This window comes from Primulina tabacum, chromosome 9, assembly GCF_025594145.1.
Source record: "Primulina tabacum isolate GXHZ01 chromosome 9, ASM2559414v2, whole genome shotgun sequence".
Taxonomy (NCBI): Eukaryota; Viridiplantae; Streptophyta; class Magnoliopsida; order Lamiales; family Gesneriaceae; genus Primulina; species Primulina tabacum.
In genome coordinates this window covers 26,404,512-26,476,295 of record NC_134558.1, presented here as the reverse complement: position 1 = coordinate 26,476,295, position 71,784 = coordinate 26,404,512, and the positions used below count along the sequence as shown (strand labels likewise).

Sequence of the window (71,784 nt, the reverse complement as noted above, 5' to 3'; positions counted from 1 at the left end):
AATATAAGCTGCTGCTGGAATTGCTAACTTCTGTTGAACTTTTGCATCTCCTGCAAAATGCTAACTACTGCTGGAAATTCAGGTTCTCACAATTTTTCTCTGCAAAATAACTCCCCGGCGCTTCCCCGTGGTGCAACCCTCCGATTTTCTTGCTTAAATTCTCAAAGGCATGCCATGTACATTATTTCTGCATCTTTTATGCTATAATACATGCTGATATGTGTGTCATTCATGTTGTTGCTCGGTTCATGCATCGTTTTTACGAGTTTACTTGGCTTGATGCATGAAATTTGCATTTTCTTTACATCAAACTCACCTTTTGTGTTCCTTGTGTAAGGGGGCTACGGCCACTGATGCTAGAGGGTGGAATAATGTCATGGTTTAAGGAACTTAGCGCTTGGATCGAATTCAAGGGCTGATGATCGAAGGTTTTTGGAGAGTTAGGCTGCGGCCGAGGCTTGTTGGGGAGTAGATCGAGAGTGTGGAGAGGCTTGGCCGTGCAAGGGCCATTCCTAGTCCTGGAACAGATCATAAAGGGTCTGAACAATGGCCTAGGGTGGTTCGAACACGGCTAGGACGAGGGTAGAAGCCACTTGAGCGTCGGGAGTTCGTGCGAGGCTCGGGTGCGCTACCTAAGGGCTAGTGTTTGTGTGAGTAGTACGGGCTGCATGGGGCCGTGAGCTGATGTTCATGGGGTTCAGAGGGGTCCTAGGGTAGTCTAGGGAAGGCTGAGTCGTAGCTGGTCTCATCAGATTTAGGCGAGAGTCGAAATAAGGAAAGTTGGAGTCTAGGGCTTTCGGGTTAGCACATGCTGGAAATTCCAGCAGCTTTCAGGCCTATTGTGCAGGTGTCTACGGGTCTGGTTTTGAAGTTTTTAGGACCTTTTAGATGTCTATAAGGTATGGTAAAAAGTTGAGAAAATTTTGGTAGTGTTTCGAGTCGAATCGGGTTAAAACCAGGAACCCGGTCCAAGTTTTAAAAAGAATCGGTTTAGTTTTGAAACAGGCTCGTCTAAGAAATATTTATAATTTTATTTTGGGATGTTTTAAGCAGTTCGGTAAGCTTCAGGTCAAAATATGGAGGTCCAGAGGCAAATTGGTCATTTTACACCCGTGGTAAGATTTTAGTCCTGGAAGCGCCCTGAGCACCATATTATCATCTTCTTAAATGTTTAAGCATCATGATCACGATTTCATGAATTATTGAAATATACGCTGCATGCTTGCTTTTTTAAGGAAAATTTATGCATGTACATGATTTTGATAAGTGATGAAAATGATGATGTTTTGAAGGATGAGAATTAGTTGTGGCTCTCAAAGTAAATGTAAATGCTTAAAATGTATATGTAAATGATGATGATGAGGCCTAGGCACAGTGGATGGGTTATACTGTCACTGATGTCCGACAGCCGCTGGGTACCAGGGTTCTATATATGATAGATCCATCGTAAATGATGATGATGTACGATAGTCACCTCTAATGAACTAAATTCACCAAAGGATATGAGGAACGATGAATGATGAGTTGATTTGACATGTTACAAATTCATACGACACGTTTATATTACGCTTTTAAAGTTCATGAAAGGTATGTTGATTACACGATATTTTCACTGCTGTGTGCTACATATATGTACTTGTTATTTCTGGTACATGTGTGTTGAGTCTTTAGATTCACTAGGCATGTGTGATGCAAGTGAGCATGATATCGAGGGGACTGGAGGTGCCGAACTCTGAATAGGCAGGCCCGGTGGGGCGACACAACCCGAGGACTACATGTTTTCCGCATATTTGTGATTTTATTAGTTGAGAGGATTTGATTATTTTTATGTACGCTGTTTTATTTCACTGATGGATGTTAAGATTTTTCTTGTTTATGTATCCGCTATATTTTTGTTGGAAGATACTTATGATTATTTTTAAATGGTATTTTTAGTAGGACTGTAAGCATGCAAGATATTCAAATGCTTATTTTCAAGATGTGAGCTTTGAAAAAAAAAATATTTCCGCATTTTAAATAAGTAGACGTTTTAGTTGGTATTAGAGCAAGGGTCCTGTATAGGGTTGTGCCACTGCCAGCTTCTGCAGCTCAGTCTTCAAACCTCAAGTTTTTAAGCTTTTATGTTTTAAATGATTTACTGTTATAATCTGCATGTTTACATGATTTACGCTTTATGATGATTTATTGTACATGTTTAACTACTTTTACGATTTAAGGATTTACTATCTTAAAAACTAGGTTTAATGCATGATAGGTTACGTTTATAAATTGGACTATATCCAAATATGCCTCCATGACGTGCTCACAGTGCAGACAGGCAGGATGAGATTTCTGGAGGTGGCAAGAGGACCACCACCACCACCACCGCGTTTTGATACATCCAGCCGAGTTCTGGAGGGTATGACTAGGCTTCTGGAGCAGGTACAGCAGGCTCCTAGGCATCAGGTGGACGTTTTTGAGCAGTTCAGGAGACTTAACCTGAAGGAGTTCAGGGGCACTATTGATCCATTCCTGGAAGAGGGATGAATTCGTTCGCTGGAGCTGTATTTCGAGTGCCTTCAGGTGAGATATGGTGACCGGGCCAGGTGCGCCATTTATATGCTGAGAGATGATGCATCCATTTGGTGGGAGGGAGCCGCTCATGCAGTAGACTTGGCTACCCTCACCTGAGACAGGTTCAAGGAGTTGTTCTATGGAAAGTTTTTTCCAGCTGACGACAGAGGCCTCCTGACGAGAGAGTTTATGAGTCTCCATTATGGGGACTCATCTGTGGCGGAGTTTATCCGCAAGTTCGACAAGGGCTCCCATTTTGTGTCCATGATAACGAGAGATGCCGCCCAGAAGCTGAGGCATTTTTTAGATGGACTGTGACCTACTCTTCGCCGGGACGTCATGCTGATGAGGCAAGCAGGTTATAATGAGGCCACCGCCTACGCTTTTCACATGGAGCAGGCTCTACGGGACATAGAATTTGAGATGCAGAGGAAGCAACATTAGACTCAGTCCAGCTCCCAGCCTCAGAAGAAACAGTTCTCAAGGCCACCAAGATAGCATGGGGAGCAGAAGCCCCAGGGTCAGTTTAGGAGGCCCCAACAGCAGAGACCTCCTCAGGCGCCAGGGGCACTTAAGCCAGATTACAGACAGCCATGCCCACAGTGCAATAAGTTCCATGTCGGCAAGTGTTTGTGCGTACCTACAGATGCTTCGTTTGCGGGTAGGAGGGTCATAAAGCGGCTGGACTGCCCTAAGTACACGGGCTCCACTACTGGACGAGCTTATATGATGCATGTCGAGGAGGTCGAGGCAGAGCTTGACTCGACATTGGTTACTTGTAACCTTGCATTTAAGAATTTACTTTATCGCATGATTGCATAGATTTTATGAATGCATGAGAATTAAATTTATGGGATTGATAACTTAGAACAAATTAGGATGTATATTCTACCTGGTTGGGATTAGGAATTAAATTGTTTTAATGGAGGATATGAGGGCTTAATTTTATTAACCAATAAATTGAGGACTTGATTGATAAAAATCAAGATTTATGGGTACTAATTTCGAAACTTCTATGATTTTGAGGATTTAATTGTGACTTTCCGAAATTTTTCAAAATTTTTGGATTTGAATTCGAAAATGAGAAAAGGGTTATGTTGCAATTTTTGAAAAATTGAAGAATCAAAGTGCAATTTTCTAAACTTTAAGGGGCTAATATGCAATTTTTGATTTTTATGAGGATTAATATCGAATTTTTGGGAACGATGTTTGGGTTAAGTCAGTTATTTTCGAGGATTTTGGGTTAATTTCCGATAAGAAAATCCTTAAGTTCAACACTATTAGATTTGATGGTATGTTTTGTCGCACGGAGGATATATATTACAGGTGTAGCCATGCATGCACTGCTAGATTCAGGGGCTACACATTCGTTTATATCCGAATCTTTCATCAAGCGACTAGGAATCATACCAGTAGAGATGGATTCAAGGTTCAGAATATCGATCCCATTTGGGGATCAGATATTCACTTCCCAGATAGTGAAGAGATTGGAGCTTTGGTTACAGAAGTATACGGTGCAGGAAGATTTGATAGTGATACCGTTTCTCGGGTTCGACATCATTTTGGGTATGGATTGTCTTTCGTTGAATGGAGCAGTCATAAACTTTCGACAAAGGTCGGTGTCCGTCCGACCACCCAGTGGTAGGCCATTTGTTTTTGAGGCAGCCACACACCAGCAGTTGCAGCACATCATATCCTGCATGTGTGCGAGGAAGCTTATCAAGAGAGGCTTCCGAGCATTCTTAGCCAGCATTGTATCAGTGACAGAGCATGTCAGTCAGCACCTGCTGAGATGAAAGAACTGAAAGATCAGATACAGGATTTGCTAGATAAGGGTTTCATTCGCCCTATTTTTTCTCCTTGGGGCGCACCAATTCTTTTTGTCAAGAAGAAGGATGGCAGCAGTGTATTGACTACAGAGAGCTGAACAGAATCACAGTCAAGAATAAATATCCGTTGCCGAGGATCGAGGACTTTTGTTTGATCAGCTTCAGGGAGCATCTGTGTTCACAAAGATAGATCTTCGATCCGGTTACCATCAGCTGAAAGTGAGAGACTGACGTGCACAAGACAGCCTTCCGGACACGATACGGGCTCTACGATTTTTTGGTGATGCCCTTCGTCCTAACGAACGCGCCACGCCAGCGATTTTTATGGATCTCATGAATCGCGTGTTTCAGCCATACTTGGATCAGTTGGGCGTAGTTTTCATTGACAATATCCTGATCTATTCGAAGAGAATAGAGGAGCATCGTCAGCACCTGAGGACAGTACTGCAGACTCTACAGGACAGGCGGTTGTATGTCAAGTTCAAAAGTGTGAGTTTTGGTTGGACATATTAGCATTCCTGGGCCAAATTGTATCTCAGGATGGTATAGAGGTCGGCCCCAGTAAGGTCGAGGCAGTCAAAGAGTGGCCAGTGCCCAAGAGCGTGACAGAGATCTGTAGTTTCTTGGGATTAGCAGGTTACTACCAAAAATTCATCCAGGGCTTCTCTTCTATTGCGGTTCCAATGAGCGCCTTGATGAAGAAGAATGCCAAGTTTATCTGGAGACCGGAGTGTCCAGAGATCTTTGACAGACTGAAGCTAGCGTTGACCACTGCACCAGTTCTAGCTATGCCATCAGGGCAGGGAGAGTTTGTAGTTTATACAGATGCATCGTAGCTTGGTTTGGGCGCAGTTCTGATGCAGCAGGACAGAGTGATAGCCCACGCGTCCAGCCAGTTAAAGGTCCATGAGAAGAATTATCCGACTCATGACCTCGAGCTAGCAACAGTGGTATTTGGCCTGAAGATTTGGAGACACTATCTGTATGGGGAGAAGTGCAGAATTTTTACTTACCATAAGAGCCTTCGGTATTTCTTCACATAGAAAGAGCTGAATATGCAACAGAGGAGGTGGCTTGACCTTGTGAAGGATTATGATTGTGACATTAGCAACCATCCGGGTATGGCTATTGTGGTTGTTGACGCTTTGAGCAGGAAGCACACATTGATTGCTCTTCTGTCAGTGCAGAGATTGTAGGCTGAGATTCAATGATTTGAGCTTGCAATTTATGCAAGGGCGAGGCTCCGAATCTTGATATTCTGACAGTACAGCCGACTCTGAGAGAAATAATTCGAACAGGGCAGACTTCTGACGAGAAGTTACAGAAGTGGAGACAGAGGGACGAGGCTAAGGGCCAGAGACTGTAGACAGTTGTGGATGGCAAAGTCAGATATAGGGACCGCCTATGGGTTCCTGACATTGATTCCCTTAGAGCAGATATCCTGAGCGAGGCCCACAGCAACCCTTACTCCATCCATCCATGGACTACGAAGATGTATAAGGATCTTCAGACTCTGTATTGGTGGTCAGGCATGAAACAGGATATTCTGCAATTCGTCTCCGAGTGTTTACTTGTCAGCAGGTCAAGGTAGAGCATCAGAGACCTGCAGGGAAACTGAGACCTCTTCATATTCCCGAGTGGAAATTGGAGAATATCACTATGGACTTCGTGACAGGGCTTCCGAGGACTACTGGAAGATTTAATGCCATTTGGGTGATTGTTGATCGGCTTACTAAATCAGCTCACTTTCTACCGATCAAGAAGACTTTCACTATGACTCAGTATGCAGAGCTGTACGTCAGAGAGATAGTCAAACTGTACGGGATTCCAGTGTCCATCATGTCAGACAGGTATTTGAGGTTCACGTCTGCGTTTTGGAAGAGTCTCCATCACACAATGGGTACTAAGTTACTGTTCAGTACTTATTTTCATACTCAGACGGACAGAAAGTCAGAGAGGTTGATTCAGATTCTCGAAGACCTACTCCGAGCTTGCATTATCGACTTCCAAGACAGCTGGGAGCCGAAGTTACCTCTTGTGTAGTTCACATACAATAACATTTATCAGGCATCGATCGGTATGGCTCCATACAAGGCACAGTACGGGAGGTGTAGGTCGTCAGTATATTTGGACGAGGTAGGAAAGAGACAGCAGAGTTGGGTCCGGATATTGTCAGGCAGACAGCAGAGTTAGTGGTCAAGATTCGAGACAGAATGAAGATCGCTCAGAGCCGTCAGAAGAGTTATGCAGATCAGAGGCGGCAAGACCTTGAGTTCTCAGTAGGGGATTATGTCTTCGTGAAAGTCGCACTGATGAAGGGTGTGATGAGGTTCGGGAAGAAGGGCAAGCTTAGCCCTAGATTCATCGGGCCATTCGAGATCCTAGATAGAGTTGGGACACTTGCATACAGAGTTGCATTACCGTCGAATCTGCCGGAGTTCATAATGTGTTTCAAGTCTCCATGCTGTGCAAGTACATGTCAAATCTTATGCATGTGCTGAACTATGAGCCACTTCAGCTGACACCGCACCTGTCTTTCGAGGTAAGACCCACACAGATACTGGACAGACAGGAAAAGAGGCTCCAGAACAAGGTGATCCAGATGGTCAAGGTCAAGCGGCTGAATCATTCGGAGGACGAGGCTACTTGGGAGACAGAGACCGAGATGAGGAGTCGCTACCCGGAGCTACTCGGTACATTCTAAATTTCGAGAACGAAATTTTAATTAAGGGGGGAGAATTGTAAGGTCAATGAATTTAATTCACATAACCTCAAGGTTTTTAATTAAATAATTTGTTTAATTATTTTTATGAATTTTATGCATTATTATTTCATGATAGGATTTAATTCATGATATTTTAAAAGTTCTTGCATTAGGATTTTTAAGTTGCATTTCGCGTTCGAACGAGGAACGGAGACCGGGAATTATCAGAAAAAATTATTTTTATTACATGATTAATTTTTATTAATTAATATAAGATGTTTAAATGTATTTTTTTCTAGAAATGTGCTTTGTTGGGTATTATTTTCACCCATCGCAGCATATTTTTAACCGGTAAGTAATTTTATCGAATCGAATGACTTTTTGAGGGTTCGTGTAATATTTTCGAAAATGTACTTGAACGATTTATTTTTCGGGAGTGTGTTTGGGCTTGATGGGCTTGTTTTTAATCTTAGTGGACTCAAAATCATTTTTTACCTTTTAAAACATGATCAAGGCCCATTAGTAAATTGTTTCTACTTAACTACCCCATGAATCAAACCCCACTAGTAGAAAATTGCTTTTTACTTCGCGTATTCAATGAAGTAATAAGGTAGTTAATTGCCGAAGTATATGGACATGAAGTAATAGATGTACCTTTTACTTCGCATAATAACCGAAGTTGTATGATTGAAAATACTGAAGTCTTTGGCCGGTTTTCGAAGGAAAACCGGTCCAGAATTGGACCGGTGTCGAAGTAAGAAATGTGTTTTACTTCATCGATTATTGTAAATAATGAAGTAATATATTATATATAACTTCGTCTTAATTATTATTTAGCGAAGTAGTTTATAATATTTTACTTCATTATTTACAGTAATCGACGAAGTAATTCATCTGAAAGACCTCGTAGTTATGTATTTTGATGAGGTAATAGACACAAACAACTTCACAATTTATCCTATTTGTGGAATTAAATATAATCTATAACTTCAGCATTTATCCTATTTGTTGAAGTATTTTATATTATGTTACTTCACAATTTACATTTAGTGACGAAGTAAGTGGTTCGAAAGACTTCAGTAATTTGTATTTTGATGAAGTAATTGCGCAAAACAACTTCGCTTTAACAGAACAATGTTGAAGTAAATTAATTCTATCACTTCGTCTGATTTCTTATTGACGAAGTATTTAATATTATGTAACTTCACAATTTGCAAATAACAACGAAGTAATTTACCTATTACACTTCATTTTTTTTATTTTGATGAAGTAATTGTTAATAAAAGACTTCGCAATATATGGATTAATACACTAATATAATTAAACTCATAAATTATCCATCTAAAAATTATTAATATCCACGAATCCACAATTACATATTCATCAATCCACAAGTAACCCAAAAAATGTATCCACAAAACCAAAAGTATATCCAAAAATCCACAATGACAAACAAAATATTTGTCCCAACATACACCATCCATCTAAGCACCTACATAGGAGTAAACAAATTCACTCCATTCACTCCATTCACTTCTAACCTCGTCATATTGACATTGGGTGTAATATTGGTTCTTGATGCATCCTGCAAATTGAAATTTGAAACATAAAAAACGTAAGGCTGGATGATTAAAACATAAAAAACGTAAGGCTGGATGAACCGCCAAGCTAGCTAGGAAAATTAAAACTTAATCTTGGAACACAAATATAATTAACCCATGCTTAAATACAATTATAAGAATTTCCCATGTACAACATATTTTTTTCGAAGAACAAGCTGTCACAAAAAAGTAAAACCATATTAATTTGAGGATTAACGTAAAAGAATTAATATATAGACAATTTTGATATGATTAACATGATGCATGTACCAATAAACGCAGACAACAAGAGTCTCGAGTTCAATCCGATATGAGGGAACCAATAAAGACAGATATAGACCAAAAAAACAGGAAAAGACAAAACCAAATCACCTTAAACTCCAACAAAATCTGAAGCCACCCAACTTCTTGTTTCAAGAAGCGAAATCAACTTAAAAGTAAGAACAGATTGAATTTTTGCCACTTGAAAATGATACAAGAATCTTGAAAAAAAGACAACAATTACAGTCCAGAATCATACTCCCGTATATGATTTCATGGGCTTCAAATTTCTTGATAAAACCAACAACCCACCAAATAAAACAAATGAAAAGAAAGTATTTTAACCAAAACATATATCAGCAATAAACAGAATAAACACAAAAGCTTAAGATTACAACACAGAAGATATGAAAATCAGGAACAAAATTTCCTTTTTTTATCAATAATATAAAATATATCACAATGACAACAATTCATCTCAAGCAATTATCTCAACAATAAAATATATCCCAATGGCAACACATTATCTCAACAACAACACATTATCTCAACAATAAAATATATCCCAATGGCAACACATTATCTCAACAATAAAATATATCTTAATGACAACAATTCATCTCAATCAATCAACAAATTTATCCCAAGAAGAAACTCACCATCTTCTCCAACTGTGGATCATCGCAATCGACTATCTCTTTCATGTACCTCATCACACAATATCCACACTCAACCGAACCACTTTGTTTCAGATTACCCTATAATAGAATTGAAAAGTTAATGCAACAATCACAATCTAATTAATAACCACTACCAATTCATGTATTCATAAATAAGTACGATACATACCGTCAATATTTTAAAACCTGGCCCTTTAGAAATACCCTTGGAGGCATTGTACATCTTCAGCCCACTACATTTTAAAAAGTAAGAAGTTATTTTTTTGCATATTCATAAGTTAATATATTCAAAATCAATATAAGCTACTACTTACTTTGTCACAATAGTTTTGCATGTATCATCTCGGGTCCTGTTAGACGTTGAATCCAATAAATATATCATATTCTTATCTTCGTTGACGATTGTCAAGATCCAATGTATAGTTTCACAATTGCACTCAACTTTGTGTAACGCTTACATCCATTATACAAAGGTTTTTCTGCTTCCTCCGAAAATTCCATAAACGCTTCTGGATTTTCTGTATAGTTATCATATGCTGCCTCACACATATTAGTGGTTTCAAAGTGTCCGTGATAGTTACCAATTGGCTCCTTGTTCGTGCTCCAATTTACTTTGTCACTTTCAGCAGACTCACCGTGCCAAATCCAATTCACATAATTTTGACTAAAACCATGGAAATAAATATGCTCTCGAACGGACTTAGCTGGTCTTTTTTTAAGATTTTTACATTTGCAACAATGACAATGAATTAAATTGGGGTCAATATGGGGATTCTCTAAAAAACCTCTGATAAACAGTTCCACACCCTCCTCGTACTGTTTTGACCTTCTATCCGAATGAATCCAAGAATTATCCATTTCAATACAGCAAAATACCAGAAATATATAACAATAAATTTGATCTAAACCTGAAAATATTACATTTAACAATGTCATTTTCAATTTAATTTGTTGGGCGCAAAAAAAACGAAAGAAGACTACCTATTGACTAACAAACGAAAGAAGACTACACAGATGCATACGTAGACGTGCCATAAACATAAAACTTTTCTTAAACATACTTGCATACTTGTACATACATGAACATGCATAAACATCATTATTTTGCGTAGAGGAATGTTTCAAAGCAAGTGACCCATAACATAATTCGCCTGATCAGACTAAACCACAATATTGGGCTGACAGGGATGAATCCACTGCCACATACATGAGATCCCCGTTCATGCTTTTACGGGCGGATTGGTCCCCGATCATGATTTAACGCTTTCCAATCCTGATCTCAACTCGTTCATGTTTTAACGGGGTGGGTTGGTCCCCGTTCATGATTTAACGCTTTCCAACCCCATACATTCATTGGTCACGAGACATTTAGCATACCTCAAAAACTTGAAAATATTTTCTTGCACGTCGACATACTTACTTGGCATTGAGGGATTCGTTGGATTTCATTTGGGGTCGCTGCTGCACATACTAACATGAAATTTAACTACTTAACTTGCATAGCTTAGATGTAGGCATATGTGCTCACCACCGAATTCAATAAATAACTTACGACATTCTAGTTCCTTCGGGACTTGACCTCTTTTAATCATCGTACTAACCCAAGACATGAAACTCCAAAAACACAATAAAATTTCCCAAAAATATGGAGTACACGGACCCCGTTCCTGGGTCCGTGTATGGGTCCGTGTAGGTGCGCAAAAGAAATACTCGGGAAGAAGAAGGGACACAGACCCCGTGCCCAGGTCCGGCTCTGGGTCCGTGTAGGTGCGGTGAAATTTGTCATGAAGGATAGGGAAGGCACGGTCCCCGTGCCCTAGCCCGTGTGGGGGTCCGTGTTGCCTCGAAAAATTGGCACCAAGAAGAAAGCAAAGGCACGAACCACGTGTAAGGGTCCGTCCCGGGGTCCGCCATGGTCAATCAAATGGCCATTGGAACGACACGAGACATCGATCATAGCATAAACACTACACACGCATGCACGTTGCTCTCGGTTGGACCCTTCGGTTGAGTTTTGGTATGATGCGGATTGTGGCTGGCCTAGGGCCCTTAGCCATGGTTCAAATCATTCCTTGGGATGTTGGTAAGAGTCTCTGGTCGGTGGTTCTCCCCTAATGGCCGATAGTCTCGAAACCAACGCAAGTATTGTAGTTGCGCAGCTGCTGGAAATTACAGCAAGTTGTTGTGTCGGTTCAGAGGCTCGTTCGAGTTTTTGGTTGGCTTTTAGCCCATGGCCTTGGACTGGACAGTGCCTCATTGAGTTAGGAAGGTCATGTTTTTGACCGTTCGTCATTTGGATCATTTTTGAGGTCGTACGAGAATTTACGGTGCAATGTGCCAAATTGACTCTCGAAAGAGCGTTTCGTGTTTTGGCCTCCATTTCACCTAGATTTCGACCCTATCATTTTAGGAGCATTATTTTATAATTTTTCAGCGTATTTTAATCATGACTATACGTCGGTTCGGTGTCGGTTCAGGTTGGCTCGGAGTCATGATTAAATGCGAAGTCATTAGGCGTCATAGTCGCATCTTTTGAACGTAAATTGCATAGTTGGTCAAGTTTTAGCATTTGCATGTTTTTCATAGCCCAGTTAGGTTGCACCGAGCCTGGGGACGATCCAATCCAATCCAGTTGGTAAAATTACAGGAATTTTCATTACGCCAGTTAATTATTTTACGTGCATTAAATAGAAAATGATTATTTTTGAGATTTATGCGATATGGCTTGTGGTTCATTCACTATGTGGGAGTGTTATTTTATACGGTCGCCAGTGACCGATCAGTTTAGTATGGTACCACCCGGTCGCCAGTGACCGGCCAGCTCAGTTCAGTTTCAGCCTCCCCGGTAGCCAGTTACCGATCAGTTCAGCTTAGTGCAGTGGCCACAGGCGTAAAACATAATCTCAACAGAAAATTTTACCAGATATTTCAGTACAGGCTCCAAGGAGCAAATATTTTTACAGTGATTTCCAGTTCAGTTATGCACGTATTATAATTGCTCAGTACAGATTATTTTCAGTATGCCTCAGGACAGGATATGTTAACTCATGCATATTTTAAATTCAGATTTTTACTCGTTACCTACGATATATGCATGCTGAGTCTTTAGGCTCACTAGACTTGATTGTTGTAGGTACTGATGAGGCCAGGGCCGAGGGCGGGGACCAGTGAGCCAGCTTAGGTCGACAGTAGTGGCACCCGAGGACCTCAGTGCAGCAGTTGTTATGTTATTCCGCAAACAATTTTTATCAGTTGTTGGATATTTTTAAATCGTTGTTGTTGGCAAAACTTTGATTTTCTTCCGCTGCAATATTTTGAAATATTGAACTTGATTCACCAGTGATTTTATGAATGAGGCCATTTAAGTTCTTTTAAAAAGAAAATTTTTAATTTTCCGCAAATTTTCAAGAAAGGAGTTTTAGGCCCTTCACAGTTGGTATCAGAGCGGTGGTTCTGTATAGGGTTTCACTACTACTGACCGCGAGAAGCTCACGAAGCCACGCCTTTGGTCTGTAAGTTTTTCAGTTCAGCATTTTGTTCAGCATTTCAGTTAAAGCATGAATTAGTTTGTCAGCATGCTTCCAGATTTTCAGTATTTCAGAGTTCATTTAAAATAAAGTATGGAATTATGCATGTTAGTTACGTATGGGTTATGTTGGAACAGTATGCCCCCTAGACGCATTTTAGAGCGCAACAGAGAGGAGGAGCCTCGCCGAGAAGACAGGGAGGAGCGTAGACCAGAGGGAGACCTACCACCTCCTCCACCGCCCCCACCGGACATGAGTGCCCAGATGTTAGCTGGGATGGCACAGTTCTTCGCACAGTTTGCGGGGGGCAATGCCGCAGCCGTAGCCGCAGCCACAGCCAGGCCGACAGGGCCCGAGGCTGTGTATGAGCGATTCATGAAGATGCGCCCGAAGGAATTCTCTGGGGCATCTGACCCCATGGTTGCCGAGGGATGGATCAAATCCCTCGAGGTTATCTTCGATTTTATGGAGCTGGGGGACGCAGACCGAGTCCGATGTGCCACCTACCTGTTCACTGGAGACGCCCGCTTATGGTGGGAAGGAGCTTCGGTAGCCCTGACATTGGCTACACTTTCTTGGACCCGCTTTACGGAGGTTTTCTACTCCAAGTATTTTGCTGAGGAGGTTCGCACCAGGCTGACCACCGAGTTCATGAGTCTAAGACAGGGGGATATGTCGGTTACGGAGTTTATCCGTAAGTTCGAGAGGGGCTGTCACTTTGTGCCCCTGATAGCGAATGATGCCAGAGCCAAGCTGATGCACTTCCTGGTGGGCTTACGGCCGATCTTGCGCCGGGATGTTAGGGTATCTGACCCTGCTACTTATGAGGTTGCCGTCTCCAAGGCCTTAGCCGCAGAGCAGGATCTGCGGGATATCGAGAGGGATCGCCAGGGCAAGCGCCCAGTCCAGGCACCGCACCGCCCTCCTCCTCATCAGCATCAGCAGCAGAATAAGAGGCATTTTCATGGACCGCCCAGGAACCGAGGCCAGCAGCAGCAGCAGCGGGGACGCCCAGCCCCGAGGACTCAGGAGCACCCAGTCTGTCCCAGGTGCTCACGTCGCCATCCTGGAGCATGTATGGCTGGCTCAGGAAAGTGTTTTAAGTGTGGCAGTCCAGACCACATGTTGCTGCAGTGCCCTCAGAGGAATCTGCCTACCCAAGGCAGAGTTTTTAGCTCTCCATGCCGCGGAAACCAACCCGGAGACTATGTTGTTGACAGGTACCTTTAAACTTTAAGTTATTCTTTGAATTTCCGTGTTTTGGGAATCGGGATTTAGACTTTGAACTTAGAACTGTCATAGGATTGCATGCTCTACTCAGATTTATTTCGGGGAAATTAAGCTAGAGGAACCTTGACCTTTGCATGTCTATAAGTTTAGATCTTGTAGTGGGATTCAACTTAGCTCCGCTCTTTCAGGGAGAATTTTTATATCTGGTTCCGCTACCAAGGCCTTGATAGATTCAGGGGCCACTCACTCGTTTATTTCGGAGATCTTTGCAAACTTTCTCAAGATCCAGACCATTGGGCTAGATACAGCCTTTTCAGTAGTGTTGCCGTCAGGCGAGGAGATGGCAGCTACCAATGTTATCCGAGATATAGACCTTGAGCTGCACGGTAATCTTGTTTATGCGGATCTGATTGTGCTACCGATGCCGGAATTTGACATCATCCTAGGGATGGACTGGCTATTGAGGAACAGAGTGTTGATAGACTTCCAGCGGAGATCCGTTCTTGTCCGACCGCCTGGAATGGAGCAGTTCTTATTTGAGCCGGACAGGTACTTTTCTTTACCGCGCATTATTCCTTATGTTCAGGCTAGGAAGCTCATGCATAGAGGGTGTCGGGCATTTCTAGCAACCTTTTTATCTGTCCCCGAGGAACCCAGCCAGTCAGCCTCAGATGTTCCGGTTGTCAGAGATTTCTTAGACGTTTTTCCCGAAGACGTCTCTGGTATGCCACCAGAGAGAGAGGTGGAGTTTTCCATTGAGCTTATGCCAGGTACGGCTCCGATATCCAAAGCGCCGTACCGACTAGCACCGACAGAGATGGCAGAGCTTAAGAAGCAGATTCAGGAACTTCTCGACAAGGAGTTCATTCGCCCGAGCTTTTCTCCATGGGGCGCGCCAGTCTTATTCGTGAAAAAGAAGGATGGCACGATGAGGCTTTGCATTGACTACCGGGAGTTGAACAGGGTTACAGTGAAGAATAAATACCCACTGCCGAGGATTGAGGATCTGTTTGACCAGTTGAAGGGAGCTTCGATTTTCTCCAAGATAGATCTGCGTTCCGGTTATCACCAGTTGAGGGTGAGAGATGCTGATGTCTCGAAGACAGCTTTCAGGACTCGTTATGGCCACTACGAGTTCCTAGTGATGCCGTTCGGTCTGAAGAATGCGCCAGCGATCTTCATGGATCTAATGAATCGCGTATTTCAGCCGTACCTCGACCAGTTTGTGATAGTGTTCATAGATGACATTCTCGTCTACTCCAAGAATCGGGAGGAGCACAGCAGGCATCTGACCACAGTGTTGCAGACATTGCAGAAACATAAACTATTCGCAAAGTTCACTAAGTGCGAATTCTGGTTAGAGAAGGTGGCGTTCTTGGGCCACATTGTTTCTAGCAGTGGCATTGAGGTAGACCCGGCGAAAGTTGCAGCAGTCAGAGATTGGGTTGTGCCTCAGAATGCATCAGAGATCCGCAGTTTTCTTGGGCTAGCAGGATATTACAGGAAATTCATCCAGGGATTCTCCCCTATCGCCGTTCCACTCACAGCACTGACAAAGAAAAATGTGAAGTTTTTGTGGAGCGAGGAGTGTCAGAAGAGTTTCGATACTTTGAAGCAAGCTCTTATTTCAGCACCAGTTTTGGCCATGCCATCAGGGCCCGGCGAGTTTGTCCTTTATACCGATGCTTCGAAGCTTGGTTTAGGTGCAGTTTTGATGCAGCATGGGAGAGTGATAGCGTATGCTTCTCGACAGCTGAAAATCCACGAGAAGAATTACCCTACCCATGATCTGGAGTTAGCGGCCGTAGTTTTTGCTTTGAAGATTTGGAGGCACTATCTGTATGGAGAGAAGTGTCAGATCTTTACCGACCATAAGAGCCTCAAGTATTTCTTTACGCAGAAGGAGCTGAACATGCGTCAGAGGCGTTGGTTGGAGCTTGTGAAAGACTACGATTGTGACATTAGCTACCACCCGGGTAAGGCTAATGTAGTTGCGGATGCTTTGAGCAGGAAAGTCGCAGTGATGGCTCATTTGACGATGCAGAAACCTCTTCAGATTGAGATGCAGAGGTTTGATCTTGAGACTTATCCTCGAGGTAGAGTTCCTCGTTTATCTACCTTGACTATCCAGTCCTCTCTTATTGACCGTATTCGCAGCGGTCAGGCAGCAGATGAGCAGTTGGCACAGTGGAAGAAGAGAGATGAAGCCAAGGGCAGTGTTTTGTATACAGTCAGCGACGGTATTGTGAGATACCGAGATAGGATATGGGTTCCCAGCAGTGATTCTATCCGAGCAGACATCTTATCAGAGGCCCATACGTCCCCGTACTCCATTCACCCTGGGAGTACGAAGATGTACAAAGATCTGCAGCTATTGTATTGGTGGCCAGGGATGAAGAAGGACATCAGGCGTTTTGTATCCGAGTGCCTGACTTGCCAGTTAGTGAAGGCCGAGCATCAGAGACCAGCAGGTTTGCTCAAGCCTCTTCCTATTCCCGAGTGGAAGTGGGAGAACATTACCATGGACTTTGTGACCGGATTGCCGAGGTCAGCCTGAGGATCGAATGCTATCTGGGTGATTGTAGATCGTCTTACCAAATCAGCGCACTTCTTGCCTATTAAGACGACTTTCACCATGGTTCAGTATGCAGAGCTGTATATCCGAGAGATAGTCCGACTCCACGGTATTCCAGTTTCTATCGTATCCGACAGAGATCCCAGATTCACTTCCTCGTTTTGGAAGAGTTTGCATTCGACTTTGGGTACGAAGTTGCTGTTTAGCACAGCTTTCCATCCGCAGACAGATGGACAGTCGGAGCGAGTTATTCAGATCTTAGAGGATCTTCTCCGTGCTTGCGTCATTGATTTCTCTGGGAGTTGGGAGTCGAACTTACCATTGGTAGAGTTCACCTATAACAACAGTTTCCAATCGTCTATAGGTATGGCTCCGTATGAAGCGCTGTATGGCCGCAAGTGTAGATCTCATGTTCATTGGGATGAAGTAGGAGAGAGAGCAGAGTTGGGTCCAGAGATTGTTCAGCAGGCAGCAGATGTAGTAGTCAAGATTCGTGATAGAATGAGGACTGCTCAGAGCCGACAGAAGAGTTATGCCGATCAGCGGAGGAGAGAGTTAGAGTTTGCAGTGGACGATCATGTCTTCGTGAAAGTGGCACCTATGAAGGGTGTCATGAGATTTGGCAAGAATAGGAAGCTCAGTCCGAGATTCATTGGACCGTTTGAGATCCTTGACAGAGTTGGGACGCTTGCTTATCGTGTGGCTCTTCCGCCAAATCTGGCCGGAGTACACAATGTCTTTCACGTCTCCATGCTGAGGAAGTATATGACAAATCCTTCGCATGTGCTGAATTTCGAGCCGTTGCAGCTTACTTCGAACTTATCTTATGAGGAGAGACCCGTGCAGATCTTAGACAGACAGGAGAAGAAACTTCGGAACAAGTTGGTTAAGCGAGTCAAAGTCAAATGACTCAACCATTCAGAGGAGGAAGCTACGTGGGAGTCTGAGCCGGAGATGAGAAGTCGATACCCTGAGTTATTCGGTGAGTTCTAATTTCGAGGAAGAAATTTATTTAAGGGGGGAAGGATTGTAGAACCCGTAAGTCAGTAGACGTATAAGCCATGCATAATTTTAGATTTTTAAATTTAATTGACTTCATTGCATAATTATTTTAAATGCATTTGTTTGAAGTTAATTATTTTATTATTCCAGTTCAGTAGTTTGATTTTTAGCATTTCAGTTATTTCAGTGAGGCCGGACTGGAGTTGGAGTTTTGAGATAGAATTTAAGATTTGAGAAATATTTCCAGAAGTTAATTTAGCTAGCAAGTAAGTTCATTTAAGTTAAAAAGAAGTTTAAGGAATTATTTAAGTTAGTTGAGGATTTTAATTTAATTATTGGAGGTGATTAAGAAATGAGCTCATTTAAGTTACTTAATTAAGGGGTTAGTTCACTAAATTAATTAAAGGATTAGTAAGGCTTTTAAGGGTTATTAAATTACTAGATAACCAATTTTCCCCCTACCATTTATCATGCATTTTCGGCCACACCCCTAGAAGAACAAACTAGGACTTGCCAACTCACCTTTGACCCATTCTTGGTTGATTAGCATGCTAATTCTTTTAGCTATTTTTCCACCTTAATTAATTAATACTAGACCACTATCCTAACCCTTGTTTGGCATGATAAAATCGGCCACTATAGTCTAGAATCACCCAAGAGATCATTTGAAAGCAATTCAAAATTCAAAATTCAAATGCATGAAGACTTGGTCTTGATATGATCCTTATATCTTGCACCATCCTCCTCACCCCTCATAACCACTCCATCACACTCCCTCCCCACCGAAATCAGACCCATTTTCAGTAGAAAAAAACGTGAATAACAGCTAGGGAGAAAGGGAGAAAAATCGAGAACTAGAAAGAACAAGAGAAGCGCTCCACCTCCTCCGTGCCGCGTCGTCGTTGTTTCGTTCGTTTTCTTTCGAAACGAAACCAGGCATGTCTAGATTTCTTTCAAACCTCAATCAAGTCATATTATCATTTATTTTTCAGTACATGATCATGTTTATTCAAGTAAAAATCGAGATCCATGTCAAAACATTTTGAAACCACACATGCAGAATTTTCGAATTTATTGGCAAGCTTCACGGTTTCTTTTGTTTTGTGAGTTTCAGGTATTGGATCGACTCCAGGCTCCCAAGGCAGCTTGTATACATGTATTAGGATGCATTAGGACCATGTTGGTCCATTCAAACCAGCCCCATGCTTGCTGGAAATTCAGAATGACAGCAAGTCCCCATAGGTGCAGAAAATGTTGTTCGAAAATTCAGTTTCTTGTCATGGAGGAAGGATCTGATCTTGGCTGCCCCAAGGGCCTATAGCCATGGTTGGATCACTTCCCTAGCATGTCTAAGACGTGACTAAGTTGCCCTTTTGGTGGCTTGGTCCATGGTTCATCGGTTTTTAATAAAAACATCACAACAGCCCCTATACCCCTTCGGCTACTTCGGTTGGACAACTTTTGGTTTCGGTTTGGTTGCTTGGTATGGATCTTGGTTGGCCTATGGCCCTTAGCCACGGTTCATATCATGCTCCTAGATGTCTAGATCGTGCCATGGTCAATCAAATGGCCATTGGAACGACACGAGACATCGATCATAGCATAAACACTACACACGCATGCACGTTGCTCTCGGTTGGACCCTTCGGTTGAGTTTTGGTATGATGCGGATTGTGGCTGGCCTAGGGCCCTTAGCCATGGTTCAAATCATTCCTTGGGATGTTGGTAAGAGTCTCTGGTCGGTGGTTCACTCCCCTAATGGCCGATAGTCTCGAAACCAACGCAAGTCTTGTAGTTGCGCAGCTGCTGGAAATTACAGCAAGTTGTTGTGTCGGTTCAGAGGCTCGTTCGAGTTCTTGGTTGGCTTTTAGCCCATGGCCTTGGACTGGACAGTGCCTCATTGAGTTAGGAAGGTCATGTTTTTGACCGTTCGTCATTTGGATCATTTTTGAGGTCGTACGAGAATTTACGGTGCAATGTGCCAAATTGACTCTCGAAAGAGCGTTTCGTGTTTTGGCCTTCATTTCACCTAGATTTCGACCCTATCATTTTAGGAGCATTATTTTATAATTTTTCAGCGTATTTTAATCATGACTATACGTCGGTTCGGTGTCGGTTCAGGTTGGCTCGGAGTCATGATTAAATGCGAAGTCATTAGGCGTCATAGTCGCATCTTTTGAACGTAAATTGCATAGTTGGTCAAGTTTTAGCATTTGCATGTTTTTCATAGCCCAGTTAGGTTGCACCGAGCCTGGGGACGATCCAATCCAATCCAGTTGGTAAAATTACAGGAATTTTCATTACGCCAGTTAATTATTTTACGTGCATTAAATAGAAAATGATTATTTTTGAGATTTATGCGATATGGCTTGTGGTTCATTCACTATGTGGGAGTGTTATTTTATACGGTCGCCAGTGACCGATCAGTTTAGTATGGTACCACCCGGTTGCCAGTGACCGGCCAGCTCAGTTCAGTTTCAGCCTCCCCGGTAGCCAGTTACCGATCAGTTCAGCTTAGTGCAGTGGCCACAGGCGTAAAACATAATCTCAACAGAAAATTTTACCAGATATTTCAGTACAGGCTCCAAGGAGCAAATATTTTTACAGTGATTTCCAGTTCAGTTATGCACGTATTATAATTGCTCAGTATAGATTATTTTCAGTATGCCTCAGGACAGGATATGTTAACTCATGCATATTTTAAATTCAGATTTTTACTCGTTACCTACGATATATGCATGCTGAGTCTTTAGGCTCACTAGACTTGATTGTTGTAGGTACTGATGAGGCCAGGGCCGAGGGCGGGGACCAGTGAGCCAGCTTAGGTCGGCAGTAGTGGCACCCGAGGACCTCAGTGCAGCAGTTGTTATGTTATTCCGCAAACAATTTTTATCAGTTGTTGGATATTTTTAAATCGTTGTTGTTGGCAAAACTTTGATTTTCTTCCGCTGCAATATTTTGAAATATTGAACTTGATTCACCAGTGATTTTATGAATGAGGCCATTTAAGTTCTTTTAAAAAGAAAATTTTTAATTTTCCGCAAATTTTCAAGAAAGGAGTTTTAGGCCCTTCACAAGAACACTAATATTCCGATATAGAGTGCGAGTTTCTAAAATTCGATTTGCAGGAGTTGCTACTCTATATGGTTCTTCTAAGTTATCTGGATTAGCTCCTAACTTCTTGGCAAATCTCTTAGACAAGAATGAATGCGTAGCACCACAATCAAATAACACATAAGCAGGTATATTATTGATTAGAATGGTACCAGCTACGACATCATACGAGTTTTCAGCCTCTTCTTGAGTGATAGCATAGACTCGAGCATTTGGCTTATTCTCCTTTGGCTTATTTGGAGTTGTCCCACCTGCTGGACCATTCCTTGGATCTGGAAAAGGGCATTGAGCAATGCGGTGGCCCATTTTTCAACAACGAAAACAAGCTCCAGAAATCTTACGGCATTCACCAGCATGATTGAATCCACAATTTTGGCACCTGACTCCCTCTTTGCTTGATGGAGAAGAAATGGTTCCTTTAACTGGATCACTGGTATTGGCTTCTTGAAAACCTAGGCCTCTTGAATTGTTGGCCCGGTTGGTATTGGCTTGACTGAGGACGTTTGAGTTTGTTCTCACCTTCACGCCTCTTAATGTCATTCTCAGCCCTGATGGCGGCTCCCATCAATTCATCAAAACTGTTGGGCTCGATAACGGCAAGGGAATATTGAATACGGCTGTTCAATCCCTTCTTGAAGCGATGCATCTTCAAGGCCTCGTCTCCCATGATGGTTGGGAAGTAAGTTCCCAATGAGTGGAACTTAGATGAATACTCCACCACTGACATGTTTGGTTCTTGAACCAAGCTTTCAAATTCTGACAGCTTCTGTACTCGGACTGCTGTCGGAAAGTACTGCTTCAGAAATGCCTCTCGGAACCTTTGCCAAGTGATAGGTCCCGCCCTTACCATAGCTGGTGAGACTCCTTCCCACCATTTGGCTGTTTTATCCACAAGAAATGGTGTAATCACATCTACTCTGATCCCTTGTGGAACCTCAAGTAGTCGAAGATGATTCTCCACCTCTTTCATCCAATTTTGTCCAACCTCAGGATCGGAGCTTCCATCGAAGTTAGGGACTCTTGCTCTTCGGAGAGCCTCATAGTGCTGTTTCGTCCCATTCTGAGCTGGAGGTGGTGGCGGTGGCTGATTAGCATTAGGGTTCACTAACCCTTGTAGCGTGGTTACCACAATCGTGGCTATAGCCATCAAGTCCACCTGACTGAGGCCAATTGCTGGTGGTTACTGTGGTGGTTGTTGTGTATCTTCTTCATTGCGGTTGTTGTTACGGTTGTTGTAACGAGGGTCGCGATTGTTTCTTACTGGTCTTCCGTCCATTTCCTACAAATACGAAAGTTCTAAGGTTGATGGCAAAATATGGACTCAAGAAAAGAAACACAATGACTGAGTAATTGCTCAAAATTTGGATATGAAACCAATGGCTAAAAATAACCTTTATTGATTTCCCAAGAAAGTACGATTACAACTGAACTTCGAAATGAAAACAGAAATGCAAATGGAACAAGTTTTATTACAAAAAACTACTACTAATGTTCTAATCTATCACTTCTCCCAAATCTAAATCCATAGGATCCTCTTCAACTTCTTCTTCTTCTTCGGGATCTTCCTCGGGTTCATCTTCATGGTTGGCTATTACTGCTTCTAGATGTTCAATATGACCATGCAGAACTGCATTCTGTCACTAAGAACTTCCACAGTATCCTGCAGCTCTTGAATCTAAGCATCACTCTGTGCACTATATTGGTTATGCTGGTGCACGAGTTGATGGTTTTGATCCTTAAGTACTTGGATCTTCTCAACCAAGGTATCACGTAATTCGATTAACTTTGCAACAGTCTCTTGGGAGATTTCGAACTCCTCTTGAGCTTTCATATTCCCCTGTTCTGCCTCATGCAGATAGTGAGCATATCTTTGAACATCACTTCTTAAGTGTTCTGCTCGACGCTCTAATTCATCCTTGTCAAGCTCTAGGCAGTAGTTATGTTCTTTTAGTTTCTGTAGCTTCCTCTCTAAGCTTTTAATGTAGCTATTCTGATAAGCCATATCCTACATCCAAAACATGAGGGTAAAGGTTCAGAAATGATCTTCAAGAATACAGGTTAAGTTATAGACGAATACTGGAATGAACAAAATCAGTAAGCCTATAACATTCAGTAGTAGAAAATAGCCCAAAATTTTTCGGTCTCAGAATTGCGTGAAAAATTTACTAAAAATCCTTCACATCAAGAACATGAATGGTACCAAGTTTAGTGTAAAAATGCTAAGCCATTTGGAAATGAGAATTCCTCAAAGTTTCGAAAAGTTGGAAAATTTTACGGAAATGATGATATCACTATCTTAAAGAAGGATTTTGGGGTTCGTTGGCGGTGCTAGTTCTAGGTATGATTCTCCTCGTCGAGAGCTTTCCAACGCCTACTCTTAATAGTAAAAATTCCTCCTGGATCAAAAGTTATGGCCGTTTGAAGTTTGCGCGAAAAACACCTCAACTTCCATGCCATTTGCAAGGTCTACTGCATTCGCTTGCTGGAATACACTGTTTACTGCAATTCTGATGCTACTGCAATCAGTCTGCTGCTTTTCCAGCATTGTCTGCTGCTTTCCAGCATTGTCTGCTTCCGAGTCTACTGACCCAATCTTCTGCATTCAGATCTACTGGTTTCCTTCTGCTGGTTCTGGTTTTCGGGCTACTGGTTTTGGGTCTACTGAATTTTTTTTTAGACATGCTGCTGAAACACCCAGAGCTCTACTGTATTCTGATTTATTTCCCTACTGATTTTCCTAACTGTACGTAGTTAGTCTATCATTTCAGTAGTCTATTACAGTAGTTTATTTTCAGTAGTCTATTTCAGTAACTTTCAAAACTTATTTCCAGAAGTCTATCATAACTTATTACTTCTAGTTCATCCTCCCCAGATTATGAAACCCGGTTTCGCTTACCACTTCAATGTCACGCCCCGGGACGGGGGTTGGTTGACACCGGCATTGCTCTAAAATTTACATTCGAAAACAACAAGCCTCAGAAGTACAAAATTCAGAAACCAGTCTTTTATTCATAATAATCATTGTCTGATACAAACTCAATGATAAATGTTTTACAGCGAAAATGTAAAACCAGAAAATACAACGTCTGAACAGATGCAGCGGAATATAAATCAGAACTAAGAACAACGATCTTCATCACAAGCCCCAAAACTGAAGTTGCTCCTCTTCTTCTAACAACTCTTCATCGTTCTTATCTGAGATGAGTTTGGTGGGTGAGTGATATGATTGTCACTCAGTAAGCGGGGGCGGGAATAACTCCAGTTTTCGAAATCATTTTCATACAGAAACAATAATACGAATGATTTACAGAAATTCTCATTTTCATAACAGAAATCAGTATTCAATATTCGGAAATCAGTAATCAGTATTCAGTAATCAGGAATCAGAAGTTTAACAAGTATGCACTGAGCACGTTCGTGAATTTCATGGCTAAACTGATATCAGTCCCCTATATGTTTTATCCTCCAAGGGGTGAGGCCAGTAATCAGTAATCAGTAATCAGTAATGTTCAGAATATATATTCCTACCATTAGCTCACTAAGTTTCAGTGCTTCAAAATCAGATATCAGAAATCAAGAATATACTTTTGCTTTAAAACAGAAATCATCAAACGGGTTTCAAGATATTTATACATAAGCTCACTTACAGTAATTTGCTAAAAGTGTTTCGGTTGAAGTCTGAAATCTGCTTCTTCTTGCTACTTGTTTCTGCTGCTCGAAAATCAGCACTCTCTTAGCTCGAAAATTCAAGTGATAATCTCAAGATATGTGTAACCCATTTCAGAGATTTGAGAGTGTTATATATAGGCAAAATTATGACTGTTAGCCTCCCAATTAATGGCCATAATCTGCCATTAACAATCTTTATTCCGTTTTAAATGCTTCAGTTACAAGTCATGGCTGAATTAGTAACTGTCTGCTGGAATTTCGTGCTGCTGCTGCTGGATTCTAATATGCTGGAAAAATAGCAGCTTCTGAAATATTAGCTTCTGCTGGAATTCTTTAGCTTCTGCTGAAATTTGCTAGCTGCTGCTGCTATTGCTGGAATTTCAGGTTCTCACAGTGGTGGCATCCACCCCCTCCAAATTTGTTGTATTGGTTTAGTGGTTATCGTTTTTTTAATTTTATTTTTTTTTTAATTTTTAGTAGTACATAAACAATGATCTTGCATAGTTTTGTTTGTTTATTTACCACGGTTTTAGTTTTAATCGGTTTATATTTCATACAAGCTCGTTATTATTAATATTAAGAAAAAATTAAATATATTATTATTATATTATTATTATTAATGTTGTCATTGTAAAATAATCTAATAATAATAATATTTTTTATATTTATTGTTTCTGTAAAATTACTGTTATTGTTTTATTACCGGAAAATTGAGAGAATATACCAAAAGTTCAAACTTTTTTTAAGTTCAGTCCCTGGTAATTATATTTTAACTTTGCACTCCTTATTGAGAAAATATCGTATTTTCACCTCCCTAAGTTAATACTATTTTTTATTTTAAAAGAATTAAAAAAATCTAAATCCAAAATCTAGCTTATAAAGTATCACGTTTTGTGTCAAAGTATACCACACTATCGAAGATATAGTACCACAAATTAATGCAGACTATATACCAACCTAGATTTAATTAATATTATTATTCTATCAAATAACAGTAACGATATCATGTATTATATGCAAATTCAATGTAGTGATATGAAATAAGATATAAAACTAAGTTTTAGTTTCACCACACTACAAGAAAAATAATTTTTCGCAGCACGTCATCAACAGCGTGCATTAAAAACACGCTGCGAATACTACTTATTCACGGCGTGCACCCATATGTGCGCTGTTAATAGTGTTGCACTTGCTACTATTAACGGCGTGCATTAAAAGCACGCTGCGGATAGTAATATCTGCAGCTTGCATGTATGTGTGCTGTTAATAAATTATATAAACGACAGCGTGCAGTTATATGTGAGCTGTTAATAACCATATGCGCGCTGCGGAAAGCCATTTTTGTTGTAGTGCCAATTATCGTAAATTACCAAACAATCTGTAACTATTTATCACCTTGTGATGTCTTATTGCCATAATTCAAATATTTTTATCATAAATTATTTTTCACGAGGAGAATAATAGAAGTTGTGTACAAATTAGTTTGAATCTTTTTTTATATATTTTTTATAGTATTACGTTTGTGACAAATGATATAAATGAGATGATATTGTTGTTGTATATGTTAGGGTGTACCACATGTTCGTGTTCATTGTACCAAAATCTAGCTTAAAGTACCACCTTTTATGTCACAGTGTACCACATTATCGAATATCTAGTACCACAAATTCATGCAGACTATATATCAACTTAGATTTAATTAATACCATTATTCTATCAAATAACAATAACTATATCATGAAAATCGATGGAGATGAGTTAGGGATTTACATGAGAAATTATTTAGGAAGAGAAAAAAAGTGATGTAATAGAGGAAATAAAATTTAAAACGGAATTGAATTAAAGGGGAAAACTGAGATAAAATATGAATAAGGAGTGAATTCAAAAAAAATTTGTGTTTCAGGAAGTGAAAAATAAAATTTTATGACATATAGACTGAATAGGAAGTTGAGTTTATGATTAGGGATTTATCTCTACTATCTCTAGTCCACACAATGCGATATGAAGACAAACCTTTGCATTTTTTAAAGTGTCAACAGTTGTAGTAATAGCCAACCAACCTAGTCGCCAACCCGGCACTAACCATCTTTTCCATAACGAACCGAGCGTGAGCACGGGAGCGATGGATCCGAACGTCCCCATCGGCACGAAAGGGTTAGGTCCAAAAGCAAGATGGCCATAAACTTCATCAGAAATCACAACAATTGCGAGTCGCTTAGCAGTTGCAGCAATCTAATAGCCATGCATGCATATGATATAGTCCAATTTACACATTAATAGACAATGCAAAGAAAAACATATATGGTAGGGCAATTAATATATACGAACCTTTTCTAAGTGTTGGTTAGTGTAGACGTTTCCGCACGGATTACCGGGGTTTATGATCACCATTGCCGTGGTGTTGTGATCCACCAACTCCTCCACTGCGTGGAGATCCACCTCCCATCCGTTGTCGGGTAGAAGATCAAAATACCGAACCTCAATATTTCTGAACTCGGCACAAAGTCCATAAATAGGAAAACATGGCCTTGGCAACAAGATGTTACAGCCGGGGCGAGCCAAGACGGATAAGGCCAGTTCAATAGCTTGGGTGCATCCGGCGGTGATGTAAACGTCGTCTGCCGATAACTCGTATGGAAGATCATTGGATAGATAATCCGCTATCGCCCTGTTCCAGAATCTTATGTATGAGAGAAAGTTCAATATTCCTTAAACCAGCAATTAAGTGTTCATTTGACCATGAAATCCCCATTAATAGTTTTGTATGTTTACTTGATTTCGTTCATGATTCATATCATCACAAAGGGTTTGAATTTGTTTTGATGTTAAAATTTATTTGGAGGAATTAACAATCTTCAAGAAATAGAAAAACAAGAAAAATAAACCAAATTAAAAATATTCCATGAAAAAGGATATAATAACTTTCTGGTTTGAGGAAGACCAACAGTGGGAGAGTAGCCATTGAATTTAGCAGAACGGAGAGCATCCACAACAGCTTCTTGAACAGCAACGGTGGTGCGAAAGCACGAGTGAACGGTCGGATCCCCAATGCCTAAAGAAATCACTTGTTTATCATCAGAATCTATACTCTCCATCAACAATCCAAGAATCCCTTTGATTGTAATGTTTGGAGGAGACTCTTTCTCCTTGCAACCACGCAAGTGTTGCTTCTTCATCCCAGATGCAACAGTTCTTTCCATGTTTTGCTTTTCTGGGGATTACTTCTGAACTCTGTGGTGCTTTGTGTTTGGAGGGAAATGGTTGGTATATTTAAAGACCCAAAAATTTTGGGGTGAGATAATATTTTTTTATAAAATTAAAATAAATTAAAATTGGGACCTTTGTATTTTGAGATAGAAGGAAAATAACTTCATAGTTGGAATATTAATTTTTAATGTATTATGAAATACTTTCCCCAGAGTTCGATAATGAATAAAAGTTTTATGGGTGAATTTATAAAATTAGCTAGTTTATATTATAATTTAAATATAGAAGGTCGAATTATAATAAGTAAATGGTTTCTGAAAAATACAATATTTTTCTTCTAGCATGTATAAAAATAATCCAAGGTAGTGCCTCATTGAAGATCAAGGTACATTAAAAAGAGATGTAAAAATTTTATTTGGTAGCCATTAACTATGAATATACACTAGATTATGCTATCTTAAGTAGTAGCCCAATCTATTGGAAGAAGTAACCGTTTGATGTGTGAATGCTTCAATATTCTGACTTTTACCAGTCTACTGTGACTGTTGTACGTCATAGAATTAGGTTGGTTAAACAATACTATTTCGTGCATATGTTTAATTTGATCATGCGGCTTGCGAGTAGGTGAGGAAGAAAGCGTAGGGCGATTCTCACTATTCTCCTCTCCTTTCCTTCCAGAGTCCATAATTGGACGGATTTTGGGATATATGGGCGGCTTCCACGAACGATTATCAATAAAATTCACAAAACCTAGATTCAATTGCTGGTGTTGTGAAACCATGCAACACTTTATCCATATGATAGTGCACTTGATCTTGCCAGATCCAACAACAGTTGGCCCCGAGAGTTCCTCCTCTTCCTTCCCCAAGGTTCACTCTTCCACATCAGCAGACTTTCTGAAGCCAGACATGCACACCTCCGAAAGGAAAGGCAGGTCTTGTTCTTTTGGAAAATGTAAATATATGAGGTTTCTTGTCTCAAATTTATGAAGATTTTCATGCCTCACTTTATACATACATATATATAAATCTCTGCAGGAAACATTTTGACATTTCCGTCGATTGAATATCTGGAATCCTTATAAACTCTTGGGTATACATGATGTTGATGCGTCTAAGGAAGATATTTGGAGTGCTCGGAACTTTTTGTTGGACCGATTAATATGCAGATCATGAGAGAGGTGTAGAATCAATCGAAGCTGCATTCGAGAAACTGCTGATGACCAGCTTCTTGAATAGGAAAAAAAATCCAAGATCAACTCAAAAACCCCAGCTAAAAAAGAAGGTCGAAGAATCTCCGCCCTGGGTTAAGAACTTGCTCGGTCTTGTGGAGGTTCCTCCCTCAGTTATCAATTTAAGAAGGTTGTTCTTGTTTTCATTCACGGCATGCTGGAGCATGATGAAACTCAGCTGAAGTTGGAACTGCACACTACAAAAAAAACGCTAAACGACAACGGATCCGTTGTCGTAGGCACTGTTACAACTGTTGTAATTGACAGTGTTGTTGAAGGTGCGTTCTACGACAACGGTTTTAAACCTTTGTAGTAGTTTTAATTAGCGACGATTTTGACATAATCTGTCGCTGATTTTTTAAGTAATATAAAAAAAATTACTTTTATAATTTAATAAATCTAACAAAAAAAAACTTACTATGTTTCTAAGCTAATAAAATTCATAATCATAACTAACACTTAGAAATTAGCAAGAATTTAAGCGAAGAAACTTACATAAATCGAAACTAAAATCGAACAAGAGAGGAAAATGTAATGTAGATGGGGAAGGTATGGAGGAAAATGGACGAAAATACGAGTATTTATGGACAATTTGCGACGGTTCATAAACCGTCGCTAATAGCAATGATTTTTGTTTAAACCGTCGCTATTTTAACAACGGTTCACTAAAAGCGTTGTCATTTCTCCAAAAATACATACTAATCCACAACGGTTCACGAAAACTGTTGTAGTTTCTCCAAAAAAACACGCTAATCCACAACGGTTCTCTAAAACCGTTGTCGTTTGTCCAAAAAACCAGGCTAATCCACAAAGATTTTAGAACACCGTTGTCGTTTGTCCCAAAAATACTTTAATAGACGACGATTTATAACACTGTTGTTATTGACCCCCAAAAACACGTTAAAAGAAAACAATTTTTAGAAAACCGTTGTCTTTTAGCTTGTTTTTGGGGTCAGCCGTTGTCTTTTGCTGCTTTTTAACAACGGTTTTCACTAAAACCGTTGTCTTTTGAGTGTGGTTGAAGGCATATTTTGTTAAAAGCGCTTTCCATGTCTGATTTACTTTACTGTGTTTGTTCACAAAGTGAGTACTAAGTTTTGGTTATATGGTATTAACTAGCATGATCTGAAGAGACAACGTTCTATGCAGGATCTTGCATGAACTGTAATCTAATCTTATTTTGTAAAAGTATTACTTCCGTTATTCACCTTCCAATGAAATTTCAACAACATTTACTAATTAAGTCATTACAAGAGGTTAAAAATGGGATCCATGAATGAATTTTTGTCATGCTACTTAGTTTACTATTTAGTTTCAGATTTTTAACTTATTATGTGAGTATATTAAAGATTCACCATTTAATTCAAAAAATTAGATGGTATCATGCATTCAGATATTCAGACTTCACTAAACTTAACTCATTGATTTCTAGCATGAATACATTGGCAGTGCATGAGATGCTTATAGCACTTCTTCCCTCGGTCCATCTTCATAATTCTCACTTCTTGGGTCCTCTGCTATCATACTCTCTTAGTAGGAAAACGCAACTGACATATTAATGTTAGGTGACATTTTTAATGAGGTGGGCCCACGCTGAATTAAAAATTCAGAAAATCATATCCCACATCGGAAAACTTATAAAACTGAATGAAGGAATTAGTTATAAATAGAGCTCAATTCCTTCAGTTATTGTATCCCAAAATCAAAAGCTTTTCAGCTTTGATAAAAAGAGAGTGCATAGAAAAAAGAGTGTATTTTTTTCTTGAGTGCGGGAATTCTCTTGTATGAGTTAGAGAAATTATTTTCTCGGTATACTCGGGGTTTGGGAGTGAGAAATATTGAGTGTATTGGTGTATTATAAATTGGGAGTAGCAAGTAATACGTAATAAAATCACATGCAACTTTAAAATAGAACATACATACTTGAGCTTTAACATGCGTGTAAAAGCTTGATCTTACATACATTACATAGACGTGCCATAACGTGAAACTTTTCTTAAACATGCTTACATATTTGTACATACTTGAACATACATAACTTCATCATTTGGCGTAGAGGCATGTTTCAAAGCAAGTGACCCACATAAATACGACTGATCAGACTAAACCACAGTACTGGGCTGACAGAGAAGATCCACTGCCACATACATGAGATCCCCGTTCATGCTTTAACGGGTGGATTGGTCCCTGGTCATGCTTTACTACTTTCCAATCCTGATTTAAACCCGTTCATGATATAACGGGGTGCGTTGGTCCCTGGTCATGATTTACCGCTTTCCAACCCCATACATAATTTGGTCACAAGACATTTAGCATGCCTCAAAAACTTCAAATATTTTCTTTGCACGTCTAACATACTTACTTGGCGTTGAGGGATTCGTTGGGTCTCGCTTGGGGCCACTGCTGCACATACTAACATGAATTTCAACACTTAACTTGCATAACTTAGACGTAAGTATTCGTGCTCACCACCGAATCAAATAAATAGCTTATGACATTCTAGATTGCTTGAGACTTGACCTCGTTTAATCATAATAAATCATGACATAAAACCCTAAAACAATCACTAAACTTTTTCCCAAAAATGGAGTACATGGACCCCGTGCCCAGGTCCGGCTCCGGGTCCGTGTAGGTACTGTAAAATGCGTGTGAAGAAAAGGGAAGGCATGGACCCCGTGCCTAGATCCGTGTAGAGGTCCGTGTAGGTACTGTAAAATGACACTTCGAAGGAAACAAAGGCACGGACCCCATGCCAGGGTCCGTGTACCTGCGGGAGGAGTAAACTCACGAAAATTTCTGTGCTTGTGACTTATTCTCCCTAACTCCATCATCCCGACCATGAATCGACACCTCGAGACCCATCCTAGGATACTATAACACTGACTCAAGCCTACACAATTGTCCCAAAACAACCACGCATGACAAGTACACAACAAACCCGTGAACACGCCTTTTTACAACAAAACAATTTTTACGACTACTCATTCTCTCAAGTGCCTAACGACGCGAAACGAATCAACAATAATCATCCCAACCTCATTAACGATATACCTAAATGCAGCAGCGATCACCCGTCGATCCCCAACAAAGCCTGCAACAATAAAATTTCAAGAACACATCAATAGCATAATTTTCAGAAAACGCAGTTTGAGCAGTCCCACCAAAATCACCATAACTCGCTCAATTTTTATCCAATTATTTCTAATTTTATATCAAATCGAAGGTATCAAAAAATTCTACATATCATATGTTGAAAGCTTTCCCAAATTCTCGACCAAAAAATCACAGTTTTCAAAATACAATGAAAAATAAAAATTTAGATTTAAAAATTATTTCAAAACTGATCCAACCAATTTTCTGCTCAAACTATGAACATCATACATGAATTTTACGCATAATAACATCAACATAAATACTATGACAAGATCGACCCAGGAACAATAGAATATACGTGCCTTTAGATCTTTAACGTTATCGAAACAATGACTCCGACGTCGGAAGGAAGCGAGGGTTGATCCGGGACGATCGTGCAACGATTTCCTTGAAATAAAACTCACGAAAATTTGCTGAAGAATTAAAGGAGAGGGGCGGCTGTTCTTGATTCAAGGAACCCTAGTTTTTTGCTCTCCAAAAATATAAAAAATCTGAATGGAGTATGTGTGTGTGTTGTGTGTGTTAAAATGTGTATGTGTGTGTGTCTCGGTGTGTGTGTGTAGTCAAATTAGGGGATTAAAATATTGCTTAATTAAAAATAAAGGTGTTGATTAAGAGTTAATCCTCTCTACCTACACCAAATCCCCTAATTTAAAATAAAATGCATACTCACTAACTTTTAAAAATAGTAAAATCTTAAAATCACTAAATAATTAAAGTAGGCTTTAAAAATGCTAAAAACTTAATAAATCATTTAAAATGCCTCATTCTTAACTTAAAATAAAATACCGCATTTTAAAATTGTCAAAATCGTCACCAGTCTCTTTTCCTCGATCCCGCATCGAATAATCGCCTGAAACATGAAACTCGAGAAAATATTTTTAACGTGCATCACATAAACATAATTAATTTAAAATAATAAATTTGGATAAATCATGCATTGCTAAAAATCACTTACGTGTACTGATTTTGGGCTCTACAGGAGCCTTAACTCCAGCAAGTTTTTTCTTGTCATCAGATCCGGTGACCTTTTTCTTTGGTAGGATTTCAGATAGAAGCAACTGATCCTCAGTTGATGGTTCAGTTGGGATAGCCTTCAGTGGGACAGCCTTGATAGGCTGTTCAACTCCTGACTGTATCAGTCGATTAGTTGGGATGGTTCCAACTGCAGCAATAGGCTTGGTCTTCAAAGTTTGTGGCTTCTTCACAAGTTTGGGAGAAGGAGTCCTTTCAGAATAGGTTTCGCTGACAATCAGCTTGCGTTTAGTTGTCTTCTTTTGAGCCTCCTTCCGAGCTTTCTTGACTGATTTGGGAGCTACTTCCGTCCCAATTTCCTTCTTCACCTGAATGAACTGCTCAGGTGACATGTCCAGTTTCTGCTTAGGTGGGTGGACAGACTTGGCATTGAAAATCTTTATTTTTGATGACTTCTTCGAATCATCAGTCACCATTCCTTTAACCTTCAGCAGATGGCTGAACTGCACTGCAAAGCCCTTTGACTGCTTTGATGACTGAAACATATTCCTCAGAATGTTGAAGATAATGCTTCTCCCGTTCATCTTCTTTCCAGCCATGATTGCAGTCATAGCTTGAAACTTTTCGAGGGTGAGGGCAGCAAATGATCCTGCCTTTGCCAAGAGGCCCTTGGCTACAATATCAGCCAACAGTTGTACCTCTAGCTACAGTTCCTTCTTCGGATCAGCAACTTTGATCTTTTGACCAGCAGCAGAGAGGGTAGTTTGCATCTCCTCAATATCGGATGCCTTCACCTCAGAAAGATTGACTAGCCCCTCAGTATGAAGTGGAAGAGATTGCAGAAGAACTCCTCCTCAATGATCAGCAACTGACCATTTACAGTCGACGCTATATTGCCTTTTTGAGTGACATAGCCGGTGGCGTAGAGTTCTTGAACCTCTTTAACATAAATTTCTTGGGAAAATAATCCCAGAAATTGCTTCAAAACGGCTGCTTCCAGTTTCAAAAAGACATTCTTGATTCCATCGTCCTTGACAGTGAAGATGTAGTCAAAGTCGATTGCCATGGCATTCATGAGGTGAGCTGTGATCTGGTTTGCCATTTGATTGAGGAAAATCTGCAAAAAAGAGTATGATGTGGATAGAATTTTGCTCTGAATGCTAGAATGTGCGCGTAAGAAGAGAAACTGAAATGAAGTGGGGTATTGTACATATGTAAGTGACTGTTCAAATTATTGGACAAGTGTCAGTCCAGGAAGTTTTGAATTAAAACCGTGTGTACGTGTGGTAAAAACGTGTGTAAAGTATTAATGGATTACGTGTGTCCACGTTTCAAAATATTATTCATTGAAAGACAGCATTTAATGCTTTTACAAACAGTCACATCATTTAATATAGAATATTATTTGATTTATCAATTAACATAAAGGAGAAGATCAGTTAGGTCAGTAGCTGAATGACCAGTTGAGAACTTAGTCAGTTCAATTGAGGACCAACTGACCATTGTCTTCTCAGTTAACTTTTCAAATCGACATTCCCCCTTAATAAATGCATATAATCAAAAGTAAAGGTAAGAGAAACTCAGTTTATTTGAGGCAAAAGACGGTTCAGTTGACTTGAGTCTCTTCATCTTCTTCAATTTTAAATGAGACATGTCTATAAGTAAGATGAAAACAATGTTAGATTATAACAATTCAATATGTCGAGTGTGTATGGTTTGTCCAGTGAGTCTGGTTCAATTATTTCAGATGCTTGTAGCAGCAATCATCACTTTTTGACACAAAGGGCACGAGAACTGGAAGATGTGAAGAAAGATATCCAAGAGTTCGTTTGGTTGAAGGTGATGTCTTCTTGGATTAAAGTTCACGAACTTCAGTCTATTCGGAGACACGGTCCAGTTCCTTCTACTCAACAAAGAGCTGTAGCCAGAAACTATTTCAGGCGTTTTAACGACACGTTTCACAGCTTGTCACTGATATAATTTTGTGGCATGTGATGCTATGGAAAGAATGGCATCAGCTTTAGAAGGTCTCTAATTTTGAATTTGTCAGAGAATTCCATAACCAAGAACTTGTAAATTGGTTAAATGATTGTCAAGAAGCTATAGGGAGGCAACTGAGTAATGTTGTATGGATTCGATTTGAAGCTTAATAAAATCATGTTTTTGCATCTTTGTTGTTTCTTTACTTTCTGCAAGAACTAAACTATCAGTTGATAAATAACTGATTAATTAATAACTGACATCAGTTGATAGACGGAGAACTGACTGAATATCATAACTAATAAATGACTCAAACAGTCAAAGAATTGAACATGTGAACCGATGAGTGAGTTAACTGAAATAAGTTGATAATCATTTAAATAACAAACTGAATGAACAACAACTGACAAAACAACAATAAAACTGATTAAGATAAATAAATTAAACCAAGTATATTGCGAAAGTGAGAAAACTTAGTCTCAGCCAATGGTTTGGTGAAGATGTCAGCGGCTTGTTGTTCAGTTGACACATATTCCAGTCTGATAGCTTTCTTCAGAGCATGATCTCTGATGAAGTGATGTTTGACATCAATGTGCTTAGTCCTTGAGTGAAGAACTGGATTATATGTAATTGCAATTGTACTTGTATTGTCACAAAATATGGGAGATTCTTTAGCATCAACTCCATAATCTTTCAGTTGTTGCTGAATCCAGAGCAGTTGAGCACAGCAACTTCCAGCAGCAAGGTATTCTGCTTCAGTTGTGGAAGTGGCTATGGATGTTTGCTTCTTGCTGAACCAAGAGATCAGTCTGTCTCCTAGAAACTGACATGATCCACTGGTGCTTTAACGATCTAGCTTACATCCTGCATAATCTGCATCTGAATATCCAACTAAATTGAAAGAAGAGTATTTAGCGTACCATAATCCCACATTTTGAGTGCCTTTTAAATATTTTAAAATTCTTTTGGCAACAGTAAAATGCGATTGCTTAGGATTTGCTTGAAATCTAGCACACATTCAAACAGCAAACACAATATCAGGACGACTAGCAGTTATGTACAATAATGAACCTATTAAATCTCTGTAGAGTGACGTCCCAACTGATATTTCCCCTTGATCATTGTCCAGTTTAACTGATGAACTCATGGAAGAGCTTGCAGCTGAACAAGTTTCCATGCCAAATTTCTTGAGCTATTCCTTCGTATATTTGGTCTGACTGATAAAGATACCAGTTTCCAGTTGTTTCACTTGCAGACTGAGGAAAAATGTCAATTCACCCATCATGCTCATCTCAAATTTGTCTTGCATTAGCTTAGAAAATTTCTCGCATAATTTGGGGTTAGTTGACCTAAATATGATATCATCAACATAAATTTGCACTAGTAAAATATGGTCATTTTTAGAAAATTTGAACAAGATCTTGTCAACTGATCCAACAATAAAATCATGATCAGTTAGAAATTTTGAAAGTGTCTCATACCAAGCTCTTGGAGCTTCTTTAAGACCATATAAAGCTTTGTTCAAATGATATACATAATCAGGAAAAGAGCGATTGATAAAACCTGGAGGTTGTTCAACATACACTTCTTCTTGCAATTGACCATTCAGAAATGCACTTTTTACATTCATTTGATAGACCTTGAAGTTCTTGAATGATGCATAAGCAAGGAACATTCTGATTGCTTCCGGTCTTGCGACTGGTGCATACGTTTCATCATAGTCAATTCCTTCTTCTTGCCTATATCCTTGTGCTACCAATCTTGCTTTGTTGTGTGCAACTGAACCATCTTCGTTCAGTTTATTTCTGAATACCCATTTGTACCTATAATGATTTTACAAACTGGTCTTGGAACTAAGTCTTAGACATTGTTATGGGTAAACTAATTTAGATCTTCTTGCATTGCATTTATCCAGTTAGGATCAGCAAGAGTTTCATAAGATTTATTTGGTTCCAGTTGGGAGACAAAAGCAGAATAAATAAACAAATTAAGCATTTGATTTCTTGTTCTTACCGGGTCAGATGGATTACCTAACACCAATTCTGGTGGATGTGATTTATTCCATCTGAGCTCATTATGTGTTGTTTCCATATCAGCAACTGCTTCTGTTGGTAACTGAATGTTTTTAGTTTCAGTTGGAGCTATTTCAGTTGGTAACTGAATATCATCTGTGTGCTCCACCAACTCATTATCAGGAGTAGTTCATGTTCAACTGATTGATCTAAGATTTCTGGTTTAGGTGTCTGAAGGATGTTTTGATTGATATGATTTTCTTCTTCATCTTCATCCTCCAAACCGATCTCTGTAAATCGATCAACTAGAAAAAACTGAATCGGTTGGCTTATCAGTTAGTACAGTTTCATCAAAAACAACATGGATAGATTCTTCAAAATTTAAAGAATTTTTATTAAAAACTCTATATGTTTTGTTAACTGAAGAATATCCAAGAAATATTCCCTCTGCAGATTTAGCATCAAAGTCTTTTAAATTATTTTTACCATTATCAAGAATAAAACATCTGCAGCCAAATATTTTGAAATAGGAAACCACACTTTTTCTTCCATGCCAGATCTCATATGGTGTTTTCACATGATTCTTATTAATCATTTATCTGTTTTGAGTATAACACGCAGTGTTTACTGCTTCAGCCCAAAACCTTTGAGAAATACCAGAATCAGCAAGCATTGTTCTAGCAGTTTTTTTGAGGGTCCGATTTCTTCTCTCAGCTACACCATTTTGCTGAGGTGTTCTAGCTGCTGAGAACTCATGCTTGATTCCAGTATTTTCTAGAAAAGTTGAAAGATTTTGATTGATGAATTCAGTCCCTCTGTCAGACCTTATTATATCAATCCCAACTGATTTTTCATTTAAAAGTCTTTTGAAGAGCTTAATCAGTTGTGCAGTAGTTTGGTCTTTTAATTTGAGAAAAATTACCCAAGTAAATCTTGAAAAGTCATCCACAACTACTAGAGTGTATTTCATTCCCCCTAAACTCATGACTGGTATTGGACCAAAAAGACCCATGCGCAGCAGTTCTAAGCATCGGGAAGATGATTTACAACCTTGGTTTTTGAATGAAGATCTTACTTGTTTTCCAAACTGAAATGCTGAAAAAATTTTATCTTTTGAAAATTTTATTTTGGGTAAACCTGTTACAAGATCGTGGTTACTCAGATAGGCAATAGATTTAAAGTTTAAGTGGTTTAATCTCTTATGCCACAACCAGTTTTTAGAAGATTTGGAAGCAATAAAACAAACTGGTGCATAAGATTGTTCAGTCCAACTGACTTTGTAAGTATTATCACAACGATTTTCAGTTAGTATGATCTCATCAGTTGAGTCTCTAACTGAACATGTGTGTCTATCAAACTGAAGTGAGAAATTATTGTCGCATAACTGACTAATGTTAATCAAGTTATACTTCAAATTCTCAACAAGTAAAACATCTTTAATTGTAAAGTTATCATGGATAAGCTTATCCTTATCCACATTTTTACCTTTGGAGTTGTCTCCAAAACTGATGTTTGGTCTAGTATACTTGATCAGTTGAGATAGCAAATTTGCATCTCCTGTCATATGTCGCGAACATCCACTGTCTAAATACCAAGTTGATTCTTTTGTTGTACATGTTACCTGCAATCATACACATTATATAATCTTAGTACCCATATTTATTTGGGTCCTAAACTGATTAGTCCTTTAGGGACCCAGACTTGAATCAGTCTAACTGATTTCCCAGTTGTTGTGTTCCAAATGGTTTTTCTCGAATTTTTAGCAGTATGTGTGTGATATGAGGATGAAACAGTATGAATTATTTCCTTTTTAAACTGACTTTTCTTTTGATACCATTTTTGAACTGGCTTACTGTTGTAATAGCCATTCTTTGAGTACTGATATTTGTAACTGAATCGTTTAGGAGACCAGTTTCTTGTATCAGTTGAACTCTCTGAGCTATATCCAATACCATACAGTTTGCCTTTGTTCTTACTTTCAGTCTATTGAACAGTTGGTTTACTTGGTTCTAAATGTTCATTTACCATGGTTGATTTTACAAAGGTAATGTATTTTCCTTTGTCATTATTCAACCTTGGCTGAGTATCACTTGCAGAGTTGTCAACATGACTGTTAAAACCTAAACCAGTTTTGTCAGCAACAAATTTCTGAGCATTCTGCATTTCAATTAATGTAACTGAGGACTTGTTCCAAGCTTGAATTAGTTCAGTATTTTTTGAAATCTCAGTTTTTAACTGACATATCAAAGCTTGGTTCTCGATAAGTTTAGCATTTTGCTTTGCAATCTCTCCTTTTAAATTTAACACTTCAACTGACTTATCGGTTTCATTTTTGTTATCATTGGGATCATTTTGCTCAGCTTTGACCTTTTCAAATGATCGAGCCAGTTTATGATACTCATTTACCATGTCATGCAGTGTGGTAATGAGTTCCTCACGAGTGAAATTAGTGGAGCTAAAGTCAAATACCTGTTCACTTGCTGAATCCAGTTCAGCATCATCTACCATCAAGCATTTAACTTCCTCTTCATCATCATTTGAGCTGCTTGGGCTTTCTGGTTCTGACTCATCACTGTCAATTTCAGCCCACTTTGATTTTCTCTCTTCAGCCAAGAGCACTTCATGCTTCTTTTTGGATGATCTCTTGTCATCCTTAGTCCTTATCCTGGCTCATAGAGCTTCTTTGCTTTTTCAATTGATCCTCGACTGTTCTTCTTTGGCTTAGGACAGTCTGCTATGAAATGACCTGATTTGCCATAGTTGTAGCAAACATAGGATTATTCTTTAGATTGGTTCTTCTGGTATTACTTTTGGAAGTTTCCTTGATTCTTCCTCATAAACCTTCCAAATTTTTTGACAAACAATGACATGGCATCATTTCTAAGTTGATCAGCAGATCTGTCAGTTGAGCCAGTTGGTTCCTGTCTGACAGCAGTTAAGGCCGTTGTGGCAGCTGGAGTAGAAGGTTCCCCTTCTCTGGTCTGTAGTTCAAATTCATATGCCTTTAGATCAGCAAATAGATCATGTAGTTCAACTTTGTTAAGATCTTTTGATTCACGCATAGCCATGGTTTTGACATCCCACTCTTTGGGAAGACCTCTTACCACCTTCAGAGCCACCTCTTTATTTGAGTACACTTTTTCAAGTGCATTCAGTTCATTGATGATGCAGCTGACTCTTTCATCATACTCATGCATAGACTCTCCAGCTTTCATCTTGATATTATCAAATTTTTGAACAGCAACTGATAGCTTGTTCTCCTTGGTTTGTTCATTTCCTTCACACAGCTGGATGAGTTTTTCCCATATCTCTTTGGCCGTTTTGCATATTTTGATTTTGCTGAATGTGACTTTGTCCAGTGTTTTGTATAAGATGTCCTTGGCCACATTATCCAAGTTTGCTTTTCTTTTGTCCTCAGTTGTCCATTCATCTCTGCGCTTTTCTACTCGATGAGGTGCCCTGTCAGTGATGGCAACTACAGTGTTTGCTTTTAGAATCTTCATTGGACCATTAGTGATGACATACCACATGTCATTATCTTGTGCAGCTAAGTGAGCCTGCATTCTTATTTTCCAGTCGTCAAAGTCTTCTCTGGAAAACATTGGTATCTTGTTGAATGAAGACATATTGAACAGTTGTAAGTAAGAATATTCTGAGACAAGATTCAACCGCTTTGATACCACTTGATAGGATCGGTTAATATGTAGAAAAGTGTTTAAAAGAGGGGGTTGAATAAACACTCACGATTTTTATAACTTTTTCGAATGAAGTATCAGTTTTGTAATAAACTGAAACTTAGGAATTTCGTCAGTCGATGACAATCAGTTTAATTGAATATAGTTGCGAAAATAAACTGACTGAAAGATAGAATAAATGACTGGAATAATAATGCAAAGATTTATGGATGTTCAGAGAATGAATAACTCCTACGTCACCCCTTCTATCACAAGGATATGATATGAACTAAAAGACTTTGATCAATACAAAACTTAAACAGACCCACTTCAGTTTGAACTTAATACTGTCAAAACTGAAACTCTTAGTTAACAACAATTTTCACAGTTCTTCGACTGGATTAAGCACGACTGATCTAACTTAGATCAAATAAGTAATACAATAGTTTCTGCTAGTAAGCTCAAAAAGTAGCCATAAATGCTACGAATAGTTTTGATAAGTGTGAGCTTTTTGAATCTCAAATAAGAGAAATAGATTTAGCAGAGTAACAGCAAGTTTGAGAGAATAGGTTAGTCGTATTGATAAGCATTATTTCTCAATTGCTCTTCTCGCCTATTTATAGGCTTCCTTTCAACGGTAACATTAAATATAATTTGAATCTTTATATTCGTTGATTGCCACGTCAATATACTTCTGATATTCGTACAATGTAGTCTCTGAAATGCGGCGTTCCACTACGAGTCACAGTCTGCTTTGTACTATTGTTGGTTGAATGTCCTTTTCAACTGATGACATGTACAGCTGAAGGATTAGCTGATAGGCATTCGCCGGTAAGCTCATAACTGAATATATCAACTGATTAGTTTCCAACTGATCAGTCAATTGTCTTTGGAAGTTCAGTTCTGCTCAACTGATCAGTTTCCAACTGATCAGTCAGTTGTAATTTCAGTTCAGCTGGCTTCAGTTGCCTTCGATAATCTGCACATTAATCTTCAGTTAGGCAACTGTCAATACGTGATCAGTTCGTTTAATAGATTTAATATTTTAGTTTGTCAAACCACCGAAATTAAGTTTCCAACAAGGGTCGCATTACTGTTATAAATACAGACCAATACCATCAACAAATTGATATGAATAAGGAAGTGTGGAAAAACAAGAGAGAAAAGAAAGGGCACGCTTATTGCATATCAGCTTACAAAGAAGCAATCAGCCCAGTTGAGGGAACACTCCAAGTTATATCAGCTTAGTGTAGAAGCTCATTTTCCTCAGTGTGTGAGAACACCTTTCGAGTTGTTTTTCAGAGATCAATTCTCACACACACACACACACCACCACTCAAAATACCGTCTTGCACAAAGACGTTATGGATGTTCAATAACCATATGACGTCCAAGGGCAGTTTCGAAAGTCGAAACTAAAAATTTTAAACTTCCGCTGCGCTTTGGGTGCGAGAAAACGGTGCCCCAACAATTGGAGTCCAGCATTTAAAACGCACATGGATATTGTTTATTTTTTTGATTTGTTAAGATGTCTCACATCGGTTGGATATAGTTCCTTGGAGTTCTATATATAGACTTTGACAATCCTCCTTCTTTGAGCTAGATTTTGTGGGCATGTCGTTAATGTCTTCACGTTTTAATTGTTCATTTCTGGACATGAGGGGGTATGTTGAGATATCTCACGTCGGTTGAACAGAGTTCCTAAGAATTGCAACTTGTACAACATCTCTATTTGAGTTAGGGTTCAAGTTCTAATCTTAACATAATATATTTTGAACGAGAGAAGTTGAAGGAGGAATCTAAATGACATGTCCTAAGAATAGGTTCTTCACACAAACATCAAGCTCGTTGACCAAACTTGCTAAAAAATTCATAAAACTCGGTGCAAATGGATTCTAAGCTTGTGATATTTCAAGCTAGAAAGGCAAACTATTTCAAGAAATTAAGTGTGTTTTCTTCCCGTTTGAAGAATGAAGGATCCCGAAGAATCTGCTCGATTCTTAAACATAATATCGATGAGTACTAAGTTCGTTTACGCTACATTGGTGTGATCCATTCCATTTAAGAAATAATCACTTTGCTGGTTATTGGTTATGCGGTGTTGCCAGTATCCATGTAGAATGTTGAAAAAAAAGGATCGAGTAATTTATTGATTCTTACATGATTCTACTTTTTTTTTCCGGGTTTCGAAAAATGTCAAGTTCCTCAATCCAAAATCTTGGCCTGTGGCAAAGATTACAATCAAGAGTACACTCTCCTAAGCCAAACCAACAAGTTTCTCGCTGACCTCCCACACTTTTCGGGCTTTGTCGCTATCACTGGCTTCTGGAGACAACTGGTTCTCGAAAGATGCCGAGTCCTTGTTCCAGCTCCAATACACACCAGACTTTGTCAAGCTAGGATCACTCACAACCTGTATCAAACATAATTCAGAAAAAAATTTGCCGAAGGTTGCACGTGTTATATATATAAAAGAATTGCTTGCTTTGCTTTAGTACCTGAGCAAGCCTCTTGCCAGATTCCTCCTCTGAGACGAATCCCTTGGTGATGTACTTCTGGAATGGAGGGAAAAGGAGCCTGAACAAAGGAATGTGCTCTCTGAATAGCCCTGTGGTGGCTATGCATCCGGGGTATAGGGAAGCGAATGCGATGCCGGTTTCCTCGTGGTATCGGCGGTGAAACTCTTGCATTATGAGCATGTTGCAGACCTTGCTGTCCTTGTATGCTTTTGCACCGTCAAAGTCTCCTCCATCAATCATGGCAGAGCTGTTGAGGCCATTCAAACCCCCTTGAAGACCCCTCAAGTCCCCAAGATTGGCCTTGGGAGGCACATTTCCAGCCAACGTGTTTGTATTACCTGAACATATAATGTTGAATTTGAATTTAGCCGTATTGATCAGATAAAACGATACTGGATCATTCTTTGTTTACTATACCTGTGATGGAGCCCACTATTATGAGTCTCTTTGAAGGGTAATCGGATTTCTTCATTTCATCAAGAAGCAATCTCGAAAGAAGGAAGTGACCAAGATGGTTAGTGCCAACACTGAGCTCGAATCCCTCGGCTGTGAATGATGGCTCACTTGCTGTTGGTTGGTAGATGGCAGCATTGCAAACGAGGACATCCAGGGGTCGACCGGAACGCTTGAAGTTTTCAACAAATTGCCTCACACTCTCGAGGGATGAGAGGTCCAAATGCATGATGGTGTAGTTCTCCTTGGCCATTCCAACAGATTTAGCTGCTTTCTCAGCTTTGAGGAAGTCCCTACAAGCCATAACGACGTCCCATTTCCCACTCTCAGCCAAAGATTTAGCCGTGGCAAGGCCTAAACCAGAGGAGGCTCCGGTGATCAACACAGTTCCCTTCCGTAAAGTCTTCTTCCCTTGGACGTTGGAGGGGGTGACAGTTGGGGTGGTTGTGGCAACTGCCTCAACTCTAAATGCGAACAACTTTCTTGACCCAAATTCTCTCTGCATCAACAAAACCCAACTGTCTCATTTATGAACAGTTGGAGAAGAAGGAGACATGAAGTGGTGGTTAGTGGTTACCTTGGCAGAAGAGCTATGTTCAGCTTTGACATGGTCTCCGAGTGAGACTCCAAACAGGCAAGATTCCTTCAAACCTGCAGTGATTTTTCCCTGCAGTGGAAGCATAAAATCTTAGCCAAGAACAAAGGAAACTGAATCCTGAAAATTATGTTAATTTATCCACATACCTCCTTGTGAACGGTAAATGCAGAGGGAACAAAAGCAGCTGACTGTAGAGCCATTGAGTATCAAGCGAGTGATGGCTGAGTAAAATATTTTTTTATTGCTGTCAATCCAAGCAACACTTGATACTTTTGAGTTTGTGAGTGGAGTAACTTATAACAGTGTATATATTGAGGATTTTGGGAGATATTTGACAAAGATATAAGGATAAGATAATATTTTGTGGACGTATATGCCAATTGGACTGTGAAAACCAATCAGAATTTGTGGTTTGGGATTTCCCTCGTGATATTTTTTTATTACCTTTTTCTTACACAGCCAAGAAAAAGCTGGTGTTGGTAGTTACAACTTACAAAATACGGATATTGGGTGGGGTGCGGGTGCATTCCCCAACGTCGTTATGGGCTGGGATATGGAAATATAGATAACGGTAATCGAATGGATTATGGCATCATTCTCGGATGTGCAGGAAATATTATTTACAGTTCCGTAAGTCAAGAATATTGTTTACATCCATGGAAACACACTAGCCAACCAACGAGAAATCCCAATTTTCAAATGTTATTTTTCCAAACAACATGGACACGGTCCAGTATTTTGTCCAAGGTTTATAGCATCATTCTTGCCAGAATCAAAATTAAGTCGAGATACTTGCTAGACCACGAATCTAAAGAAACATTTGCCTGTTCAAAATAGCCAAGCGCATGGGATTAACCATAGTTTCCTCGGAAAGCAAACCAAGTCTAGTTAATGGCGTAGAAGAAACAACACTAAATATTGCAAAATATCGAAAAGACAATGCTACAAAGAAAAATAAAGACATGTCGCAAACCATTAATCAAACAATACTTCCTTTTACTTTTGAAAATTTCGAATCACAGATACATGTACAAAACGGGTACGGAAGCTGCCCGTATCTTTAATAGCAGATACTCCACTTTCAGCCTTACCTCCAACAATATGTATATACAAATGCCAGTATAAAATTGAATGAAACTGTCAAAAGAATTTTTGTAAATATTTCGACACTCTACACTTGCCGATTATAGAAACAAACAAGTTTCTAAATGGTTTAACATCTTCTTTGCACCTCACCGCCAACAAGATGCTCTAAAACATTACCTTCTCACAAAATCTGTACAGTTTTGGAAATGTTGTCGTTAAGAATCCATTAGGCACTTCACTTGATCACTGCCTTTTGAATCCATTGCTGACTAATTTTGGCATAGTTATAAGCTACACCAGGTGGTATACACTACGAGTATTGACATTGTTGAATCATTCGGAATTTGCGTAGAACCTATCAAATCCAACACTGATCGATACACATCACCTGGTGCAGCATAGAAAATAACACCTATATTCGAACTGGCAACCCGAAATTCTGAAAAATCCTGATCTCTCCTCTGAGACATGCAGTTACTATCACCATACCCACGGCTGACCTGTTTTGACAAAACCCATTGGAGTAGTCGACACTAACACGAGGACTATGGTTCTTAGTAGCTGTGATGAGTTTCTCCTCAGACCATGTTCTTGAGATTCTATCAAATAGGTGATTATTTGTAGCGCGAGATGGAGTTCCATTAAATGGGCTACTACTTCGATCAGATGCTAATGGCGAGCTCTCGCTACCATTAGCTTCTTCAACAGGTGTAGTCGGATGATTGGCTATTATATCTTCCTCAAATCGATCAACCATACCATTTTGCTCCCCAGAACTATGTTGAACCTCATATTGATCCGTCATGCTAGGCCAAGTGATTGCCACAGATACATCTAGAAAATGGAAAAGCTCATAAGATTGGGTAATGGAAACACCTTTACTTCTGTTTGGTTGTGATCCAACTTCATGCCTCCAAACATAAACATAAGAATCTTCACTCGCTGAGATCACATATTTCCTGTTAGATGCAAGGGAGACTGAGATTTGTCTGTGTGTGTTGTGGAAACCTGTCAAGAGAGTCAATTAATTTCTTGGCCATAAAAAAGTATGTAAAATATTTAAACCAAAGCAGATGCTTCAATTAGGTTTACTATATTAAAGATAAAATATTGGGTGAATACTAAATCACATCGGAGGTGAAACAAAGTCAAATTGATAGAAGTCATAACCGAATCAAATTTTAACATCATCCATTTCTTTGTTGATTCTTCAACGTGATCCTTCTAATAACTCTCTCTTGATCCTTCTAATAATCTCTGGAAAAATTTCTCTTGATAAAGATCTAACAATAGATGTAAAATTAACAGAATAATGATCAAATCTTATAATTCAACAAATTCAAAATAGGTATCAATTATCATGCATTCCATATCATTTTTCCTGATAAAATACTCCTAGGATACATTTGGTTGGGTTGATGGGGTAATGTAATGAAAATTTATTGTGAGAGAAAATAATTTTTTTGCAGTAAGTAAATATAAGAGATTATTACTGAAGCGTTTGGTTTCTTTTAGGTTTTAGTTATACATAACCTCTCATATTCCCCAACTTATTTTTGCCTTTCATTTTCCCCAACTTGTGTGTCACCATATGTTCTCTTCTCCAAGCTTCATCAATCTCCTACAAGTTGCACGTCACTTACAGACTTAATGACCAAGCTCTCCTCCAACCCACGTAATAACAGTAACAAATGAATCTTCTCAACCAATTCTATCTCATTGTAAAAAATGGGAGGCGGTGGCGGGGCAGTCAGTGACCGCCTATCGCCTCGGCCACCCTAGGCGGTTGAATTTGTTTTATCAATTTTTTGTAAGTAATTATATATAATCATGCAATATAACTACACATAGTAATATTTTTTTTATACAAAATGCAAATAAATATATAAATGCAAACTAACAAGATAATTAAGGTGGTGGTTGATGGAAGGGGCGGCGACAACGGGCGGCTGGAGGCGATTTGAGGCTGGTGATGGTTGACGATGGAGGATAGTTGAAACCGAAAGTAAATATAAAAGAAAATGTCTAGGGTTTTTAAAATTATTTGACTTTGACGGTTGATTGAGATTTTAAAAACATTGATCGACTCAGCCGCCTCCGCCTCGGCCGCCTACTCGCTAGCCTCGCTTGTCGGATAGCCTCAGACCGCCTGTTCTTGTCTTTAGTACAAGTCATATTCAAGTTCTTGGAAAAATATTCAAACTTTCTTGGTTTTGTGCAGTCCAAATCAGACAGTTGCCAATGTCTAGAAATTTGAACTTGTAACTTTGATACACACAAGCTAAAAGCACCCTTCGAAACAATTTTCAAACTTGAGTGAAATACTTGAGCATGAGTGTTTTTCCTTGGAGTGACGCGTGAAATATTTGCAGTGAGAACAAAAAGAAAAAGAGAGCGAGTGATTTTACTTTGGAGTGACCGTAAGAATTTGGATGAGGAATATTTTGTTATTTCTACTAACGTTTTTTGCAGGTACAATATCTGAAAGAAAATTTGAGAAGGTGGAGGATGGCTCGAACCAAGGACTTTCCAAGGTTCAAATGAAGGCGTTGTTTGGTCTCATTTCAATAGGATGATGAGGGCCGAATTAGATCCATTACATTAGAGGATGAGTAGCCTTGAGGTTAGTACTAGGCACTAGCGGGATTAGATATAAGTTTAAGAATATGGGCAGAGGAGAAGAAGAGAGACGATGATGAGAGTCGGGATGAAAATAGAGGATTTAGGAGAGGTAAAAGAGATGATGTACATGGTAGATGTAACGATGGGGTAGAGAATATGGTAATATGGTTAGCATTAAAATGAAGAAATAGTCGTTCCATGGTAAATCTGACCTAGAAGCTTACCTAGAGTGGGAAAAGATGGTAGAATTTGTGTTCGACTGTGACCACTACTCCGAACTCAAAAAGTTTAGGTTGGCGGTGATTGAATTCTTAAATTATGCTCTTATTTTGGTGTGATCAACTTGTGACCACTAGAAGAAGGTTCAATGAGAAACCTATCGAAACATAGGATGAGATGTAGAGGGTCGTGAGGAAGAGGTTTGTATCCAATCACTACTATCGAGAAATGTTAAAGAGGCTACAAGGCTTGAAACATGGTATTAAGAGTGTCAAGGATTACTAAAATTCATATTATTTGAAATAGCAAGTTGAAACTCGAATTTGGGATATTAAATTACATGTATTCCCGTAATTAGATGATTTATTTATTTCACACATAAAACTATTGATTGAGGGGTATTTTCGCCAAATTAAATTAAAAATTGGTCTAGGCATGGTTCGCCGGAACGGCCGTGTCGCGGCCGGAATGCTCGTTCCGGAACGGGAACGGTCACTACCGTTTCAAATTTCCAGGGCAAATCGGTGATTGTTTTGTAGCGCTGTTCTTCGACGTTATAACGGTGGAATGGAACGGTAGCAGTAGGAACTTGCGAACGTCATTTTTTGGAAAGTTTATCAGAATTCTCTAGTGCCAGTGATAAAGAACATTCAACTGATTTTTCTCAACCATACATGGGTGTCGGAGAACATATAAGATGTCTTGGATTGTGGGGAAATCGACAAATTCAAATGAGAGATAATTACTGATCGACTATGTTGTATGGATACGGGTACGAGTATCGTATCAAATACGATACGGATACGTCGACACGTCAAATTTTGAAAATATTAGACACGATACGGCTAGGACACGACAATCATTAAAATATATATAAATATTATTTATATTTATATAAATTTAGTATTGAAAAGTAAAAATTATAGAAATGGAATGAAAGAGACGGACAAATATATTTATGGATTTAAAAGCCCAACAAAATTTATTTTAAATTATTTTTCTTTTAGTCCCTAGAAATTTTAATTTTTTTAATTAACCCCTAAAACTTTTAAATACTTGCAATTTTACCCAAACGTATCCGAAAAACGTATCCATGCAGTATCCATGGCGTGTCCTCGCCGTGTCCAAAACATATCCGGCTGGTCAACCCTAAACAAAGTCAATGATATGAATTTTGAGGTATCCGACACGCGTATCCGCGTGTCGTATCCGTATCCGTGTCGTATCCGTGTCCGATACTTCAAAAAAAAATTTAAGATATCCGTGCTACATAGCTGATCGATGAGTTACAATTGGTACTCTCAAAATGTTGGGTATGATCCGACTGGTTATCAATCAGGTGGATATGGGTATCAGAGTAATTATAATTCTAAACACGATTCTTTTGATAGATCATTTGTGTAACGTCCCGAAAATCGGAAAGTCCACGTGAACCACACACATGCAAATTATTAAATTTCTTTGGTATTTTATTAAATTGTTTTAAAGCATTAAAATGTATTTTTATTTTATTAAATTGTGTTTAATTATTTTTATGCATTATTATTGCATGATAGCATTTAATTCATGAAATGTTAAAAGTTCATGCACTATGATTTTAAGTTTCATTTCGTGCACGAACGAGAAGCGGAGACCGGAGAATTTTCAAGAAAATTATTTTTATTACACGATTAATTTTTATTAATTAATATAAGATGTTTTAAAGATATTTTTCATGTATTAGAATTTATTGGATATTTTTATCCGCATGATTTTAATTTTTAGCGATACATAAATTTTATCGAATCGGGGGAATTTTTGAGGGTTCAGTTAATAATTTCAAAATCTTTCCAACATGAAATATTTTTCGGGAGTGTGTTGGGAATTAATGGGCCAACTTTTAATCTCTTTGGGCTTAAATTTCTTTTAAGTTTTTAATTAAATCATTTAAGGACCATTAGCTACTTGATTAATAACTAATTAAGCTACCCTACACCCATCTACCCTCCCACCAACCGACACCCTCTTAATTTCCAATATTTCTCCCGTATTCCACCCATTCCCCATCTCATAAAGCTGAACGTTTCCTCGGCATTCCTTGTTCTTGAAAAATAAATCATTCCGGCACTTGTCTTCGATCTTCTCGCGCCATTTCATCTAAGGCACGCATTGTATCTTTATTTCTGCATCAATTACGTCATATATATGCTAATGATTGTGTTCTAGCCTTTAAATTTTCGATCCAGCCACAAAGAGGAAAAGCTTTCTGATTTATTATGTTTCCCTCATTCTTTTTGTTGTGGCTCACGTTTTCTTTGGTTTATTTCGGTTTTGTGCATGGTTCTTGTGCAACTCACATATTCTGTGAACTGTGGTGTAAAGGGGCTGCTGATGTCGTGGTTTAGGGTCTTTTCTGTCAAAGAATTAGGTGGTACAGCTGCTGGAGTCACTGATGGCCGAGGGAGTGAGAGTTATAGACGGGATCGGTGGTTCCTTGAAGGATGTCGAGTAGATCGAGAGTTGGGGAGGGAAGCTGCCGGCGTAGGGGTGATTCCAGGCTTGGGACCTGCCTCTGATGGGTTCGAACCATGATCTGGGAGAGCCTTAACGCTGCTGGCCTGAACCTTAAGAAGCACGAATGAGTCTAGAGCAAAGGAACTCGCGGTGGGGGTGCTTCAGCTCCTAGCGTGGAGGCTTAGTGTGTAGGCTGCATGGGGTTGGAGCCATGGTGTCTTTGGGTCCAAAGGAGTCCTAGGATGGTCCCAGGAGGGTTGAGTCGGTGCTGAAGCAGCCGGGCGTAGGCTAGAGCGCAAATAAAGGACGGGAGGTACTAGGCTTTATGTTTAAGGAAGTTGCTGGATTTTTCCAGCAGCGGTTAAGGGTGGTTAGCACGTGTAAGAGCTTGGTTTTTGAGGTTCTTAGAACCTTTTAAGTGTTTTTAGGGTGTGGTAAAAAGTTTGGGAAAATTCGGTTGAGTTTCGAATCGATTCGGGTTAAAACCGGGACTCCGGTACAAGTTTTAAAACGAATGGATTAAGTTATGAAATGAACTCGATATTACATCTAGGAATGATTATAAATATGTTTTGGGATGTTTTAAGGAGTTTGGTAAGTTTCGGATCAAAATAATGAGTTTTGGTTTTATCCGGGATTTAATCGCCGCACGAAACGTTAATTAAAGAATTAATTGAAACGCATAGATTTAAATTTAATAAAATTATGGAAAATTATATTTAAGCTCAAATAATTATTAGAAGTCTAAGTTTTTAATTTGGGAATTTTATGCTAAGGTTTGGTTTAATTCGGGATTAAAACGCATTAAAAGGTTATATTTAAAGATAAATTTAAAAGTCATAGATTTAAGCCAAATAAAAATATGGGAAAGTTCTTGTAAGCTTAAATAATTATTTGGGACGTGTTAGAGTCAATGAAATTAAGAAAATGTCAAAGAACTGAAATTTTACGTCTATGGGCAAAATGGTAATTTTTGGGTTTCCAGGGGCAAAATGGTCATTTTGCATCTGGGGTTAGATGTTGGTCCTAGCAGCGCCCTGAGCACAAATTTATGATATTTTAAATGTTCATGCATCATGATCACGATTTTAAGATTTTATGAAGATATACGTCGCATGCTTGGATTTAAGAAAAATTGCATTTATTCAAGATTTTTATAAGTGATGAACTAATGTTTTGAATGATGGGAATTAGTTGTGGCTATCGAAGTATATGTAAATGGTTAAGACGTATATGTAAATGCTGCTGATGAGGCCTAGGCACAGTGGATGGGTGATCCTGTCACTGATGTCCGACAGCCGCCAGGTACCGCGGTTCTATGTATGATGGATCCATCGTAAATGATGAATGATGTACGATAGTCACCTCTAATGAACTGAATTCACAAATGATAAATGATGAACGATAAAGGATGAATGATAAATGATGAACGATAAAGGATGAATGATGAACGATAAATGATAAACGATGAATGATGAATGATGATTAACGATGAGCTGTTTTGACACGTCATGATTTAACACGACACGTTTATGTTACATTTTTAAAGTTCATGAAAGGTATGTTGAATATGATATTTTTCACATGCTGTGTGCTATGTATATGTATTTGCTATTAACGGTGCAGGTGTGTTGAGTCTTTAGACTCACTAGGCGTGTGTGATGCAGGTGAGATTCATGATGAGGAGACTGGAGGTGCCGAACTCTGAGTAGACAGACTTGGTGGGGTGACATGACCCGAGGACCATATATTTTCCACATTACGATTTATGAGATTGAGAGGAGATGAAGATTTTCATACGTTGATGATTTTAAGATTTTTATTATTTTATGTTTTCGTATGATTGTGGATAAGTTCGGTTAATTTAAACTGAACTATTTTTACGGTAAGATAATTACGATTATTTTAAATGTTCTTTCGAAAAGCGCGAGATAAAAAAAATTCCGCACTTTATAAAACGAGTGAGACGTTTACAATTTGACTTTTCAACATCTGGTAGACATGGATATCATAAATTTAATAGAAGGACCAAATTGAAGAAAAATAAATCTTGGAAGCATCCGAGGATTGGAGAAAAGTTAGGGTGATTGTGAAATTTTACAGCCAATAAAGTGAGTTGGCGGACACTCAGTAATAAAAAAAAACGTAAAACTTTGGCAAGCACATTAAAGTGATACCATCAAGAATTTAATAGATCAAAATCACAGCCTTAATGAACTAAAAGAATAGCTAAGACACATCTTCATACCTTTGAACTTGTGAACAAGCTCAACACCATCTATGACTCGAATTCTACAATCGGCAGATGTGACAAGCACTTCAGATGTACTTCCAGGTGCAAACTGCAAAATATGTGAAATCAGAATCAAGTTTTTCAATAATTTTAAAAAACAAGCTTTTCAAGGCAGAGATGCTAAAATAATTTGAATAACAATTAGGAGAGCAGCCACCACTACCCGCTTTCATCTCCCTGAATAAGTGGATACATAGTTAGTGTATGTTTTTCTGCAGTTACTAATGCCATGGTTACCTGGAAACCGGTTATTTTCTTCTGATGGGATTTCTTCTTCTTATTCTGCAGATTTATCTGGTTTTTTTCCTGCAATTTATTGTCTGGAAAAAGATTGTAGCATGCATAAAAAAACTAATCAAGAGAAGTTTGTCTTATGCAACTAATTTACTATATCATACTAGATGTGTTGTATATGCAGCAGCTACCCTTGTATGAACCAACCAGAGCCCCCTACAATAATTTATGAACTTATTTTATAAAGACAAATTGAGTATATGCAAAATCAAATGGATTTATCCAGACTATGCACTAAAAGAAACTGAAACAATTAGAACTTACAGTAATAAATACAATTTATGCAAGACCTGTCCATCTGGTGTATAGCAAGCTGCCGTAACCATTTCATGCAAATCACTCCAATCAACAACTTGGCGATCAGGGATGCTCCATATGCGCACCTTAGCATCCAGGGATCCACTGATGAAGTATCTATCATCAACAGGATTGAACTGGATGCAGGTTACTGTTAAATCCAGAAGACTTGTCAGCAGATTAACAATATTTAACTCTCTTCAAAGAAAGTTCTTGAGCTCAGAAATCAAAAACTAGTAAGAGAAGGGGAAAAAATTCCTATGCGTTGAAAATTGAGCCAAATATCCATAAGCGACCTGGTCGATCACACTAAATCAATAGGCAAGCAACTAGACCCTCAACTACTCAAGAGCAGTTTCCTTCCTTTATCCACCTTATTCGCCACATCCACAATCTCTTAATGATTTCAAATATTTAAGGGTCCAAACCCCACCGAATACCCTGCTTATTTCATAACAAAACAATAAAATCCCACTTCAATTTTAATCTCATTATATACAATCAATCACTTGAACAAATCTTTATTGTTAATTTTACAAAAATTGCTATACTTTCTCATGTGCATCCTTTCCATTCTTCACGCACCAAGAATTATTCTTCATGCTAATCACAAAGACAACTAAATTTGGATAGGAAGTCTGGTACAACCATGCATCAGATTATGACAGTAATGATTGTTTCAAACAGGCTTTATTCAATGGTTCAACAAAAATTTCATGTAGAATAAAATCATGCATGGCCACAGGATTCCTTTTGTATGCTTACGAAGACTACCATGTCATCTTTTAAAGGAATCAATTAACACCAAGACCAATTTTGACAGTCCTCTCAGTTCACCTATTTCTGCTATTGTCCTTCGCCTTCCCAAAAGTCCTTGATCCATCCTTTATTTGTCACACCAAAGTCCAAACTATCATTTTTGCTCCATAAAGATTCCAGCATAATGCAGCTTCTCAGGTGTCAAATGCAGCATAACAAAGAAAGTTGGTAGTTCCATACTTAGGAGCATATGCAGTAAAGTATTTCAGATTTGCAGTAGTATTTATTCAAGAAGTCCCACAATCACAACCAAATAGACACTTTAAAGGCGGTCTGATCTCAAAGGTTGATAAAGAAGCTCGAGCAAGACAGTAACACAGATATAAAAAATTACCATAGTCGCTGTGCGAAAAGATCTTTAAGCAACACGTGGTTGACAAATCGCATAGCCGCACTGTTAAGTCCATTGAAGATGATAATAGTTGCTACAGACAAGAGAGAATGGGTTGAAGTGTGTTAATTTAATGTCCTAATTGAAATTAATAAATCTGTACATGGCAACATATTTTGGAAAAAGATTACAGTGAAAAACAATTCAAAATTGTGGCTGAAATACTTCTTAAAAATATTTAGGACAGCATAGATTAGAACTGCAGTAAAGTCACATAAGTAATATTTCCAAGTCATTAAATAAGTTGAATAAAACACTTGCAAGTTCCAACATTTCACTGGAAAACAAAGATTGGATCACTAGATTTTCACAGGGTTACCATTTGACTCTCAAGCTGCTTTGAACCATCAAGAGAAGTAGCTATGACAGTTAATAGATGTAAAGAAACATATATCCTTTTTTATTTATATAACCAGAAGGAATTATCATATGGAGAACTGTCCACGTTTATGGTGCTCTCTGACCTGCTGCATTACATATGTGACTAAGATAAAATCAAGGAATCACAATGAAAGGCCAGCGTAACTCCGAGGGCATCATACCAAGCACAAAAGTATTGAAAACGAAACATAAGAAACTAATATATTCCACAACAGGCAGTAATCAAAGATTATCGTAAAAGGTTTGCATTGCACATTGGGTGTCATAGAATTATAATCGTAGAATTCTACCAGTCACAGAAGGAAAAATTGTCTTACCTGAGATTTGGACCATGAGAGATCAAGAACATCATCTGAATGACCTTGAAACGTACAAGAGAGAAAAGGGAATCTGGCACCAACACTTGCTCAACACTCAACGATTTTCTACTTACAGATGACCTCCCTCTTTTCTTCATCTCGGAGTGACTATCTATATTGGACGACAATGAAGAGGGCTCTGGTGATCCATTAGCTAGACACAGTAGATTGAAATTCCCATCTTCAAATATATCAAACATGTAATCTCCCTTCTTCTCCGCTTCTTCAACCTGCCACACATGAACCACACGGTCCTCACCAGCACTAGCCAAATACCTACCATCCAAGCTAAACTTAATTGTCCAAATCGATCCATTGTGTGCCTGTATCTCCTGGCTCTTATACATTGCCGTAAGCTCTTTAACAGTCTTACCATACTGCCTGACACGAACTCTTTCCGGCCCATGAAAGGAAACATCTTGGCTATCATCCGTGGCAGAGCTTGATCTCCTTCCGCCCTTCTCAGAAAAAGTATCCCTCTCATCACTGCTTCGCTTATCCTTAATCCCAGCAACGGAATTCGCCATATTCTTCATACTCCTCAACCAGCTTCCTCTTCTCTTCATCTTAGATCCACTCCCACAGCTACCATCAGTCTTTGAATCCGAACCTTCCTTCTTCCTCTCATCTACATTCTGCCTCCTCATCAACACCTGAACAATGGGTGATGTCCCAACCGACATCTCAGAGTAAAACTCCTCCATGGCGAACTGCCTCTCGGTTCCTACTTCCTTGATTCTTTCCCACATCCCATCCTCCCTCGACTCATTCACCACAAACTCTTTCCCATTATCGAGATTCTTTATCATACAGACTCCACTTTCGACATCACGCTCCAAACTCTCATCCAACTCATTCTTAGAAGCAGGTGTTGAACTATTAAAACTCCCGTGTCGTGTCCCATCCACATCAATCTTAATTTTCGGTGCTTTACCTGGAGAACTAGAAATGTTCACCGGTGATTCAAGGCCACTACTCTGATTAACATTATTTACAGCAGCATCAATCACACCAGCACGGTCACTGCCAACCGAATTATCCAACCGAACTTCCAAAATTAGAGCAGAATCGCAGTTTGCATTTGATTTTGATCGCACAACTCCAGATACAGATGCTCTACCACTAATAACGCAATTCCGAGAAGAACCAAGGCTATTGGATAAATTACCACTAAAACTCTGAGATTTGTCACCAGGGTTCAAGTGATCAGGTGAAAGTAAGACAGTTCGTGAGGGGCGTTGGCGCAGGAGATAGGAGTTCCTACTAAGACCCATCTGGCGGAGAAGGTGTAAGCGGCGCTCCTCCACGGACAAGGGTTGGGAGGTCCGAAGATCGTAGTTTTCGCACACGCCCACAGGGAAATCTTGGCACGGGGCGGGATTGACCGGAATTGTGACTCTCAGGGTTGTAGTCTGGGCGATGATCGTACTCTTCCTCGGGCTCTGAAGAGTAAGGCGAGCAGGAGCAGGAAGTGTTGGAGGAAGAAACGAGGCGATCGAATGAGTCGTGGAAGCACTCACCATCATCATCTTCTTCCCAAGATTTGCTCATGACTTACCTTCTCCCATTGAAAAGCGACGGCCCGAATCACATTCACAGAAAGATCGGGTAGATCACTGGTTCTAGCTCCCCCAGCCCCCCTACCTCCCTCTGTAACGCGAACGAGAAAAGACCAAAGGGTGGGTGAAAATGGGCTTGGGGTTCGTGGAACGCGTGTTTGCAGAGCTGTGGAAGAGAAAAGTGCAGATCCGATGATGGGTTGGACAGAGAGACGCAAGAAGAGGGAAAATTAGGGAAAAGGGACTCCAATGTGATTTTTTTAAAAAAAAGGATACATAGGTATATTTACATTTTTGTCCCTAGATTTTAAGTTTAAATTCTTTAAACAATCGATTAAACAGTCTACTGCGTTAAAATTTCCATCTCCCTCACCGTAAACCCTCCGTTCCCAGAAGAAAAACCTTTCTCTCAAAGGCGACACGCAAACTCAATCGATTAAATGACAAACGAAAATGTGGTAATGTTCGCGTTTATTTCGATTTGTTTCTTCAGTGTTTATGTCGAATTTTTGTGTTTTTTTGCTGCTGTGTGTGCGTACTGATTTTGTGCGAAGGTGGTCGACCATGAAAAGATGGTCGCCCAAATTTTTTGGTCGACCACCTTTTTCGGTCGACCATGTGTGGTCGACCAATTTTTGTGGTCGACCAAAATGATTGGTCAACCAAAAACATTGGTCGACCACAATATTTATTGTAAGGTTTATTTTTCTCCGTAACTTTACTAACGTATTTATTTTTTGTCACATGTCTATTTGCCGAGGAAACTAGGCAGAGATACAATTTTTCGATGCAAATTGACAATTCAATCGAGATACAAAGAGATTGCTGAGGAGATTCATCGCTATTTGAACAACGAAGAGAGAACCCATTTTTTCGAGCAGTCGCCTTTTGGTAATTTGGTTAGGTATTATAGAGATTTTAACATTTCCAGTCAAATTCTATGATATTTAATGAGTAATCAGATAGTTGATAGTAGTAGTGATGATTTGTGGATGGTGGTGCGCAAAAGGCCAGTTAGATTTTCATTGTTAGAGTATTGTTTAATAACTGGTCTCGATTGCGCTCTAGAGCACGAAGATTTACCAGATAGAGGTGTATTTGGCACCACACACTTTCCCGGTAAGTTTGATATTGTTTTGAGTGATTTGGAGGGAAAGATTATTGTCCAAGAGCAGAATGAGACGGGTATAGATGTGGAAAAGATAAAGATGGCTAGTCTATACTTCTGTTGTGCCGTGTTCGGTGAGGCGACGAGGAAAAAGAGGATGAAAATCGACCCTAAATACTTGAGGCTTGTAGATAATTTGGATAGGTTCAACCATTATCCCTGGGATAGAGTAGCCTATCGGGATGCGGTCCGATGTTTGAAGAAGGACCTTTAGGGCGATATAATTACCTCACCGAGGCACAGGGTCGGAAAGAAGTTGAAGGCAGCTTCCTTGTGGGTGGTTTTTTTCTCCCTCTACAGGTATATTATTTTTTGTATTTTAAAGTGGATTTGTTATCTTTATTTCTATTAGTAACATTGTTTGAAATTTAGTTACAGATCCTCGCTTACGAATGTTATCTGAGCGTGGCACAAAGGTTTGCAAGGAGAAGAGATGTGGACGGTTTGATGTTGCCCAGGATGTTTCAGTGGGTGACTAGAACGTGGCCGTCAAACCGTGCCCCAACTGGTGTTGATATAACTGCAGCCTTTGGTGATTGTCCTATAGATGTAAGTAATATGAATTGATTTAATATAATAATTGTGGACATTCATTTTAATTAACATGATCTGTTATTAATTATATGCAGAATTGTCTTGGTTTTTTGACTCCTACTCCCGAGGAGCTAGTGTCACCGTATTATACGACCAGGCTTTTTGTTGATTCTGCACCTAATGCGGTCATCACTCAGGTGCTCGAGCTCTGGAGGCAAGGTCAAACAGTCATCTGTAGCGAGCACCCTCTGGAGTCTCCCTCAGTCCAGCACACGCCTTCTGCATATTCAACTCCGGATGTTTCCGGTACCGTTAGATCAGTCCAGCACACTCCTCTTGCACATGAATCTCCGGATGTTTCCGGCACCCGTTCTGGTGATCTCAATAGATCCAGCTCTAGCACCAGTTCTCCTATGCGTACGGGTCCTAGAGTCCACTTTGGACTCAATCTTTCCCGCAACCCATCGCCCTTGGAGCATCGTTTCGAGCGGCGGTTGACTGCCTTGGAGGATTCCATTATGTCTATGCATATTAAGTTGTCATCAGAATCTATTGAGACCAGGGCATGTATCAGGAATATAAATATGGCTTTAGATGACATGAAAGCAAGTTTTAATCTTCGTCTCGATGAGATGAGATCCAAATTGACTAAACAGATTAGAGCTGGTTTTGCTGAGATGAGGTCTAACATGCCAGTGCTTCTGGACAAAGATTATAGCGTAGCCTATAGCAGAGGGCGGAAGAGGAAATCATCGGAGGCAGATTTTGGTGAGTTAATTTTATTACTTATATTTATGTTTATGTAATTGAATGATGTAGTAGAATTGTCATTATTATTTTAATTTGTTTAATGTACGCTGTTAGGTGTTGATGAAAATCTGGCTAGGGAAATTGGCCAAACACAACAATTATTTGAGCCTAACCTTCCAGTCATTACAGAGGAGTCCTCAGAAGGTGAGTTAATGCACTTTTTTGATTTTATATTTATGTATAGTATATTTAACATTAAAATCTTTTTTTTAGATATGCAAGTGACTCCGGATACGCGTAAGTCAGGTGGCGAGGCGACCACGTCGAGAGGTTATTACACGACACCTTGTCTATTCATATTTGCATTAAAGTTGTTATTATTTTAATTTGGTTAATATACGCTATTAGGTGTGGATGAAAATCTGGCTACCGAACAGATATTTGAGCCTAACCTTCCACGCATTATAGAGGAGTCCTCAGAAGGTGAGGTAATGCAAGTTTTTTGATATTTATATTTATATTTATGTATAGTATATTAAACAATATATTTTTTGTTTTTAGATATTCAAGTGACGCGTATGTCAGGAGGCGATGCGACTACGTCGAGAGGTTATTACACTATACCTTGTTTATTGTTCATATTTGCATTAAAGTTGTTACAATCGATCATTTTACGCAGCGATTATAGATGACGGTGTGAGGCCACTTGCGGAGACCGTGACACTGAAGGTAAACAAGTCGCTGGCGCGAGTTAGGGCATCGATGCTCAAACATTCGTCAAGTAGGATTCGAGGTTTTTATGCCGAATATGAGAAGTCGTTGTACGGGTCCATGGCGATCGCAAACTCACGTGTCACAATCTCTGTAAGCATTTACAAAGTGTTTAAATTTTTAGAGAACTTATTTTAAAACATTGAAAACCTTTTGTTATGTTGAATTCAGCAAATCGACGAAGCTCTCCGTGAATTGCTTGAGATGCAGATCCGACATCCTGAAGTGATGTCGCCAGAGGTGTCGTTGATGGACAGACATTTCTACACTGCGATCTCAATTTTGGCCGAAGATAAAGATAACATTTTCAAAATAACTCTGGCAGGGAATGTGAGCAAAGTGAAAGGTAGTGATCCAGAATGGCCGTGTCTGTCGTGGGAAAAGGCACGAAGAATTCTCATCCCTGTCGATAGAGATGGGCGCTGGTTTTTGTTAAAACTCGTTACAGGGGTGAATAAGTACATTATATATGACTTGTTGCGAAGGCACGATCCCAAATTAAAAGATCTGAATGAGGAAATAGAGCTCATACTTATAAACACTGCTCGTCTGCTATCCATTGTTGGGAACAACCCACACCCCGAGAGGCCATGGAATATAAAACTACATGAAGAATTCCGTGCTAAAATTTTACAGTACGTTGTCAACTTTCTATTTAAAATATAATAACTTCATTTGAAATTTTTTAATTTTACAGTAAATATTTACTTCTCATTTTCTTTTCTTTTTCACAGTGAAGATTCCGGAGCATTTTTGTTAGCTGTTGTTGGATACTCTTTGTAGCACCCAAAAATCAAATTACGTATAAGCCATGCATAATTGATATTATTTAAATTAAAAGATGAATATTTTATATATATATATGAAGTGTTTTATTTATTTTAAAAGTAGATATTTAATTTTATCTTTTCAGGATAAATACGCGAGGCCGGACTGGAGTTTGGAGATTAGAGATAAGATTAATAATAAGATTAATAATAAGAAAATATTCCTAAATTTAATTTAAGTCAAAGAATAATTTAATTTAAAGAAAAAGAATGTCCTTGAGATTTAATAAATTAATTAGAGCTAAGTTGGTAAATAAGTTCTTTAGGTTAATATTTAATTAAAGATAAATTAAAATATGTAAACATATGGGGATGAATTAATCTAGGTATAAAATATTCAAGAAATTAATCATAGCATTTGAATATTTAAATTTGAGGTCATGCAATGCCATGTAAGAGTTTATCCTAAATAAATGTGTTAATTCACTAAAATGTTCAATGGGTGTTAAAACATTAAGAAGCTAAAATACAAGGTGTAATCAATAATATATTATGCAAATTAGTAATAATTTTGGTCCAACATTTAAAATATTTCAAAGGTTTGGTAACTCTCAATTCAAACCATCTCTAATTGCACTTCATGGTGTATTCATTCCCCATTTTTAATTCACTAAGTAGTAGTCAATTCAAATACTATAATCCACATCATTTTCCTCAAACCATTATCTAAGCAAATTAACGTGCACATGCAGTAGGAATAAGAAGCAAAAACCAACGACAGCTAGGGAAGGAATCATTTCAAAAACTTTCAACTTCTTCACTTGTAACTCCCATCTTAATGTATATTATGGCACCTTTAACAACCCTTGAACCTTCACCTTCAATATCTACATGTCGAAATGCTTTCCGTAGCTCATGCTGTACAACCATCTGTACTTCTTATCCGGGCTTGTCGAGGTGGGTGGGAATAGTTGAACATAGCATTTGCCGGAAAAGGCGGGAGGAGCAATGAAGTTTCATTCCTGACAATCTCATGCTGATCCGTCGATCTTGGAAAGCCAACTGGAGGCTCAACGCCCTCTGTTGTATTCAGAGCGGTACATAACCTTACCTTCGAAATATATTAGAATCACAGCAGCTTAGAGGCGTGAGTAGCAGCAGAAAACAAGAAAAGAAATCTAACTCCGTTCCGCCGCTCGTATTCGTCGTATTGATTTGTTTTTCTTCAAAACAAATTCCAGGCATGTATATGTTGTTTCTTTGCTCTTCAATCAAGTCCTATAAATATTTTTAAACATTATATGTTCAGGATTCATGAGGTAAAAACGAAGTTTTGACAGCAACTACACAAAATTTTCTGCACAGAATTTTTCCGTTTCCTATTTGTGTCTCACGGTTTTGGCTTGTTTTGTGGTTCAGGAGGTTGGCTCGTTTTCCAAGCACCCAAGGCTGCTGCTAGGCATGATTTAGAGTATGTTAGGGTGTTATTGGTTCATTGGTTTGAGTCCAAACATTTCAAATAAAAGCATGACAGCAACTATTTCCACAAGCTACAGATTTGGTTCACGTTTTTTTGTCATTGGGTGTTTAAGGTGTGTGTTCGAATCTTGGATGTCCTAGGGGCTGTGGCCATGGTTAGAACCCTCCCTTCACATGTCTAGGATGTGACCAAATCGATCTTTACAAGCTTGGTTCAAGGATCCATCAGATTTTTACATCAACAATGCAAGAGTCACTCGGTTTTCATGTTTTCAGTTTCTGTGTGAATGTGGTTTCGGTTTTGGTGTGTTGTTTGGATTATGGTTGGCTTCTAGCCCATATCCATGGTTCATAAAACTCTCCATCATGTCTAGATCGAGCCATGGTCGATCAAATGGCCCTTGGAACGAGACAAGACAGTAAAATATTTCAATACAAGACACTCCACCACAAGGGGTGCTCTCGGCTGGTATGCTGTTGATGTTCTAGGCGGTTGCTTGGGTTGTGGTTGGCTTTTAGCCCTTAGCCATGGTCCAAGCCATGCCTTAGGATGTTGGTAAGAGTCTCTGTTTGGTGGTTCAAGCCAATGGTCATTAAATTTCAGAGTTTACACCACAAACACACAAGCTGCTACTGCTGTAATTTGACAGCAACTTTTAGTTCGGTTTTGGTGCTTGTTTGAGTTCTTGGTTGGGTTTTAGCCTATGGCCTTGGACTAGGCACTACCTTAATGAGTTAGGAAAGTCGTTTTTTTGGCCGTTTGTGATTTGGTCGAGTTTAGAGGTCGTACGAAAATTTACGGTGAAAGGTGCCAAAATGACTCTCGAAAGAGTGTTTTATGTTTTTGTGTTCCATTCACCTATTTTCGTGTTTTACAGTCCTTGTGCATATTTTTCAGTATGTTTGGGGTATTTTTAATCATGGTTAAACTTCGGTTTAATGTTGGTTCGGGTTGGTACGATACCATGATTAAAAATCAAGTGGTTGGTCCTAATAGTCTCATTTTTGGTTCTATTGTCAAGTTCAAGTCAATATAATATTATTTGCATGTGTCACATATTAGAGTTAAGTCGCAGCAAGCCTGGGAGCGATCCAACTCATCCAGTAAAAATAAGGTTATAATTACGTGCATAAAAATATAAAATGTTTATTTTTGAGATATATGGGATATGTCTTGTGACCACCTTATGTTATGGGTTTGGAAGTCGGTAGGCGCAACCGAGGACCTCTCCACCCGGTGACTTACGACCGGTTTACGATTATGTATGGGTACGGATATCCAGTCCAAGGGCTGTGGTGATCTCTACCGCCCAGTATACTGTGGTTTAGTCTGATCAGGCGCTCACGTTATGTTATGGGCCACTTGCTTAGAAACATTATCTCTACCAGAAAATTATGATATGACATGACAGAGCTCTATTGAGCAAAGCTTTTACGTATGATTTTCAAATATGCACGTAGTTATAATTATTCATGATACGATTTTCACCATGCGCTTTACTATACCATATTTTTACGTTGCATGCGATTTTATGATATATTTATTTGTTATTCACGATATATACATGTTGAGTCTTTAGACTCACTAGACTTGATTGTTGTAGGTATTGATGAGGCCGAGACTGCGGGCGGAGACCAGTGAGCGATCTTGGGACAGCAGTAGTAAACCCAAGGACCTCATGATTTAGTTTATGCATCTTTTATTATTCAAACTCAGTTTTAATACGTTGAATTATTTATAACTTGTTGTTTACGTTGGATTATTTTAAATTGTTGCTAGAAAATTTTATTTACTTCCGCTGTTATTTTAAAGTTAAAATTATTTACATGTTTATTTTATAAATGAGACAAGATAATTATTTATTTAGAAAAATTTTTATAATTCCGAAAAAATATGAATACGAAATACGGGCCTTTACACTCCTTGTCTAGGAAGAGTGCGCAAGTAGTACTAACTTTAGATGATAGATTAGTATCTGAGTTTAGATATTTTTTAGCTTGTAATATGTTCCTAAATGATTGGTGATTCAATGTATCGGACAATTTTTAGTAATTATTGGAACATTGTTTCTTGTTTAGTTCACTGGTAGTTATTTGGTCGACCACTCTCCTTTTTGGTCGACCATTCTCCTTTTTTGGTCGACCAGTAACTTTTTGGTCAACCACTCTAGCATTTTGGTCGATCACACTAGCTTTTTTGGTCGACCACTCTAGCTTTTTGGTCGACCATTAGCTTTTTTGGTCGACCACCATTGTCCTTTTGGTCGACCAATGTGCTTTAGGTTTTAGGGTTTAGGGTTTTAAGGGTTTAGGGTTTAGGGTTTACGCTTGAGGGTTTAGACCTGTTAATTCACGATTTAAATTATGTGTTTTAAATTACATATGAATCATAGAATCGCAAATTCACGATTATGTTATATGTAATAATTGACACGTGTCACGATCTCACAAACATGTTACATTTAAAAAACCAAATGAATCGTAATTTCAGGATTATGTTATATGTTTTAAATTACATGTTAATAACAGAATCACAATCTCAGTATTTTGTTATATTTTAAAAAATATGATTATGTTATATGTTTGAAGTTACCTATGAACCGTGGAATCACAATCGAACTATTTTGTTATATTTTAAAAAAATATGAATCGCAATTTCACGATTATGTTATATGTAATAATTGACATGTGTCACGATCTCACGAACATGTTACGTTTAAAAAACCAAATGATTCGTAATTTCAGGATTATGTTATATATTTTAAATTACATATGAATCACAGAATCACAATCTCAGTATTTTGTTACATTTTAAAAAATATGATTATGTTATATGTTTGAAGTTACCTATGAACCGTGGAATCACAATCGAACTATTTTGTTATATTTTAAAAAATATGAATCGCAATTTCACGATTATGTTATATGTAATAATTGACATGTATCACGAGCTCACAAACATGTTACATTTAAAAAACCAAATGAATAGTAATTTCAGGATTATGTTATATGTTTTAAATTACATGTTAATAACAAAATCACAACAAAAAATATGAATATGAATCGTAATTGCATTACGTTATATGTTTTAAATTACATATGAATCACGGAATCATAATCTCACAACTTTCCTAATTTCGACAATTATTAATATATATACAAAAAAAAATTAATGATCGACCATCAAGCTCATGGCCGACCATTAGCCTTTTGGTCGACCACTCTAGCTTGATGGTCGACCAAAAAACCTAATGGTCGACCATTAGCTTGATGGTCGACCATTAGCTTGATGGTCGACCATTAGGACAATTTTGGACCACCCTCGAGCTATCTTTTGCTGAATTCACCGATTGAAGGAATTCTGTTTTGTTTTCTTCTGCCAACTCTCTTCTCTAACAAAGGAGGCAACACCAATGGAAAATTAATGTTGCGTGGCCATTCATTTTCTTCCGGAACAGGATACACAGTCTCTAAGTAAGCCATGCACCATGACATTGTAGAATAGTACTCTGAACACATATCATATAAATCAATCTTGGCTAACCCACTGACTGCGATGGTATGAGCACATGGGATTCTATCAATATCAAAAACTCGACATGTGCATCTTTTTTATTCCAATTCCACTATGGCCGAATGTCCACGACTCCTAACATCAAACTCTAAACGTCCTAATTCAAAAACTTGTATTCCCTGGGCATCTGTGAACCCTGCTACGAAGAATTCCCTCGATCGTAGGGGTCATATTACTGTTACTTGCAATTAATGCGTGACGATATCGGACAAACCAAGATGAGGCCAGTTTCTGCAAAGAATCTAAGAGTGCAATGATTGCCAGCTTCCTTTCTTCAAGTAGTCTAGCATTGATCGACTCAACCCCGTTTGCCGTCATAATATTGTAACGGGTCTTTGGACAATATGCTTGAGTCCATCTATCAAGTGAGTCTCTCTCGTCCAAATATTGCGCTGCCTCAGGATATCTATTCCTAAATTCATTGTATGCAATATCAAACTCGATACCCTTATAAATTTTTGCAATGCGCAAAAACATTTCGGTTGCACCCTTTTTTTGCATCTAGTTTTCATGTTTTGGGATAAATACCACGTACAATGACCATGATGTGCATTCCTATATACAGTAGAAACCGCATTAATGATTCCTTGATGCATGTCTAAAATTATCACCAATGCATCCTCGTCCGGTACTACTTCTAACAACTTCGTTAAAAACCAACTCCACAAAGAAGTACACTCGACATCTACGATTCCCCACGCCAAAGAATATTGGTGATAATTTCCATCTTGTGCCGATGCCACCAGTAAAACACCATTATACTTGCCCTTCAACCACATACCATCAATTGATACAACTTTTCGCATACTTCGATATCATCTAACGCATGCACCAAAAGCAAGAAACATATACTTGAATCGATTTTCCTCGTCGACAAATATGTCTGTTATGCTTCCTCGATTCATCTGCTCAACCATGTGCAAATAACAAGTCAATTTAGTAAAACTCTGCGTAGGATCACCTTTCAACATATTGTCTGCTATTTCTTTCCCTTTCCAAGCCTTGTAGTATGATATATCAACATTCATACTATTGCGCATCATCGACATCACCGTTTTCGGTACAATTGGCACTGGATGACCTTGAAATTATCCACCAACATATCACGAACAACAACAGAAATCGCTCCACGGATTCTCTTTCGTCTCCCAGTCAAACCACATGTGTGTGTGTTGCAATATGTCCGAACAGAGAATGCATGTGAATCATTCTTAATCTTTGAGGTCCAGATTCTCCACTTACAATCACACACTACACATTTTACGGCGTACACTTTTTGGCTACTTTTAACCGTCTCAAATTCAAAGCAAGCTTTCAAACTTATTCTAATTAGCTCTTTTTTCACCGCTTCTCGGTTTTAAAACTCTTGACCAACAAACAAGTTTGAACCATCCGTGAATGAAAATGTGTCATTATCAATATCCACATCTGCAACCAAATTTGCGTCATTAATTGCAACCACATTTGCCTCGACCTCATTTGCGTCATTACGTGCTTCATCACATAACTCGACTGTGTTACTATAATCCACATGCATGGCATCCACATTATGTGCTTCGTCAAAAAAGTCACTGCTGCTATTACGATCCACAGAAACAATATTCAAGTGAAAATACTCATCAAAATGCCTCTGTTCGTTAATATTGCAATTGTTTTCATCAATACCATATCCGTGCACATTAACAAAAGAATCAAAAGAAGCAACACGTTCAATTTCAACTTGAAGCACTGGCCTACTTCTCGGACAACCAAGATACAAATATGCTTTCAAATCATGGTCATTCTCTATATAAATTGGTTGAATGTTGCACGGCAAATCTAGAAGATAACTCAACCTCAAGTTGGCAGTGTCTTCTACTTTCCCAGCTCTATATAGTTCACTTTTTAAATTTTCAAAATAACAAATATCATCATCCACCGCAATAGCGACAAACTTTGCATTGGGCCCTAGATTCCATTTATATACCAGCCCCTCCGTCACTTCCCATTTCCCGTCGAAATGAACAACAATAACTGTTGATATATCTACAAAATGCACCAAAAAATATGATAATTAGAATGGACAAAATTTTTTAATAACAAAAAAAAAAAGGCAGCACATGGTCGACCAAAAATTTAATGGTCGACCAAGAAAATTTCTTGGTCGACCGCTATTATGTCAATCGATCAAGATGAATACATCACGGTCGACCAACTTAATAAGAGTGTGGTCAACCAAGAAATTCACTAAACATGGTCGACCAATAAGATTTTGGTCGACCACGAAAAATTCTTCTTGATCGACCATCTTAATTTTGGTAGAACAAAATTCTTGATTTTTATTTTGGTCGATGAAGAAAACAATAAACGACAAGTATTATTGATCTTAATTTTGGTCGATGGGTTCAAAGAAAATGGAGAAAACTTACTGTGATTTCTCTTCAAATACAGACTACAGACGAATTGGTCTTCAAATACAGAAGAATGAGGCAAGATCTGGATCTGAGGAATGAAATTAAATTACAGGAGAATGAGGAAAGATCTGGATCTGAGGAATGAGCACAACAACACCTGAGCACAACGACAGGGAAATGTGGTCAATTTCGATTTAATGTAACGCGGAAGCAGCAGATGCGGTAGATGAGTTATTTAAATTTGGGAAGCCGATAATGGGGGAAAATGTGCGTGAAACGAGAAGAAAGAGAAGATAACAATTAATTTAGGAAGTTATAATGTTAATTAAGGTTAAATGTACTAATCAAGAGTCAACTCCTTCTTTTTTTTTTAAAAAAAAAGTCAGACTCCTTGTTTTTTAAATTCTTCATGTATTAATCCTATTTTTTTAATTGTCCCTATGAAGTAGGATATTGAATTACCGATTGTGCTGTATTTTTTGTGTGTGAGGTGTTACTCAGCATTCCAAACAAATAACTGAAAGTTAAGAAAATATCAATTTATTAGACCACGACCGCAATGTATGAGTCAACTCTGCTGATATTCACAATCAAAAGTATTATTCTTAGCATAAAAAATAATATTTTTTCATAGATGACCTAAATAAGAGATATGTTTCACAAAATACGATCCGTGAGACCGTCTCACATAAGTTTCTGTCAAAAGAAAATATGTACTTATAATTATAAATAATCAAATCATTAAAATTGATATGTTTTGATTTTTATACCAATAAATTGGCTTTTTAACTCTTAATATCAGTATATTTATATGACATCAGACTGTTGATGTAAAAAAGAGAAAGTATATGTCTCATCCAACTCAATCTTGTAACATTTGGTTAGCATAGATAGTGTCAGAATTAGTCTAGATGGTTTGAAATGTGATTTATACCAAATTGAGTTTTTTTCTAATTTTTTTGTCGATTGATTATTTTGATCGCTGGTTCATGAGATATCATCAAATATTTCAGTCATCAGATTTTCGGTTGGTTCAATGGGGGTGTGCAATTTTATAAGGATTAAAATTTAGGATATCTATTTAATTTTCGTGAGACAAAAATATGATTTTTTATATTTCACGTGGTTTTTTGTTGCAATAAACCTTCACAGTAATATTTTTTTTTCGTTTTAATATGAGATAATTTCAAAGTTTATCTGCTATTTTACACGTACACACCGAGGGGTTAGAGATATGTATAATCCCACGATGCAGGAAGAGCCGCGCAAGATCTTGTGTCTGATCCAACATACGAAACTATTCTTGTTCCTTGACCTCAACTTGCCCTTTAATTTCTCAAAAAATGGAGATAAAGACAAAATGTGAGCTCCGATTTGCACGTTAATGGTGGTTCCGGTGGAGAAGGTGGGACATGGAATCTGAAGAGGATAAAGACCTCTTCCCCATCGTTAGGGGCAAGCGCACCAAACGGTATATGATTCATTCCCCTATAGCCTTCACCACCGAACCACCGGGCAGAGATCACAACGCCGCCACAGTCTCCGACAGACGCCACCACCCCATCTCCCCCGCCTCCATCTCCTCAGAAGAGAGCACCACCACAGGTGTGGAAGACACCGCCCGCTGCCTGATTTTCTTAGCCCACGGCCATTTCTCCGGGAACCCAGGACAGAACAACGATTCCTCCACCGCCAGTACCGCACAGGGCGGCGCCGGAGGTGACCATCAGGTGAAAGGAGCGTGCTTGTATACATGCAAGACGTGTAACCGTGCTTTCCGCTCCTTTCAGGCCCTCGGAGGCCACCGGGCCAGCCATAAGAAACCGAAAAATGAGAGAAAAGTATCCTTGTCCCTTCGCGAAGATGATTTCCGATCACCGTCATTATCGTCTTTAAGAAAAGAATGTCCCCCGATTATCTATCTCTTCAACTGAACAATTTTCCCACAACCGCCGATTTCGCCACACCGAAACCGGCTCCGTCTCCAAGAATCCACACGTGCTTGCATTGCAAGGCAGAATTCACCTCAGGCCAGGCCCTCGGAGGGCACATGAGGCGGCACCGTTCCGGTCTGGTTAGTCCATCTTCGAACCGGAACGCAGCATGCATTTATATTGAAGAACATAATCAAGTGATTGAGGGCGAGAATGAAGAAATATCGAACAAGACTAGTAACGGGCTGGCTCTGGATCTTAACCTTCCGGCGCCCGAAATGGTTTTAACTTTGAAGGATTAATTATTTTTTATAATGTTTTTATCTTCAAACTAAAAAACAATTTGTTGATAATCTGACTTATGATCATATTAAAAACTCCAACAATCAAGAACTTATAATTTCTTCCAATCCATAATATTGTTTACAAGCTGTGAGGAGCCCGAAAGTTTATTAAACTTGTGTCATTACTTGAAATGACATTGGATTACTTGATATCAAAATGCAGTTTTTGATTTCTTCAACAATAAAAAATGCAGTTTTTGATTATCATGAATCATCAATATGTTGGGGACTCGAGATGTCTTTATAATTGCTAGGAATCACAATTTTTGTTGGGAAAAATTGTTTTTTTATCATGTATGTTTGTCTCTTTGTGATTTTGAATTTTTATATTGCGAATTTCAATTTTAATATGTCATCTTTATTTTTTTACAATTTTACTTTTTTTCTGACTTGACGATGTCGTGACATCAATGCAGTGACGATGTGACATTGACATATATAGTGTCACATCATCACTCTTGATGAAAAATGAAGAATTGCTAAAGATCAGAAAATACATTATTAAAACTAAACTCTGAAACCATAGAAACTCAAATCATAATATGACAAAATTACAAGCATTTTTCTAATTTTTGTATGCAACATATCCATCTCCGGCCCATGGTTTGTTCCGGCTATCAGAAACCTGAAAACAATAATAAAGAAGTAATAGGCCTAAAAAGGATAAGAGTCTCGGGTTCAAAACATTCATCAACCCACTATTAGGACGT

The 71,784-nt window shown here is 38.8% G+C and overlaps 5 protein-coding genes and 1 pseudogene across 5 annotated transcripts; 2 read left to right on the top strand and 4 right to left on the bottom strand.

The window, feature by feature from the left end:
* Positions 1–22,569: 22,569 nt before the first annotated feature.
* LOC142504333 (putative aminotransferase TAT2) lies at positions 22,570–27,951 on the bottom strand. The gene is made up of 6 exons (XM_075617212.1): positions 27,668–27,951; positions 27,074–27,413; positions 26,759–26,977; positions 23,517–23,672; positions 22,821–23,081; positions 22,570–22,710 (listed from the first exon to the last, which is right to left on the bottom strand). The coding sequence occupies exons 1-6, from the start codon at positions 27,943–27,945 to the stop codon at positions 22,570–22,572; spliced, it is 1,395 nt and encodes a 464-aa protein (XP_075473327.1). The 5' UTR covers positions 27,946–27,951.
* Positions 27,952–43,100: 15,149 nt separating this feature from the next.
* On the bottom strand, positions 43,101–44,912 carry LOC142555047 (protochlorophyllide reductase-like). The gene is made up of 5 exons (XM_075665693.1): positions 44,694–44,912; positions 44,527–44,616; positions 43,914–44,448; positions 43,476–43,834; positions 43,101–43,390 (listed from the first exon to the last, which is right to left on the bottom strand). The coding sequence occupies exons 1-5, from the start codon at positions 44,745–44,747 to the stop codon at positions 43,235–43,237; spliced, it is 1,194 nt and encodes a 397-aa protein (XP_075521808.1). The 5' UTR covers positions 44,748–44,912; the 3' UTR covers positions 43,101–43,234.
* On the bottom strand, positions 44,693–57,578 carry LOC142555046 (uncharacterized). Its single transcript, XM_075665690.1, is given in 8 exon segments — positions 44,693–46,641; positions 53,216–53,309; positions 53,498–53,580; positions 53,659–53,710; positions 53,845–54,002; positions 55,005–55,095; positions 55,760–55,818; positions 55,821–57,578. Coding segments are annotated over 8 exon segments (2,643 nt in total). The 5' UTR covers positions 57,331–57,578; the 3' UTR covers positions 44,693–46,045.
* Positions 57,579–58,069: 491 nt separating this feature from the next.
* Positions 58,070–61,366, top strand: LOC142504332 (uncharacterized). Its single transcript, XM_075617211.1, has 11 exons — positions 58,070–58,251; positions 58,334–58,828; positions 58,907–59,077; positions 59,158–59,830; positions 59,927–60,016; positions 60,086–60,142; positions 60,221–60,295; positions 60,374–60,421; positions 60,501–60,676; positions 60,755–61,218; positions 61,318–61,366. Exons 2-11 carry the CDS (start codon positions 58,721–58,723, stop codon positions 61,364–61,366), a joined length of 1,911 nt encoding a protein of 636 aa, XP_075473326.1. The 5' UTR covers positions 58,070–58,251; positions 58,334–58,720.
* A 5,139-nt stretch (positions 61,367–66,505) lies between these two features.
* LOC142504331 (uncharacterized) lies at positions 66,506–67,452 on the bottom strand. Its single transcript, XM_075617210.1, has 3 exons — positions 67,228–67,452; positions 66,967–67,170; positions 66,506–66,850 (listed from the first exon to the last, which is right to left on the bottom strand). Exons 1-3 carry the CDS (start codon positions 67,450–67,452, stop codon positions 66,506–66,508), a joined length of 774 nt encoding a protein of 257 aa, XP_075473325.1.
* A 2,684-nt stretch (positions 67,453–70,136) lies between these two features.
* Positions 70,137–71,270, top strand: LOC142556489 (zinc finger protein ZAT5-like; annotated as a pseudogene).
* The last annotated feature ends 514 nt before the right edge of the window (positions 71,271–71,784 follow it).

What these genes read in the sequence shown, in the direction of transcription:
- LOC142504333 (XM_075617212.1), bottom strand. Translation starts at nt 27,945, where the DNA reads ATGGAAAGAACTGTTGCATCTGGGATGAAGAAGCAACACTTGCGTGGT. An exon ending in CTAACCAACACTTAGAAAAG is followed by an intron (nt 26,978 to 27,073) that starts GTTCGTATATAT and finishes CATGGCTATTAG; the next exon opens with ATTGCTGCAACTGCTAAGCG. An exon ending in ACACTTTAAAAAATGCAAAG is followed by an intron (nt 23,673 to 26,758) that starts GTTTGTCTTCAT and finishes ATCTGAATGCAG; the next exon opens with AAGATTGGGTCAGTAGACTC.
- LOC142555047 (XM_075665693.1), bottom strand. Translation starts at nt 44,747, where the DNA reads ATGGCTCTACAGTCAGCTGCTTTTGTTCCCTCTGCATTTACCGTTCAC. An exon ending in AACATAGCTCTTCTGCCAAG is followed by an intron (nt 44,449 to 44,526) that starts GTAACCACTAAC and finishes TTGTTGATGCAG; the next exon opens with AGAGAATTTGGGTCAAGAAA. An exon ending in AATAGTGGGCTCCATCACAG is followed by an intron (nt 43,835 to 43,913) that starts GTATAGTAAACA and finishes TTATATGTTCAG; the next exon opens with GTAATACAAACACGTTGGCT.
- LOC142504332 (XM_075617211.1), top strand. Translation starts at nt 58,721, where the DNA reads ATGTTTGAAGAAGGACCTTTAGGGCGATATAATTACCTCACCGAGGCA. An exon ending in TATAGAGGAGTCCTCAGAAG is followed by an intron (nt 60,296 to 60,373) that starts GTGAGGTAATGC and finishes TTTTGTTTTTAG; the next exon opens with ATATTCAAGTGACGCGTATG. An exon ending in TTCCGTGCTAAAATTTTACA is followed by an intron (nt 61,219 to 61,317) that starts GTACGTTGTCAA and finishes TCTTTTTCACAG; the next exon opens with TGAAGATTCCGGAGCATTTT.
- LOC142504331 (XM_075617210.1), bottom strand. Translation starts at nt 67,452, where the DNA reads ATGTCGATGATGCGCAATAGTATGAATGTTGATATATCATACTACAAG. An exon ending in TTCTTGCTTTTGGTGCATGC is followed by an intron (nt 67,171 to 67,227) that starts GTTAGATGATAT and finishes ATGTGGTTGAAG; the next exon opens with GGCAAGTATAATGGTGTTTT. An exon ending in TCATTAATGCGGTTTCTACT is followed by an intron (nt 66,851 to 66,966) that starts GTATATAGGAAT and finishes AAAATTTATAAG; the next exon opens with GGTATCGAGTTTGATATTGC.